Genomic DNA, 50,650 nt, shown 5'->3' with positions numbered 1-50,650 from the left:
GTCTTAAATCGGTCGCAGTATATTAAACTCAAGCAGCCCGATTTGAGGATGAGTAAAATGTACAGTATAAATTGGCTCATGTTGTAGCTTCCTTGCATTGGCTCCTTGTGGAAATCTCTCCAGACTTTGGTGTGCTTTCCTTTTACAAGAACGTCACGGTTTACAGAAGTTTACACTAACAGCATGTCAGCCCATTGAAATTGTGTTTAAAGACAATTGCATTGTTCTCGTTTAATGTGCAGTATAAAAAATATCTGGTGTAAAAATGTTATATTTTGTACATGTCAAAATCTGTTTTAATTAAATACACCAATCTGCAATAATCAAGAATTCAGTAGGTTTATTAGTAACAATTTTAGATGTATAACACCTGGAAAAACAAGTACAAATCCTGGACACTGAAGACAAGTCACAAGTTGTCTTCCAGTGTTGGCAGATTCCACACCAGCTCTACTAGGTACATCCAGCACCACACTATACTTCAAAATTAGTCCATTAGGTACTTTTGGATTTGTTTTTCAGAACAGAAACAAATTTTATAAAAGTTCTATAAGAACTAAGAGGAAGGAAAGGAGTATTATCATTGAATCCTTTCTTGATGTTTTTCACTGCATTTTAAGATGCACTTTATTGCATTCATGCCCAGCAAGGTCAAAAACAGGAAGCCTGTTGTTCCACCAATGATTGTCATCACATTTAGAAGCTGATGCCCTGTGAGAAAACATGAAGGTTCAGGTTAAAGAACATGACAGAATGCCATGAACACTTGAGAGACTTCAGTATGATAGGAGAGAACAGCAAATGTTTCACTGAAGAAAGAAAGAATTTATCCTCCTTTAATCTCCTACATTAAAGTACATCAAACTAAATTTCCAGGCATTCTTCAGGAAGCATAGTTTAAATTGCAGATATAAAAAACATCAGCTATAAAAATGTGTAAATGATTTCAAAGTAAATTTATGGCTTGAGCACTCAAAAAAGAATGGTTTGACGCTATTAATATCTTATGCCAAATGAACCAACATTGACATCTAGTGGTTACAAATAAAACTGGTACCCATTACATCTTTTAGATATTTCCAGATTTCTCAGACTGCCAAGCACCTCCAGAATACATACATTCAGTACTTAACACTGCAGACCCCATGATGCCCATCAGTGAATCTAATGGACTACATTTTTCAATGGTTTTCTCACTAGTCACAAAGACGGCAGTATCTATTAGTAATCTGATTGAGAACACACGAACAGAAACCAGGCACAGACCAACCAAGTTGAGCACCACATTAGGAGATCACTTTATTGGCCATAAACAATTTCTTGTATTAGGGATTTGTCTTTTTGCCTACCCAAACTTACTCTCCATGAGACACAGACAGGGAGAGAAGCCTGAGATCAGCTATTTATACGGCGTCCCTGGAGCAGTTGGGGTTAAGGCTCTTGCTCAGGGGCCCAACGGAGTAGGATTCCTCTGCCGGCCATGGAATACGAACTGGCTACCTTCCAGCGACAGGCGCAGATCCATAGCCACAGAGACACTGCACTGCCCCATGGTGAATTAAGAATTAAGATTCTCTCTGTAACAGTGGTCGATTTAACTTTTGGAGCAGAAGCTGCACCTACAGTAGCCACAGAGAGATTAGATTCTTTAATTTTTTTTTTGTGAGGGTCCTGTGTGCTGGAGATTTCAATACCATACTGGTAAAAAAAAAAAAAATTACTAAAGCGAGCAATGTGAAGTTCTTTTGGTTCAGTTACTTACAATCTGATCGTTTTGCCTCAGACATCGTGGCATGATCCCCGACAATGATGGGCCCAGCTGACAGAACTGCCGTTAGCAATCTGTTTTTAAGTTCTCTTCTTCTTTTGTCTGTTCTCCTTGCAGGACAGACCTGTCAAAGATTTTTAAGAATGAAATGGAGGGGGCATACTCTTAATATTTTCTGGTAACTTATACACAAGCTGCAGTGGTGTAAAAAGAAAACTTATTGTAATTTAGTGCTATTGGAAAGAAAAAAAATACCATTGAGCAGTTTTCCTTTTCCTGCTGGGTGCATATTTTTGTTAAGCAGTGCACATAGATGGGTTTCTTTGGAGTGACAGTAAACATCTGTACTGAAAACCGGCTCTTCTGTTGTAATCCATTAGCTGTATACCACCGAAAGGTCTCGTCAACAGGACAACTGGGGAAAAAAAAATATAATTTACAATATATGGCCTTAAAGTGCAAAAATGGGAATTCCTCATAGATATGACATTACAGATCCTCTATGTATTACACAATGTTCCTGTATTTTTTCAAGTTTTTTTAAAAAAAACTTTTACATTTAAGGTGCACCGCAACATTTTCGAGACCAGTGAAAGAGCTTATTTATGAAGGTTGAAGTCAACTCTCATCTCGCAAGTGAAAAAACTCTAGAAACCCCACATGACCATTGCTCCCATTGTCAGAGTCCTACAATTACAGAGGCATTTCATGTAGGTGAGAGAAGCCATTTCTAAATAAGCCTCAAGGGCAAACTTTTACAGAATACAGGTTTATAAGAGGCCTTGAAACCAAGTACAGTAGATTAAATGTATAGGTTTGAAAACATTAAATGGGGACAATTAGAAAAAACTGGACAATACCTAAGCTGAGCTGTAGTTATCCATAATGCTACTGTACATGCTGTTGCATTTGTCAAAAACCCTCTACTTCCAAATTAAATCTAGGAAATATTAGCCATCGATGATCCTTTATCTATTATACGAATAACAGATCAGACATGCAACAGGTCAGCAACTAAAAAGCACACAAAACTGGCACTAATAATTTCGTGGTCTGGCAGTTGTTTCAATAATCAACCAGTGCCGTACAAATGACTGACATACAGTAAATACAATGTTCACAGCTCAATTTAGTGTACATCCTAGGTCAGCGATGGAAAAACATGTTTTAAAAACAAAGACCTATATCAAATTATTAAATTTGCACTAGCTCATGCAACAATGAGTACTTCAATGAATCATGTGTGGTATCAGGCACATCACTCTACAGCAGGACTGTACTGTATGTGCTCACCTTTCATTCAAGAAGAATACCTTCGGTGTTCCCTTTGGGTTGGATGTCTCCGTTACCCAACAGGAGACCACCTCCAAAACAAAGTCAAAGGCAAAGGTGTCCTGTGAATGAAGGGTCACCTCAAAAAAGAGGTGAGTGTCCGAACTGAATTCCATCGGGATCGAGTTGTTGGACTTAAAAGAATCATTGTCGTGTAGAGTCATACGGAGTTCCAAAATCCGGCTGGTGTTGTACTGGATTAGGATCAAGGACTGATGCCTTGAAAGGAAAGAAACATTTGGGCTTGATGTGGTATATGAAAATATGCATTTATAAAAACTGATCATCTCAAATGTTGGGAAAAGGTATTAAACTGTGCTAACCCGTCTATAAGGTTAGACTTTTTTAGCAGGAAAATCAGAACCAATAAACAAGTTTACTGCATACAGCATTTTAAATTTATAACTGTGTAGAAGTATTAATCTTACAATTGCTAAATTAAAAACATTAGATCTTAATGTAAGTTAAAAAAAGCTTCAAAAGTATTACATTTACAGTAAAGTGTGGAGTTGCAGTGGGCATGTGCGTACATTTGAAGTGAAATGCAACTGCTTGAAGTTAACCTGATAAATTTTAAAAGGAACAGAAAAATGAATAGAAATGTACTCACAGTGAAAAGCTACAGACTTGATTTTCCCAGAAAAGAAAGGAGCAAGAATTCCATTAGCAAATAAAGTCCTATCCTACCAAAAATCCTTCCCACACTCCACATAAAAGCCGGACAACTTAAGAATGACTTTTTATGGCTTTACACAAGCCATAAGCCATAATTTAACTGAACCCGAGCCCCTTGACTGCAGAGTAACTAAAAACGCACTGCTGTATCTTAGAGTCAAGACAAACGATTGTCAAAAGTACTGCCTTTTCCTCACCAGTCCAAGAGATCCTCTCCCATGTGTGTGTGACGAAGGTATTCTCTGGTGTAGACACATTTCCATACCACCTGAAGGTCCCTTCTAGTGATCACTTTATCTTTACCAGCAGTCACGTGAAGAACATTTTTAAACATGATATGGGTTTCATTCACCTATTCAAGAATAACAAAACGTCAAATTATTTGAGAACCATTCAGTTAAGATTCATAAAACAGGACTCATGCGTTAGACTAAAGGATTCGGTTCTTTAATGTAAATTCATAATTTGGCCATTCTAAATCAAGTGTGAAAATAAAGATTAAAAACTGCCTTGGAGTATACAAGTATAGTGGTCTGTTATCCAAATTAAGATCACAAAGAGTTGCTCACACTTTAAAATGAGGCACAAAGGCAATTCTATCTGAACAGGAGGCAAACATTTAGTACATTTACAATCCAATTCAAATTCTGTCAGGTATGTTTGACTGGATTCTGCTCAAGACAGAGGATGGGTTTTATGTCCACATGTACTGGCCATGTAATCACCAGTGACCTGCAGCTAGTTTCTGCCTCCACAATAATTCAATAGTGGCCCTTTAATTATAGTAGTCTCAGGCTTAAGCCAGGCTAAACAGGATTGTTTCATTCAGCTATTGTACAAATAAAAACTTCCCCTTGGATGTATAAGTTAATATGTATATAAAATCATTATAACAATATAAAATTAAGGAACAAAAATCATGGGATACTTGCCAGAACTGTAGCCCCACAGTAGCTGCGATTGCTTGTTATGGAGTAGGAGTAATAATTTTCATTCTCTTTAGCCTGGCAGCTCCCATCGTTCAAAACGACACTCACTTCACCACTGAAACGATTCCTTAAAAACTCCTTAGAAATCCCAGCTTTTATGTGGCCAACATCACAACGAGTAAACATCCCAGCCTCTGTAAACCAAAGTATAAATGATCAATTTGCACTTAGTTGTTTTTTGTGTTCAGGCTACAGCAGAGAAATGTCAGTTTATTTTTTTAGCATTAGGGATGCACAGCTGTTACCACAGGACACTTTTTACAACTGCACTAGTTCCACAGTAGGCCTACCATCACAGGCAGAGTGCACAGCAGGGCTGAACGCACCGCTGACATCATAATATCCTTCGTGGCAGACACAGGTGAAGAAACTCAGAGTATTAATACAGTAAGAATTTTTACTGCACTCATTCAGGACAGGGGAAGCACACTCATCCGTATCTGTGTGCAGGAAGAGAAGACTATAATGAAAATCATTTCTGGGGAAATAACATAAAAAAGGTTAGAAAAGACATCTGGCATATGAATCAATTAAGGTCACTAAGAAAAAGTAAAATTTAAGTCAATTTTTGCATGCACAATATACAAGTTTAAAGGACTATTTCTATTTAACTACACACTATCTAATGTATGACAATGTCTGACATTCCTGTATGTGATGCATATTCATTATATCTGTTACAGTCTTTAAAAAAAAAACACTTTAGACTACAGTATAACAGACAGAAAGCACACTTACCATTCCAGAAAATAATACCATCTTTCACTGTGATGTTAGGGTAGTTGAGGGCCTGTATGTAATTGGATAGTTCAGTGACAGACAGTTGCTCTTTAGCCTCTTTGTTGGAAATGTTGTAGACTTTGAAAGTGATCTTAGTTTTATCTTCATCCGACTTAAACACGACCAATTCAACTTCTATTGGGTGATATTTCTTTAAGACATCCTTCAACTGAAAATATATGGATACATCAGTGGATATTTCACAGGATATGATGGATATTTCACACAATTAAGCTTTACTTACTTGATTTTTGACCGCTTGCTCCAATTCAATTCTGGGTTTAGATGACAAAGTCTGAAGATAAGTTGGCAATACCCATGGCACAACAATGGCAAGGGATGATGGAACATCAGATTCTAGATCTTTACAAAAATACAAATGCCTTTCAATAATCCTAGAGTGAAGTTTTGGTATTCTTAATTATACAACATAAAAATACAAATCACAAACCTTGAGCAGGTGTGACCACCTTCTGGCTGGGTATGACTGTTGCAAGAATAGGCGTGACTTTTGAAGGCACAGATGTGGTTCTTGCTTGGGCAGGTGGAGTTAATGCTTCGGTTTTGTTCATGGGCACAAGAGATTCGGGATCGAATGGGGTAGGTGGGAATTTTCTATGAGTGGGTGTGATCTGTTGCAATGGGGATTCATCTGCTTCTGGATCCAATGCAGTTATCACTAAGACAGTACCGATGGCTTCCGCAAGATCATCTGCCTCTGCTGTCTCCGGAGTTTTCGCAACCACTGATGGGGGTTCAGTCTCCCTTTCCAAGTCTGGGGGAACCCCAGACACTGCGCCTATCAGATCAGCTGGGGCATCAGCATCAGGAGAGGGCTTTGTTGCAGCCACAATGCTACCAGGGGGTTCCAACACCGGCTCGTCAGTGAAATCCAAACTTGGGAAAGCTCTAGCCTCTGCATTTGTAATAAAAGCCAAGAATGTCGAAAGGCCATGTTCACCCAAACACTCCTCAAATACCTCAAGCTGATAGGAAGTGTTGGGACTCAAGTCAAAACGATCCAGAGTAGTGCTGTTCACCTTCCCACCCTGAATTACAGAACGGTTTTCATCATAAAGCTGGTAGGCAAACATCACCCTGGGCCCAGACTTAGTCTTCCAATGGACCTTGGAGTCCTGCTGCTGGAATTGCAAATCTGTTACTGTACCCGGGCCTGCAAAACATTGCAACTTGTGAGAATTTCTGATCATTTTAGTAAACGAAACGAAAGGCTCTGTTAAAAAAAAATTTAACATCACATCTACCAAGTAACAAGCCATTTAAAAAACGTCAGATGTCTTATTGCCAAATATGCTGATGCCATCAGAAAGGAGGAAACATGAGAGAACTTTGCATCGAAGGGTCTTCAACGTTAAGATACTCTCATGTTTCCTCCTATGCAATGACCACTTTTCACCTCTTTACGTCGAAGGAGGTGTGAAGCGGTCATTGCATATCACCTCATTATTAATGCACATCATACTGTATATTACAGCAGGTAGTAGAGATAATACATAAAACCACTGGAGTTACAAGAAAGATTCACCTACTGATGTGATAAAAATGAATAGTGCTGAAACGTGTCCATTTAAAAGATGACCGGAACTTTAATCCTCTGGATATTTAGAATTTAAAAATCACAAATGCGGCATACATTAGTTTATTTTGATACTCAACATTTATGCATGCTTTAAGATAAAATATATAGATTTTTCACATTGATTGGAACCATTGATAAATTGCGAGCACCTGCCGAGTTGACACTAAATAACCTTAGGAGTGACAGCTGATTGGGCACTGGTGATGACGTTTTTTAACCTTTTAAAAGTCAAGAACTGAAAACTGAACAAACCAATGTGCCCTGCTTATCAAAAGAACAAGGATTTTGTAAACCGCGCTTGATGTACGGTCACTTATTTGGAGTGTCCAGTTGCTATAGAATGATTAATAGCAACCAAATTGCACAGAACTACATTGATCAAGTCACAGGACCACATGTGCTGCCCTAGACCAGTGAACAGCCATTTTTGGCCTATAGTAAAAAAGGCCAGTAAAAAATGCTCTCGTCGGATTCTGTCAAGACAGCAACATAGTGCGAAGCGTTTGTTACAGATGGACGGCTTATATTGCTTCTAATAGTCACATAGGCTACTAGACTGGGACTTTGGCAGTAGATCTGTTTAATCATTATAAAGAACTAGCACTGAGTTATCTGATTTATGTAATGTCGGTTCACATGCTATAATTGTCATTTCTGGTAGCTTACTAATTACAAATGTACAGTATTCATGAATTAACTTAAAATAATTATCTATTTAAAATTTACGCTAATATAAAACTAACAAATGCTGTCCAATACACAGAGTACACTACTTAAAATATGCCATGATCTTACTACTATTATTCTTATTATAGCATGACAATTATATCAAAAATGTTTTTTTAATGACCTTAAGTAAAAATTATTGGTCACATTTTACATCACGTTAGTGTCATTATAGGACCTGACTGGAAACACATTCATCGATAACACGAGCCAACTAACAAGAGATACAAAGTGTTTTGTTGATGCATCTAAATAGTAACATTCGAGTAGGTAGCCAAACATGTCAAAACACGCCAAAAGATTAATTCCATCTGCACTTGATGCAGAAAGGTAAAGAAAAGAAACATTTCAGCTGTGGGGCCTTCTTCATTTCTGGGCATGACAACATGAGAAAGATTTGAGAGAGTCATTTGTATATTATTACATACAATTCTAAAACTGAAATGATAATAATTGGCCAAGGAAACAGCCTATAAAACCCACAACAAGGAAAATTCCCATTCAATTGTCAATCCTTCATAAGATTTAATGGAAGAAACGGACCCTTTAATGGAAGGTCACTGCATATTATGGCCAGTATCTATCAGGAACCACTGCTTTGGCAGATCTGTTAGTTACCCGTCTCAGCCTGGATGGTCTTCACACTCATCACTGTTTTCTCTCCACAGATAGCTTCTACAGTTGCATTGTACTGGTGGCAAGGCAGTACTCCAGTCAACGTGTAGGTGTTCTGTGAGGTAGACCCCTGCAGAATTTCATCATTGTACACGTTGAATGCAGAAATGGAGGAGTTGTTCCTTACAGACCACATCAGGGTGTAGCTACTATTGGTGTGAGCAACTTGACGGACATCTTCCAGTTTAGCATAAGCTGCGGAAAAGGAAACAAAATTACTGCATGCATTTGAAGAATAAACAATACCCGTTACCATACACAAATACAACGTATGAGCATTACCAAAATACATTGTAAACTTGTCAATTGTTTTTTTAAAGTGAATTACAAAGCTATAAAATATTGGAACCAGTATACAGTATGCTTTCTATTTCAGGGAATTACTACATTACTACTATTTTATTTGAAATTCAAATCTGGATCTTATTAACAAAGCATATTCCAATAATCCAATTTTGCTGCAAACTTTACTCAAACTTCATAATGTTACACAAACAAGTAAAATGCTTTCTAGGACTACCAACTTATTACTGTAAAGCAATGCTGTAACACTTTACATTTTATCATATTGATCAAGTACAGAAGCACATAACATGGTAGCAATTAATATTGACACCTCACTGGGCCAAACTAACAGTTCCTTGAAGAAAATAACATTCATCACCGTTGCAACACATTCACATTACCATCAATAAAGATCTTTTCACTGCTCCGCGTTTCTTCAGTTTCACACACGGTCTGCAGGGCCAGCTGTAGCTTGCTGCAAGGAGGCAGGTTGCTGAGGGTGAATTCCAGCTTGTCCTCTTTATGACTGTAAGACTCCTCTATCTGGAGATGACCCGTTGAGTTCAGGTAGAGAACAGACACCGTGAACAAGGTGTACTCCTGATTCAGAGGGCAGTCCCACGACACAGTGAGGCTGCTGCTATTGGAATCAGTGACTCGGAAATTCCTTGGTTTTTCAGGATCTGAGCATGAAGAGACAAGAATAACTGTACTCCACACAATCCTTCAACAAAAACAGTTAGCTATTTAAGTAACACAACCTTGACAGACATCAAAGCCACAATGCAGTCTAAGTTTTGTGGTTACTAGTAATGATTTCCAATTATAGTGGGTTTGGCTAGTGTAGCATAGGTGTAGCGATTCAACTACCCCTCGATACATCTCAGCCACTGGAGTTTCATCTCTCCTGTCCAGCTGGGCTAAACAGCTCTAGATACAAGCCTGTATCAAGCAGAGATTAAACCTTGAAAATCACAAGGAATAAATTTTGTAGTATGGATAGCATACAATTTTATATTTGACTGAATAAAACAGGAGTTCTTAACCTGGGATGCCTGCCCCCCTAAGGGTGTGGAAAGGGAGTCCAAGCGGTGCAGGAGTAATGTACAATTTAACATCGAACACTCACCAAGTACTGTATACTTTCAACATAACATCAATATGACAGATGAAGAAATACAATATAAGGGCAACACCATATTACTGTATGTATATACATCGGTCAATATATTTTTTCATCCCCAGCTGGAAATTTACAAAAAAAAAAAAATCAACATCCCACATACAGTACACGTTTGAAGCAGGTGTAACAAACCGCCGGATATCACAACAAATAAAAACTTAAATTATAACAAAGCTGTGAATACCTGACTTCTACCAATCCACAGTGTTAAAATTTCTACTTATTTTGCATCTTGTGCAATTCTGTTGCCATTGTTGTTACAGTCATTTTATTATATCATATACTCAAACCCTAAATTTTACCACAATTGGGGACAATTAAATATAAAAAAAAAACTAAGTTTTGCAAATTAAAATCATTCATCTTCAGTTTTGGAATTGAATTATTTACAGTTTGTGTCTTGAATTGAGGAAACATTACTTTCAAAATGTAATATGTAATAAAAAAAACTTATTTTAAATATTATACATTTATAAATGACAATTTCAAAGCACAATCAGATTGTTTTTGGCTGGCGCAAACCTCAAAACTATTGACCATTCCTCAGTAGCAGGAAAGACATTCTGTCAGTCTTGAGGTTTATAAATAAGAAAAACTGATTATATTACTTTTTATACCATATTTGATAGTAATATATATTTTTATTAATATAATAAAAAGGCTTTCCCTTGGGGACAAGTATGCTGATTCATTTAAATAACCTCAAACTAAAAACTGGGTAACTAAAATAAGAAAACAGTTATTTTAATATGAATGTCATATTATTAGTTAAAAACCTCTCTCTCATATTTCACAATAGATTTTCATTAACCCTGAGGTTTCCAGAATAATGTGGCAGACTCGGGTCCATTTAAGAAAATGCAGTCTTCCTCAGACTTGTCAACTCTGCAATATGTGATTGAAATGAGACATTGCTAACACAATTGTCTGGTCCCTGCAAAGCTTTTCTGTAACCAATTACAGCAGTACTAACAACTGCTCCCTGTCACCTCAGCAGTTCTAGCAACACACTCCAATGTCAACCAACCAGCCTTACCCGTGAGGGCTTTCACACACAAGATGGAGGGATTACTTGGATAATTCACACATGCAATGTAATCCCTACAGGAGTCGAGGTTGCGAAACGTGTAGTAGGGTGCCGTTACAGATTCCTCCTTCACCAAAATGGCAGCGTCATCTTCAGGCTCATATAAGGTGACCCTGTACACAGGGACTTCAAGTGGAGTGGACAACACAGTCCAGGAGAGCTGCAGCGTAGAGACACTCCTCGATTCGACTCTCACTGGAAAGCGTTCAGTGTAACCTGGGAGGTGTTTAGACAATCAAAATTCTTAAAAAAAGAAGTCAGTGGAAACTGCTATTTTAAAATTCCATGAGCACATGCATTAACCTAAAACCATATAACCAAACTAATGATTTAATGTTACTGACCTCCAACCAAAAAAAAAAAAGATCTCATATTCAAGCAGTTAAAAACCTACCAGCACACTGTGATTCATTCAGATGTCATTTCTTTGAGAGCAAAGTAATTTATTTGAACTCTTCTTGGTTTGCTAGACTAAGGTTGCATATATAAAATGAAAATGTAGATTTTGTTTTCATGTCTGAAACATAATTGACTTCTAACAAACGGAGCAAAATAGGCTCTGTAATGTTTCAAACTGCATATCTCCAAGACTTTTCCAAGTCAAGACAACCTTTTAAGTTTGCTGCCATCTTTCAAAATGTGTATGAATTTGTAGTTTTTAACTATATAAATTTATTTTGATCTTGTAAAAATGCTTGGCCATTTTAATTTCTTTTGCATTTTCACTAACTATATAAAAAAATATTTTCAATTTAAAGGCAACAACGCTTACCGACTGCAAAAATAAGATCCTTCTCTTGACGCAGATAGAGAGTTTTGCTTTCACATGCAAAAACCTGATCGGCTGTGAAAGACTTCAAAACCTCCTACAGAATAAAAAGAGCACCGAGTTTCCTTTCAAAACAGCAGAAAATGGTTGTATTACCTTGAGAAACCAACATATTCCTCTACTTATTCTAACAGGCAGAAATGTGCCAATAAAGTGCAAAATGTGAATACAATAAAACCTAAACCTACTGTATGTGTCATTATGCTTCATTAGAAAAGTTAGTCGAGGTATTGTACAATGCTTCAGTCCTCAGAATACTGTAGCTCAGCCTTTCTTTGGATTACAAAGCAGGACTGTTGAATGACCCCCCCCCCCCCCCCCCACATTCACCTCTTATTCTAAATGTTATTTTTTTGCATTCTATCACATACAGTAAGTTGATTTTAGAAATTTGTTATTGTTCTGGCCATGTGCCAATTGATTTTCATATGAAAGGTTTTCACCACAAGAGGGAGAACTTGTGTAGTTTAGGCCAAACTCCAACACTATGCTACTGTAGAAATTTGAGGAACACACATTTGACAGCATTTACAATCCCCTAGAAAACCAGAAACAACACTCACAATTGTGCTGCTGATGGGCTGCTCTTTAGGGTCATTTTGACTTTTTACAACAGAAGGGGCTGAACCTGGAAACAAGAAAAACTTCCATTAGGGTGGAAAAAAAGTGCAACTGAATTGAACATTTTTAAACTATCTGCTCAACTGTTAGATCAGCTGGTCATGAGAAGATTACCATAGCAAACGTATTCTACTGAAAAAGAAGCCGTTTTCTCAAATGAAAATGCTACAGAGGACATGGGTGGGGAGACAGAGCAAAGCGACATTGAAGCACCACTATAAAGTGAACTAATTAATGAAACAGCGATGAAAAGGTGTCTCATCCAGTTCACTGGAGGTACTACATGAGCCAGAATAGCACACATGCGCAAATATACCAGGAGGCCCTCGAACAGGCTGATTGCTGGAGCCAGCATTGCACATAAGCCACTATCTCCAGACCAGAGAAACAAGCTCAGGATGAGGAAACCACTGAGGTGAATCAACATCTCCATTTTACAACATCTCTCACTATAACGCATGCTGGTGAGACAAATATTACCTAAGCATAAACAGAATAAAATCTGCTTTAACATATTTAACCATAATAATACAACTAGTACACAAATAGGCGGCACTAATACAGATAAAATAGAAACAATATTCTTCAAGTGCCTTCAAAAAAGTGACTTTTAGGTAATGGAATTAGACTACAGTGAAGCAGCATTGCATGGTGTTCAGGCCTCTAGACTCCAGATTAAAAGGTTATGGCTTCAAACCGTGGGTGGGGTGATGTTGTAGCCTTGAGAAAGGTTCTCCATGATTATCGCACCAGAATATGCACTAGTGTACAACACCACAAACAAGATGCTTAAATAATTAAATGACATGTCAAGGGGCACCTAAAATGTTATAGAACCAGCTTTGCAGCAGAGTGAAAAAGAAAGGCAGAATTATAATGTACTGAGCATTTTGCAAACCAGGAAGAATAGTAAGAGTTTATTACAAGACAAAGTGTTCTTCTACATTGCCTTTTGAGAAACATTTTTCATGTAAACCCATTTTAACCACTTAGTTGCTTTTGAGTAAGGTTCACAGTAAATACTAGATGTAATGGCTATATTAATTCTACTTGCATATGAAATAGTAAAGAGAGAAAAACAAATGTTAATGCACTGTTTGTTTAAGCATCCTGTTTGTGAATATGTACTGTATATTTTTCTGTGTTCTGAACCATTTCAGTCCACAGTATACCATACTATCAAACCGATTCTGCCCCTTTTGATGCAAGACAAAACTAAGGACTGTGAGTGTCATTTTCAAGTAGTTTCCAGAAGGCAATGGAAAGCACTTGTATACAACATGGTCAGCCAACTCTGGTCCTTAAATGATCAGTTTCTAAGGACATCAATTTTACTTCACCCAGTTAAGGTTATCCATGCAATTAAATCAAAGATTATTTTAAATAAACTGACCATTCAAGAATTAATTGAAAGCAATTGCAATTAGCTTACTTAATTGATCTAAGATTATGTGCTTCAAGTACAAATTGGTTTAAGCATGATCAATATGACATGCTAGATCATGTGGCTATGCAGGATTAAGGGCTGGCTATTTCTGCTATTGTCAAGTAGTATAATGTGTTTGATTCCAAAAATAATTTACATAGCAGCAAAACCACAATATAAACTAAGCCAAAAACCTGCTACAGATTCTGCCTTTCATTGCCAAAATTTGCCTGGTATGAGAACTGCTTCGCAAAGTATTGCAGAGGGTGGTGAAGTCAGCGCAGCTTATCACCAGCTGTGAGCTACCAAGCATCCAGGAGATCTACTCTGCTAGATGTCTGAAGAAGGCCAGGTCCATTCTCAAGGACCCCAGTCATCCCAGTCACAAACTATTTTCCCTCCTACCGTCCAATAAACGGTACCAAAGCATTCGGTCCAAGTCCAACAGACTACGGAACAGCTTCTACCTCCAGGCAATAAGACTGCTAAATAGCCAACCTGTAGCTCCTTAGCAAATCACCTGAAATGGCTACATGGACACACAATTCTCACTATATTCAGCATAACTGCACTACATGTATATATTGCATACACCATGGACACATAACAGCTCTACTCACATTGAGTTTTATTCAATTTCAAAAATGTAACCTCAATTTTGTGATTTTTGCGATTCTTGTGAGCTCGCAGAAAAATACATTTCATTGCCAGCAACTACTGCTGAACGCCATATTGTTGTGCATTTGATAAATAAACTTTGATTTGATTTAGAATGAATTAACAGATATACTGATTTTATTAACACTTAAACTTTTTATGAGGACATGATTCATGTCAAGCATAAACACACTAAAAGTGGTTTACTTTACCAACGATAAAACTGTAAACACATTTTAGCGTATCCCAAATATAAAATTGTTGCTATAATAATAATTGGCACTTCAAATAACGAAAGCACTATTTCTTGGATTTAAAAAAACTGTTAGTCAGAAATTTAAAGACTATACTATACTTACATGCACCTGTTGAAATTCTCCAAGTACTGAGGTCTCTTCCATTCTGAAATGTTAATGAATGGAAACCTGATGATACCAACTTCAGAGACATGAACTTTTCTTTTTCTCCAATCGACAACAATTCAACACCATTTAACCAAAGATTGCTATCAAGGCTGTTTAAAAGAAGAAGGTTGTAAATTTGTAATAATGCATTTTACCCATTCAGAAGAATTAAATCATCAGTTCCTGTTAAATACGATCTAAAAAGGAAATGAACATGGGAATTAATATTTTACCTTCAAGGTATGCAACCTATGGTCGGGATAGATATGTTAGTTTAATTGAATGCTATTAGCAACATATCTTTAGAAAACACTCCTTGTACCAGTTTACTATAACACTCATTTCTGAACCTTGTGTCTATAAAATCAACCAAAGTTATTTCCCCATTTAAAATGTAACAGTGCACTATTCATTAAAAATACTATGTGAAAAGGCAAACAAGCAGTGCTGGTAAGAACGGATGGGCTTACTGGTGACAGAATTTCAGTTTACTAGGGAGGTCCATTTAGTATGACACTGAAAGGGGACAATTTCAGAGATACAGATGGCAAAAACACTTCCAATAAGTTCCTAGTCATATTTAATGGCACAATAAAAGCTAAATGCACACTCTTGACAAGTCCTTGTATGCACACTAAAATAAAACAAGGCTTTCTCCTCATAATCATTACAAATTGGAATTAGAACTGAAAGCATTTAGTATCATTCTTCTAACAACATTAGGATGTAGCACAATAAAAATACGAGCCAGTTTACAGATTGTGCACATTTACAGTATAAAAATCTAAAGCAGTGGTGGTTCATCCTCTCACCATGTAGAATAATAACATGAGCATTGCATTTACATCATGTGAATTACCTTTTTTAATTGCTTTGCTTGCAGTATCTAGTGTTAACCTGCAGTTCTCGTAAGATTTAGATTGCCGAACGTTGTCGTAAAGGAATGAAGTGTGAAAGCAAATGATGGGAAGAATATCATTATGTTTCGCTCACGAACTTTTATAGAGGAACATGAATATGATGTACTGAAATACCTTGCCCGCCTGGTATTACAACGTTGTCTGCGATGTAAATAAACATTACCTTTCATAGGTGGTATTGGAATTTATCATCCAGCAGAAAGAGTAGGTACCACAGTTGCCTGTAAAACAACCCAAACATTTCTGCAGTCAAAACTGAAACGAACGCTCAACCAGGGCTCTAGTTAGAACAAATACTATTGACACTCGACTAAAATCGAAATTTCAGAATTGTTTTGGTATTAATTTTACATACAGATGATATCCAGATGCCTATTTAACTACCCTTCTAAAAAACACGGAAAATCAAGTCAATAATTCTGAATATAAGGAAGTCATATTCGAGGTCATGTTCAAGCCAAATACTTAATCACTTAAATCCGTATTTCTGCAAGTAAACTAATCGATTAAAAGTTAAAAAAAACTATCAACGTTGGCAACAAAACGAAGACCCTGGGACTTCATGAATACGCTTCATGCACACAAAATCCTACTTACCAACAGAAGCTGAATGACCTACAAAGACGCTTAGAAAGGTTATGAGCGCCGAATAAAGCCTGAAAAAATAAAATAATGTTCATTCCAAGAAAACCTTTATTGTTTTGTTAAAAACTGAATAAAGTATTAGCTATGACATTACATCTTTCAATCAAATGCGATGATTCGGTGATTTGAAATTTGAAAGGTAAATGAAGCGCCTATGGCTACAATGTCAACAGTTATAACCTTTTTGTACTAATCAAATCATTAGCTTAGTGAAATATAGTACAATGTTACACTTTTCGTACTCATGTTTCATAAGAGTTATTATTGATACTTCTTATTTACCATTCAAGAAAGCCTTGCATTGTTTTACTCGTCTAAAAAGACAATTCCCCCCTCTGGTCTTGATCTAAATGTCTGCAGCACCTGCATGGTATTTAGGTAATTAACGGTTTTTTTTAATTGGATCATTTTCCCGTTAATGCCTTGTCGGCATTTAAAGGAGAAGGAAGGTATTTTTTTCAGAACGTTGGAAGATTAGAATGATGGATCCGGGAGGACAATGGCCAGAGTTCGTCTCACGAAGAGTAGGATATGAATAGTGTCCTGTTCGCTATGTATTCGCACTTCTCACTTTTTTTTAACTAAAACAATATTTCAGGTCATAAAGGCTTAAATGCGCAATTGATAATGAGGAAAATCAGTGACAATAGTGAAACAGTCACAGCTGTTTCAGTAAATTGACTATTCCCTTTTTCATTTATTAAATTTAAATATTTAGGACGGGAGATTCCATCGTTTTTTAATCACAATACTGTAAGTACATGAGACGTTGCCTGCTTAGGAAATAACACTTAAAGTAGCTTTTTCCAAATAACTATCATGGATGATAAATTTAAAAATAATTTAAAGATAGCCTTCAAGGGCAATTTCTTTTTTACACTGTCTAGAAGTTAGTTATAGCCATATGGGCTGAACTTGGTGTGCTAAATTTACAGAAATACTTTAATGATGAATGCAATTAATAATAAATGCACTTCTCAATAAAATCAATTAATACAGAATACTCCATAACTTTAAAATTACACTTAATCTAAAAGCTTTATAGATGCTAAAGCTATAAAAACCAATTAGCAAAACATTTTCATGAGCTGTTCATGCTTTATAATTAAAACAAATTCTCTTACTAGTGGCGATTTGTTATACCATTCAAAGAAGCTAGGATTCCGACAAGCTCACTAATTAGTTAATCTTCATTTTTCTAGCGTTCAGTCAGCGTTGCTCTTGGACTTTCTTTGCTTACACTTCCAGCACTTGGTTTGTGCGTTTGATGCAGGTTATGTGCTTTTTTTTTTGTTGCGAATGACTGTTCTTGAATGGTCTTATGCACAGTTTTATTCATGCAAAATATGTATTTTGTAGACCTACTACAGGCCTAAAGATATCCTTGAATGTAATATACAGTACTAACAGTGCTGTACTGTGCACTGTGAAAAAGAGTCATTTTTTGCTATTCGTGACTATTGGTGCTTCACCGTCAACAGTAATTGTAATAATGGGTTTGAATGATCCCAAAACCCTGTTTGGGAATAAGTGGTACAGTATCTTGAAATGGATGGATCCCCTTTACCTTTCTTCAGTTTTTCTCCAACTTACCCCTCTATATCTGTTCATATCGTTCCAGACACCTCAACTGATCCACATCATGTACTGTAGCAAAAATCTTAAAACGCATACAAATGTTTTTTATAAATGTAGAAATTGTATTGAAGATATACCATCAGTTGAGAAGCCTATATTATTATTAATTACTATTGCCACTTTTACATGATTCTTTTGTAAGCTATAATGAATTTAAAATGCACAGAAAATATATTTAGCTAATGATTTGATTTGTGGTACATTTCTTCTGAAATGTAATCTGTCAAATGGATTATTTCTTCTGGATCCATAAAAGGTGAACATAAAGGTTCAATGTGTAACATTTATTTCTTTTTTATACCAAAGCCACTAAATGGAGTATATATTCCAGGTCTTGAAATCTGGATGTGCTATGCAGAATGTACTAAAGAGAAACATAACTCCTTTTTCAAATGGTTTTATTCAATACAGGGTCGCTGGTGAAGGCAGGATACACTCTGATATATATAGTAATTATTTTATTCTCTTGGTCATTGTTGTCTAATACATTCATGCATCCACTAGCAGAAATGTAGTAAGGGTCACTTCATCCCAGAGTCCTGCAAGCACTGGTTAAGTGACAAGGCTATACCCTGGACAGGATAAAAATGTCTCCATTTAAGAAGTCCTTTAGACTTTAGAATACTTTTTCATTTATTGCAGCACAAGACCTAAATCATTATTTAATATAACATTAATCTGTGTTTTTACAAATAATTCAGTAGTACAAAATGTTTGTAGGTATATTAATATGCAAAAAATAGAATATGGCATATACTGTACTTACTGTAAGCTCACTATTGAAAGATGTACAAGGTTGTCTTTTCCTCTCCTGTGTAAAAAGCTCACAATATGCTTCAAAGTCATGTGTCTATGTATACAGTATGAATGAATAGGTCTGCAACATGGGAATCTGTTTTAAAATAATTATATACCAGTTGGTTTCAATTAGGCCGTTTTCATGACTGGTAATTCGTGTACTTTTTGATTTCTAAAACAAAGAAAAGTCTGTTGTGGCTTGCATTCCAAGAGATGAAACATTAACTGATGTCACATGTATGAGCACAGAATAGTATGTGTCAGAATGAATGATGACCACTGGGCAAATAAAACTGCAAAGCCAGTAACAATATTTAAATACCTATCAAGAACTAAAGTGATCCATACTGAGGAATCCAGAATAAATGCTTTTAACAATTTATCTCCTAAAGATCAAACTGCATGTTCTTTGCCTGTCAGCAGGAAACGCATAACAAGTGCTGTCTGTTAATGATTTCACAGAACGTCTATGCAGAACTTGTGACATCCTGCTTTGTGAATGCTGAGTTCAGGCGAAGTGCCATATAAGGAGGGACTTTTCTGTTAGACCAGCATAAGAACAGAAAGGACTGAGTCGGCAGTTAGCAAGTCATATGATGTATGTGGTAATACTTTGTTTTTAACATAGTATAAAAAGACTAACTTTAGAACAATGATGAGATATTTAGTGGAAGCAGATATTTTAAAGGTTTAAAGTTAAATCTGGAGTATTTTCATAGGAGGGATCTAAGGATGAACTGCAATCCCATGTTGGTGCTCATTGTGTTGAGCCTGGTTTCATGCTCGGCAACTTTTTCTAGCAATGAGATTTCCATACATGCACTCCTGAGACTTATTGCTTCGTCTGCTGACTCAGTTGACAAGAAAGCTGATCAAAGAGAAACCACCAAGTTTAAGTTATTTTCTGATGAGGACCCAAAAGTGCGAACAAGATATGGAATGGTTAAAGGACTTAAAACAGACAGAGCACATGTTTTCTATGGAATCCCTTATGCAGCTCCTCCGGTTCGTAGTGGCCGCTGGAAACCACCGGCTGCACTGGTTCCTTGGCATGGAGTTTATGATGCCACCTTTCCAAGAGCCGCCTGCTTCCAAGCTTGTGGGAGTCCGATTGAGAAAGACAGGGAATGTCCAGAAAAGGTAATGCTCGAATAGAAAAGAGTGTGAAAATGGGTATGGGTAATACTTAAAAATGTACTACAGGAAGATACAGAATACTGTATGTAATAATTGAATTCCTAAGAGAAAAGGCAGACTGCAGTTCCTTATTAAAGGATGTAATATTGTTTAGAAAGCAAAAATAGACAAATATGGCATAGTACCAAATTATTTGGTTATATTTTTCTATCAAACACATCCATGACTCCATATCTTTGTACTTCACCTTATAGGTCAGCGAAGACTGCCTGTACCTCAATATCTTTGTGCCTTTAGACGTCAACTTCACAGCCCCTGTATCAAAGTCCCTCCCAGTGATGGTCTGGATTCACGGGGGGGATTTTATAGCTGGCAGTGCCTCCAAAGCTTTATATGATGGGAGATTTATCGCCAGTTCAACCCACACGGTGGTGGTCAGCATAGCATATCGCTTAGGTAAGACATATTTACTCACTGTCAAATTTTTTAGCACTCTGACCCAGGTGTGGGACCCGCTTATTGAGTCAAAATCTTTGCTAGTGTGAAAGCATCTATTGGGGTTGTAAGCGGGTTGACCCAGGTCAACAGAGAACCACGTCAGGAGCTGGGTTGACCTGGGACATTTGAGGTGAAACTCTGAAAGATTTAGAGGTACTCGTGTAGTCATACTGTATATTCATGTGTTATGTGTATGAAGTATGATCGGAAGTATCTACAAATATGGTTCATTCTTACACAACACAGGGACTTTCAAAATGTGTGTGTATGGGGAGATAACGATTGGTATTAGGAAAAAAGTGGCTACTCTAAATAGGAGTTGGTGAATAATAAAAGCTGATCTCATTACATTTGTATGATAGTTTATCATAGGACAGTGTAGTATAGTTTGATCATTTAATATCGATTACAGTTAAGAACTACAAGTATTAATTTACTATTGTGTAGGAATAGTACTTTCAACAAGAAATTCTATAGTATTCCTGTCATACTTTTCTTTGCATACTTACATATGTAGGAATACTGTACATGTATTACTACAACAACTAATAATAATAAGAAGTCCTTACACTTATGTAGTGCTTTTCTGTACACTCCACTCAAAGCACTTCACAGCTTTCAGTGTGGAGTGGAGTGGAGAAGGGGGACCACCAATGTGTAGCACCCACCTGGATGATGTGCCAGTACGCACACACATCAGTTATCAGTGGAAAGGAGAACAGGTAATGAAGTCAGTTCATTGATAGGAGACCATAATTGGTGAAGGCCAGGGAGAAATTTGGGCAGGACTGGGGGGTAACACCCCTAATCTTTTCGAGAGACACCCTGGACTCCCATCTATGTACTGAGGCAGGCTCACACCTGCTTAGCTGCAGTGACTTGACACTTGTGAGTTGCAGGGTGATATAGCTAAAACATATTTTCAAAAGGGAGCAAAATGGTGTTTTTTCAGATGAGAAAAAATGGAACCTTGTACTGTATTCCAGATTAAAGTTCCTTTTTTTGCTTTTCAATTAAACCATATTTCTAGCCTGTTAATGGGTTTCTGTAAATGTACAGTAAATGTGGGCACTGAGATATCCTTAAATTGCACTTGGTTGTATTAATGTGCAGAAATCATACAGCTAAGTTAGATTATGCTAGTGGAGAAAATATTGCAGTGTGACCAAAAACGTTCTAAAACCTGCAGAATGTATTAATTTCCCACCTTTTTGTTTGTCACAAGATTTTCCATTTTTTGTACATTTCTTGAATTAGCTGTATTTTCTTGTTTTATGCTGTTTTTAAAATGTAATGAAGTACCATTACAAAAATTGAGTTATGTATTAACATTAAAATTACATTTATGATATAGGTAATCCCATGAAAATAATAACAATGCAATTTATTGTAAATTATAAACATCTCACAAATGTGTATACTGTTAACTTTTAGATGTTAAGTCTATGGAAGCCTGTTTCTGCCAGAGAGTAAAAAAACAAATGATACAGTATGTCAGAATTTCACAAAATTATTTTTTTCTGTCAAAATATTTATTTGAAAACATCCTGGGTGACAAAACACCAGACATTTGTATGACCTTTCAATGCAGGAGCTTTTGGATTCCTTGTCACAGGGACAGATCCTAAAACATCTTCCCTAGGAAACTATGGTTTTTTGGACCAACAAACTGCACTTCTTTGGGTTCAGCAAAATATTGCTGTGTTTGGAGGAGATCCAAACAAGGTAAGTGTGAAAAGAAAATGGTACAATGTTTCTGATTATATTAGATAATATACAGTATATAACATATATTATATACAATAAATGTATATATAAATATATTATACATCATATACTGTATTTAATTGTATTACATGAATATTAGAACATAAGAAAAGGTCCTGTGAACAAGAGGGTGCCATTCGACCCATCTTTCTTGTTTGGCAGTTTAGTAGCTAAGCAAATTTAAACTCATCCAACTGTTCCTGAAAGGTGCCCACAGTTGTGTTTGGGCCACAACAACCTAGCTAGGAAGTCTGTTCCAGATAACTATTTATAGAAGTGAGTAAATATGAGTTTCCTTTTCTCTCTCCTACATGTGCCAGTTAATTACATTTAATTAATTCAATTGCACTTGCTCAGTTCTTTTAATTTGTATCGTCACATTAAGGGGAATACATTTCCCGTGTTTATGAATATTCTGCTTTAAATTGTACATTGTATACAAGTCATGATGGATTTTACACTGGAAGAATGTCTCATACTCTGTACTGTAAATCACATGCAAGCTTTATATTCTCTGAATATCTGCAAAACATGTAAATGATGGTCTGTCACTTTCAGGCAATTCATTATTCTCTTCATCTCTTCAAAAATAAAGTAGTGCCATTGCATTCTGAATTTGAAAGCTTTCCTCTGATAAAACATGCATGTTCAATTGTGCTGAGGTTTAATTAAAAATATTAGAGGTTGAAAGGCAAATATCTGCTTGGCAGTCAGGTACAGTACATTAGTCTCAATTATGTCTGAAAAAAGGGCTGGTGAGGTGATAATTTGGCACTTTGTAGTTACAGCATTAAGGCTTTTCAGGTTCACTTAAAAAATCTATTGTGTACAAATGTCAGAAGATCTATGAAGCATTGAGTGCTACGCATAAATATTAATTTTACATACAAGGAAATGTCCTGCAATTGACTGTTCTTAGCACTTCTCAAAGGTGACAAAATATAACAATGCCTGAATATTGATTAAAAACATTTTTGTGCATTTCTATAATGCATCTTATAAAAATACACAATAATGTGTAATAGTCATATTTATAATATGTATTACTGTATATTAGTATTTTCAGGCTGATTTGATGCTTAGGACGGAAATAAACATGAGTTTCTGGAATGTAAATATATTAACAATATACATACAGTTAACATTAAAGAATACAGATCCTAGAGGGGAATGGAAGAAAGCCCACAGGTATATAACCCACTGGAAAATGGCCCACTGGTTCAAGATATTTATGTAGTTAAGTCAATGGTTACATCAATAATGGAAGTGCTTAACTGACAATGAACTGTATGTATTAAATAATAATGTGATGTGTTTGAATTCCTAAGGGTTATTTTATGATCTGTATTCCTACGCTTGGCTATACAACATAAATAAAGTAGTATTAGATTATGTTTTTTCTTCAAATGTAAGGCACCCACAGATTAAATGTTTTCCCCTTTAGTCTAATTATGGTTTTAGAAAAGGAATACAATTCTGAAAACTGTTTTCTCAATGTAGGTGACAATATTTGGGGAAAGCGCTGGGGCACAGTCCGTGAGTCTCCATTTAATGGTACAAAGCAGCAAACCCTTATTTAAACAAGCTGTCCTTCAGAGTCTGCCCTTCTCCATTCCACTGAAGACAAAGTAAGAAACCCACACTTATTACTGTTGTAAGAATATGTAAAAACTTGCTGACAATTGTTATTATTGTTGCTATACGCAATTTGCTCCGAAATCCTTACAAAGAAAATTTAACAAATACTATTTTTGGGCAGAGTGGTGGCTCTGTGGCTAAGGATCTGCACCTGTGGCTGAAAGGTTGCCAGTTCAAATCCCATAGCTGGCAGAGGAATCCAACTCCATTGGGCTCCTGAGCAAGGCCCTTAACACCCACTTCTCCAGGGGTGCTGTACAATGGCTGACCCTGTGCTCTGACTCCAGGCTCTCTCCCTATCTGTGTGTCTCATGGAGAGCAAGCTGGGGTATGCAAAAGGATGAATTTCTAATGCAAGAAATTGTATAAGGCTGATAAAGTGATGTTATTTCTGTGATGTTGTTTTTTCTGCAAATGGTTTTCAGTTGTTTTGCATGAACACTGTCGCAGAGATAACTTTGGGCCACTGCCTTCCTGTAGTTTCGTACAGTATTACAGTTCCATGTGTGCAAAAGAAAAAACTCTTTCATGCTTTACAAAAAATTTCCAACGTAGGAGCCCCCTATTTCAATTATGCTTCTGAATAACCACAAGTCTAAAAAAAAAATCTTGCATGCTTCTTAGTCCTTTTTTGTGTGAAAAATGTAGAGTATATTGAGTCATTTATTTTTAATATTTTGTTATTATTGTTAACATTGTTATAGTACAATCTCAAGTATAGCAGTGCAACTCTAATCCTGGAGTGCCAATGTGACTTCAAGCTTTCATTCCAACTCAGCAAATAATGACCTATATTAGTAAAATAATTGTCCCAATTGCACCAATTGCACCCAATTTACAAGCTCCTGTTAGTTTTTAAGGTGCTGCTGCTAAGAAAATGATACATCAGTGCTCGAGGACTGGAATTGGACCACAACCCCAGAAAGAGCCATTTAATTTTTATTATATAAAATGTCGTAAACATATTCACCACCTTTCAATGATGTCCCATTTTGTTGAATTACAAATGATGAATCACACATTGAATCACAAAACTTGAATGCATTTATGACCGAAAGAATCTAAATAGCAGAAAAAACTGCAATGAAAAATACAAAAATAAAATGTATTGATTGCATAAGTTTTCAGATCTGTCCATTACATTACCTTCATTGGACTTTTCTCTGAAGTAATCTGATGAGAAAGAAGAGTTTTGGAACTATGTTTTTGGACAGATGCGAACAAAAATCTCGAGAAAGGAGCTCAAGAAAGAAAGGAATCGCTCCAAAAAACATTTCATCAATAAAACATGGCCTGGCCTGATCTGTAATGATGAGGTAACTAAAATGGCAGAAGCACAGTTATTTCTGGGGTTTACAGAAACAGTTTGTCTGCTTGTGAGGACGTAAATGTTCCTGTTGGTGGCACTTCACCATACAACATGACATTGATCAAAAACCAGTGCATCCAAGGAGAAATAAGTGGAAAAGCTTAGATTGGTCAAGTCAAACTCCAGATTTAAATATACTGTAATCATATACAGTACAGTATATACTTGCATTTTATGTGCTCAAGAAGAAATTAAGTCAGGACACCCCTAAAATAGACAAGATCATAGTGTCTGCAGCAAAATAACTCAAAATGATTATAAATTGTGTAAAACATGATGCAGTGAAGGTATAATCAATGCAGGAGGTGAACAGATCTCAGCTTAGAGGTTCTCTCTAATAGCTATGTCTTGCATTATATGTTACATGAAGATAAGACTTATACATTTAAATTGTTTTCAGCTATGTATAACCATTTGCCCTTTCCAGATATTTAACAGCAAGTGAATTTAAATCCATGTTGTAACTCATTCTATTTAAAAACTTGTTTTTGGAAGAGGTTTTAGCCACTAGAGACCTGGTAAAATGTTTCTGAAGGAGAGCCAAGGGCCATAGACTGAACCCAGCAGGCCGAGGGGAGCCAGAGAAAGCAGTGACTCTAGCGTATTTTCAACAGTGACTTTCTATACTACTAATGATCCATCAAAATAATTGTCACCTGGAAAAAGGAACTGCATGGTTCCATTATTAGTGCTTGCAGGTATTTATTTTAATTGACAAAATACAATTAAGCTTAATTAAGTTAAGTAAACAGTATTAAGAGCTAACCTGTCAAGCCTATTTTTCTTTATTCCTTTTCCAGACATGATGCAGTAAAGCTAGGAAAAGATTTTGCTGAAATCGCAAATTGCTCAGTCAATGACATGGATTGCCTGCTGTCTCTTACCCCTGAAGCTGTCCTTGCTGGACAGATAAAAGCAGGTAATGATATTAAAAAATATTCCAATTCCTTTACCTCTCTTGTTAAATAATACTATAGTTCAGCTAGGTTTAAATATGGCAGTCAAGGTTGCGTTCTGGTTAGCATTGTTGCCTTGTACAGTAGTTCTAGGGTCCTTGGTTCCATTCCTGGGGTGCTATCTGTATGGATGTTGTATGTTCTCACCCTGTTCATGTGGGTTTCCTCCACGTGAACAGGGTGACCTACCTCCTGGTAGGTTAATTGTCTTCTTTGAAAGCTGTCCCTGGTGTTAGTGTGTGCATGTTGCTTCTGTGTGTGCCCTGCAATGGACTGGCATCCTGTCCGGGGTGTATCCTGCCTTGAGCCCATTGCTTGGCAGGACAGGCTGTGGCTCCCCTGTGACCCTGACCTGGATGAAGCGGTTGGGAAATGAATGTATGGAAGTTCAGATATTGTACATTATTTTTGGATGTCTTTTTAAAGGTTTAACATTTTTTAAAAGGTATTTTAAACCCTTTTAAATGATTCCCTGGTAGAACTTTAATTGATCACTAATTGAATACTGGGCTTAAAAGGTGCCCGAGAAGTAACATTAAAAATGGTTATCTATAGTGTTTATATACAGTAATAACACTGCAGTTACTGTATAAATGCCGGATTTAAAACAATTATTAAAGGGGTAAATACTTTGAAAAACTCTGTACAGTGTTGAAAAGATAACATCCGCTGAACATCAGAAACAGGTATGAACTTTTTAGCTCAACACATGTGAGAAAATATTTTCAAACATTTCATTGTAAACCCTAACTAGGCAGGAATGAGCTGTTCTTAATGTTATTTCTCTCCTGTGCAGCCACCCTACCCCACATCCCTGACGTACCCTTTCATGTCTTTTGCTCATTGAGCAGTAGTACAAATTGAATTACCATTCTTTTCTAACTTTCTAACCTAATCTGTTTCTCCCTTTTGCCTTATTTTGCTAAATGTGTGCAAAAATGTCTGTTCCTTTCTTTCACTTTTGTAATCACTATGACCTGTGCACATTTAATAATAGAAATATACATTCAATTTAAAAATGAGTCCAATTACAGACTTGGTTCTTTCAAGTTATGACAAAAAAATCACTAAGCTGTGCTTTCAAAAACCAATTTAAGTACTAGGTGTCGTACAGAAATACATTAATTACTGACGGTTCTGTTGCTATGTAAGCAGGGCTTATATTAATTAACAACATTGGTAATGGAAAATGTTGCTACTGTATGAACAATGACTTCAGCAAAATATCTGAAAACATCAGAGCAATGTGCTTCTCTGGCTTAAGAAGTCAAAGAACCAGTGAAATGTGTTCAAATTTATTAATTGGGTTTTCTGAGAAATAAAGTCTTCTATTTTATAAAGTTTTAAAGAACATTTCTAAGGGATGACAGCAACAAGGGACAAACCTTTGCTACTCTGACTTGTTTTCTTCTGTGATGCCATTTCATATAAAGCGATAAATACCACAGTAAACTACTCTTTATTGCTTGTATTCCTCTTTATGCATCACTCCTCCAGCCCATCTCCACCTTTGCTGGTACTCCCTGGTTAACTCCTTAAGTCCTCCCTCCACATGGGGATCCTATACTCCTTATCCTGCAGCCAGGTGGTTGGCCCTCACCCAAAGGGTTTAAGCCAGGTCTTCTTATACCTTACTCCACAATAAATAAATGTTTTTTTATTTTCTTCCAGGTTCTAAAATTATAAATCCATTTCGGTTCCTAGAGATGTTTGAGACCTGGGGACCATTCATTGATGGAGAGTTAATCAAAGAGCAAGCAGTGACTGCTTTTCTTAAGGGCCATTGGCAGAAAGAAAAGCCCATTCTTCTAGGTACTGTATGTTTCAAGGCAGATTTGTATTCTAATTTGATGCTGGAATAATTTCATTATATTTTATAGAAATTTTGATTGTACTGCTGCTGTTGTTTTGAAAAAAATCTCTAATTTTCTCCAAGTACAGTAGTTGTGATGTTGCCTTACAATGGCCAAAGCACAGATCTAACTGTTTCTGCTGTTATTCAGGCACAACGTCCGAAGAAGGAGTTATATTCGTGTACAGTGTCTTCACCAAACCTGTTTCACTGCTTGAATGTACAGTTTACACCGCTGCCATTTTCAAACAACACGCTCTAAGAATTCTGCACAAATACTTGCCTTTCTATCCTGATGCAGACCATCGGAAACTGATGTCACAGGTGAGTACATTTATTATGACACACATCTATATCTTTTGAGCTTTTGAGTCTTTTTTAAAACTGCAAGTAAATCACTGCACGGTTCTCCTTCACAAAAAAAAAGATCTTTTTGGAGGGCTTGACAACTATGTTCAATACCTGTGTGATAGAGTCAAGTCCAGTACAGATGTACTATAAAAACAGAGGATGAAGGCAACCATAGTTCTGTATTTGTAGGGCTTTAATGGACAATTGCAAAATACAACAATAACACAAATCAATGTCCCCTTCCATGAAATCTTTTTTAAACTAGTCTCTCACCCACCCTGTTATCCTGTTGTCCCCCAAGCAGCTGTTTATTTGACTGGAGGTCAGTCCCAGGATAGGCTAATTGGCAAAACCACCTCAGACTGGTCAGTAAACTTTCTTGGGAGCTCCATACTGCAGCCCAGCTGGTCCTAATTTGGGACATGATGGCTTCTAGTCTTGTTACAGCTTGCCAGGCACACAGGCTCAGCCAATTGAGGGTGAATTGCCAATGATATACAGCCTGTTGACTACTTGAACTGCCAAATGTTATTGATGAAAGCATGTCTTTCTTTTATTTATTTGTCTTTATTTTTTTCTTCTGTCAGTCCCCTCAAAAATAACCCTACTTCAGAGAAACTGTTTCCAACAACTTCAGCGTACAGGACGTTACACAACCTTTATTGCCTTTATTTAAAGATTGCACAGCTCTTACTAGTTCATCAATTTATAATTACAGGTGGGAATGACACTGTATCAGACACTCCTAATGAGCTTTATTTTCCCTTCTGCAGAGGTTCAATTGTTTACTTTACATCTGAATGAAGATGTTTCAGAAATTGGTACAGGGCTGATACCAATGTCAAATCCCATTTGTCCTTTAGAGAGATACAAGCACATTTAGAACACAGAAAATTGGAAGCAATTAGCCTGATTAAGAACTGAGCAGGAGCAAAAGCCATGAGATACAGTGTTTCATGACCAGGGTAGGGAACCACTTCCATAAATAGTGGTCATGGAGATAAACCTTTTACATTATTTGTGTATTTAAGAGCTTCTTTAGAGACTTGAAACAGTAAAAGCACTTTTTCAGAATGTAGGCTATGCCCTATAACACACTTTGAATCCAGGTTAAGTCCTTTGCCAACTGAGACTGGTATTGCCCAGGTGTCACTAAACACAGTTATGTTCAATCTCTCCATGTTATTCTCTTCTTGCACTGCACTATGCCTTCTGTGGCTTGCAGTCGTACCCGTCATCCCTCCCATGCTGATGTGCTGGTCATCATAGTAAACTACACTGAGAACTGGCCATGTTAAACAGAGAAGAATGGAAGAAACGTGTTCATTTATTTTTCAAATATGTTTTTTACTTTTTTTGTTACCATTTATTATATATGAAATGAATAGTGGAGTCTAATCACTTTAGACTTGTCTACTGTGCTGTAGTCTATTTACTAACTTTTATTTCCCATATGTGATATTTGCTTTGCAGACAGGTAAAAAACATAACACAATGCAAATTACATTTAACACAACATAAACCTATTAAAAAATAAAAAAACATACCTGAATGATGAGAAAGAAAAAAATAAATACAGAACTAAAGAAAAATATGCAACTAATTGTTCAGATTAAACAGGGTAAAAGCTATGGGAATGCAGAGGATAACTTAGTTCTACTGCAAAGAGTAGTAGGTAGTCTAAATTGATGCTCAGATTGATGCTTCACTGTGCAAGGGGTGATCATGACAGTCGGTGATTATACTGGCCTTCCACATTATTTGTTTGGCATAGGTACAGTATGTGACAGCTGTAGCTGTTGTTCACCAATAATTGTGCTAGCTACCTTCACCATTGCTGCTCAGTCTATTGTATTGTGTGTATTTCAGTTACCAAACCAGGCTACCAGGCATGAATGTTAGGACAGATTCAATAAATGTAATATAAAATAAAGTCATCCTTTACACACATTAAAAGAGCTGAGTTTTCTGAGGAAGAACAATCGCTGTTGGTTGTTCTTATACGTGGTATCTGTGTTTTCCTCAAAGGTTAGTTTGTTATCAACAGCAGTGCCAAGATATTTGTAAATGTTGACAATTTCAATGTCTTGCTTCTCAGTGACTGTTGGTTTTGCAGATGGTGATTGCTTTCTATAATCAATTATCATGTCTTTGGTTTTCTGGCACATTAAGTTGAAGGAAGGAGCTGTTGCAGCACTCAACCAAGTAAACCACCACAGGCCCATGATCAGTGTCTACGTCTTGGAGGAAAACGACAATGAGAGTCATTAGCAAACTTACTGATGTGTCTGTCCTCAAAAGGGCTTTCACAGCTGTCTGTATACAGGATGTACAGGATGTGGGAACAACACACTGCCCCAAGAAAACCCAGTCAAAGAGCAAAGCTGCTATAAGACCATTTATGATCTGTTGATCAAAAACTAAGATTCAACCCACAATAGATTATAAAAAGTATTCTTTTGGTTAACAAGCATGGTTGAATGGTATTAAAAGACTGAATAGAAATCTATAAATCAAAGGCATTAGATGTGTCTTGGGACCTTCTAGATGTGAATATAAGGGATTCAGTAATGTGAGGGCCGGATTTTCAACTTCTCTTTCAGCCCTATAGGCAAATTGCATGGGATGTAGTAGGTGCTCTAACAACTACACTATAGTACTACCACAGGTGCCACCATGTGCAGCAAGATGTGAAAGAATGCCCAAAGGTACTTCATGATCACCATTTTTTTCATGTTATTTCTGTATCAACCTGCAGATGGCGCCTTCATTCCTGTTAATGTGCAGACAATCCCGAAGTTCTCTTTTAGGCTTCATTAATTACTCTCTTCTGAATGGACAGCTGGAGCGGTAGGTAGGTTAATAAGCCCCAGCCCCCACCCCATTGCTCCTTTTGTTGCAGAACTCCTCAACACGGCTGCCTTGTGTGGAAGCACACCTGCAGTGAGGCGTTGAGCTGAAGCAGCTGCACGTACCCCCACAGCCTCTGTCTGCTGGTGCATCTGCTGCAGACACGGTCACATTATGCCTTGGCACGATTTGAGCTCTAGTGCTTTACAAATACCTTTAAATGAAACCATGACTAACTCAGTAAACACAAAGGAATTCTGATGAGGAAAAATTGATTTTGTGCTTTGGTCGACTGAAAATAGCAGAACGTCAAGCATGCTGCACACAAGTGTCGACAATCTGGCCAGTCTAACTCATTTGATCGTTCATAGTTAATTGATCTGAGGAGCTCATCCAGCTATTACTTGAAAGATGCCACAGTACCAGCATTGTCAACATGACTTGGTAGCTTGTTCCAGCTTCCCATAATTCTTTGTAAAATATTATACCATCTGTTTCATGACAGCTGATAAGCCGAAGATATTAATTGCTATTGGAAATAGGAAAGGCCTCAACTAAGATGTCAAAAAGAGAATCCAATCTCTGTAGTATGATGAATAACTGAGTTTAAAATGTACACCATCTGAGCTGTGCTATCAGAGCTCCTAGATAACTTCAGAAATACTAAAATACCACAGTGAAAGGTTCTTATAATTTTTAATTTGCAACACTCGCAGGCAGAAGAATTAAGAGGATGTACCAGATACCTAAGGAATAAGCCAAGAAAGGATTCTGCTCTAACAGTATTATTCAGAAGTGAATGTGCATCTCTATTGGCTAAAAACAAAACCTGAAGAAGACTAGTGACTTAGATCACATCCAAAAAACTGCCTCCCTTTGTGCTCTCTCTTTTATGCTTGCAAACAGCTTATTACCATGAAAGAAGAATCCTAATGCAGGTGTCTTAGCTGTAATTCTCATATGTGGGAGGACAAGCAAAATATTTTTTTCTGACTGCTTGGTTTCCAGGTAACTGCCTGAAAGTTCTTGTTCATATAAATACAAAACTGAAACCTTTAGAAGTCCTTCACTGGTTTATTTCTTACCACAGAAAGAAACCACATGGAACTCTGACACATATTAAAGACTTATAATAATATGTATCTAAGCAAAAACATATTGCATGTTTTTTTAATAATAAAGCTTTTGCAGTATTGTAAATGTTTACATAATTATATTTCGTATAAAAAATTAGAAGAATGTATTGAAAGAATCTACAAAATGTAAAGTCATTTTTTGTATATTTCACCCATCTTTTCTTAACTAATAATGCTTCCATCACTAAACCTTTTCAAGGCAACTGCATTATTGCAGTTAGCAACCTCAAGTGTTAAAAAATGGTTGCACTTGTGGATAGGACTACTTTTGACCCAAATGACATCTTCAACATAGACTTTGAAAGATCATTTTTTGGCCCAAGTCAAGTTTAGGACGAGTGATTTTTTTGCTCCTATCTGAATTTTTTTTTTCAGAAACTCTGGGCCCTGGATAGCACGGTGCACCATGTGGCAATTGTATCTCATAACTCAATGTGTCGGATCAAAAGTTGTAACAAAGCATTTTTGAATCTCGTTCACTTGCAGCAGCTTTTATTAATGGTCTTGATTGTTTCCCACTCAGTTGACAACCCAGGTAGGGTTAGGGTTAGCATTCACACACTACTTAGACAATCTGTAAACTCAGTGCTGGATTATGAAGCCCCCAAGTCAAGTTTAGGACGAGTGATTTTTTGCTCCTGTCTGAATTTTTTTTTCAGAAACTCTGGGGTCTGGATAGCGCAGTGCACCGTGCAGTAATCGTATCCCAAAACAGAGTCTGTCGGATCAAGACTTGTAACCAAGAATTATTGAATCATGTTCACTTACAACAGCTTTTATTAGTGGTCTTGATGTTTCCCACTCATACTTTTTAGTCAAAAACCAACGCCCACAGAGGTTCAGATATATTGTAAAACATGAACACTTTGAAGAGCTGTTATAGAGGACAGCATAGAGGCGAATGGTTTTTGATACTGTCATTCCTGACTAATTCACAATGTGATTGAGAAATGGAAATAAGAATGTTCACAAGAAAAAATATTGTTAGTTGTATGCTTGTTAAACCAGTCCTTTAAGTCTTGGATGGTGATCTTCAACTTTGGTCCTGGAAGGACACTGTGTTTGCAAGGTTTCATTTAGGCTGAGCTCTACGTCTCCATTGCTAATTTATTGCTTAAACTTTCTTGTTTACTTTAGATTAACTTCTTGCTTTGGTTAGTCCTGGGTGTCAAAAATACCCTACCTTGAGAGTGCCGTTTCCTACAAATGTAGTACTTTATGTAATCTTTTTCTCAACTTGCTTGAATAATGATCTCACCTCTCGGTGGGTGAAGCAGTGGATCTCCAAGTTGTAAGATGAACCCACATGCTGAACAAAAGGCAGATGAGACTCACTGTGCACAGGTGTGGGTGCTAAGCCCACAGGCAGAGTGGTAGTATAGCAGTCAGGGAATGTTGTTCACAGTTAGTGATCAGGCAGGTATGGGGTCAAAGCAGGTGAAAATTAAACACAACTCATCCCAAAACACAAAGAGGAATATAAGAGACAGGGTCAGAGTGAAGTGAGGGTGATTAACAATGTCTAACTAGGTAAGAAGTGTTTATCATTAAAATCACAAACCACAGTTTGGATGTTATTTATTATTGTTTCTTTTGTCAGTTTTTGGTGAAACAAGTAAAATAGGGGTGACATTTCTGGGGTCCAGAATCAATCGTCATTTTTCACTACATGAATGGGTTTCTGGAAGTTAATTACATTCCTAAATAGATGTACAGTACTGTATGGGTGTACTCTTTTATGATCAATGATGAATATGCTGTTATGTTGTTGGCTGTAGAAATTAAAAATAACTCTTTAATATTGACACTTTCTGTTGATTGGCATCATCTTTTTGCTCCAGTAATACAATGTGATTTTGGCTTTTCTCCACAGACAGTTACCGACTATGTGTTTCTGTGTCCTTCGCGCAAGGCCGCTCGTACAGGAATGAAGGAGGGCAGCACAGTGTGGATGTACGTCTTTGATCATGTGATCTCTGACCACAGAGTATGGGATGGCCTTGAGTTCTGCTACCATCATGCCTGCCATGGTGCTGAGCTGCCTTTCATGTTTAACTCTGTAAGTCTCAGGAACTTCACCTTCACAGCGCAGGAGCAGGTGCTAGCCAATCAGATGGTCTGTTACTGGGGCACATTTGCTCACACTGGTGATCCCAATGCACATGTGGAACAGACCCAGTTTTGTAAAAAACAGATGCCACCTGCTTGGCCGATGTACACAAACACAAGTGGTTGGCTAAATATGAACTTTACGCTGGGGTCACATTCCCAGCATGGTTCAAGAGATGAGTTCTGTGATTTTTGGGATAAGCTTGGTATTTACTAAGAAAAAGATATCAAATACAAGCCAAAATTTGTAGCTTCAGTTACTATAAAATGTAGTCTTTCCTACATTTCTTTTATCTAATCGAACACCCTACTGTATATAGTTATGCATAATTCTAATGAAATAATAAAATAAACATTCAGTTCCTTCAGACAGAATACTTGAAAACAGTAAAAGGAACAAAGTTCTGACTTGCAATTGTCACATACACGTCATCAGTAAAATTAAATATTGTATCTGCTGTATTATGTATCAATAAGTTCAGACAGTATTAATGTCTAATGTGGCTTTTTTTTTGCTTATAACAAATCAAATCAAAGCTTAAGAGAAACATGGATAATTCTTATAAGTTTGAATACCTGCAGTGTATCGGTGTAATATGTACCGATCTGGAATTATACATTCTTCTTACAAAAGAAGTAAATTTTATAATACTGAGTTCCCAGGAATTGCTGCAGTACCATATCTATATAGAAAACAATGACATTCTTAGTAAATGCAAGAAAGCATCATGACAGCCCTTGGGTACATGGTTGTTAGCATTGGAAGCACAAACAGCACCCAACAGTGCTGATATATGATACTTAATTTAACTGGTCAGTTACATGTTCTACCTGAATTTTAAAAGATGATGAGGAGTAAAAGCTCTATTGTGCTATATAGATGATCATTTCCTCCACATTTACTCAGACCTCGTAAGGATCTGTAATTGTGTATTCAGATATAGGGGAAACAGGGTATTTTGATTTATTGTACAGTATACACAGTATTTGTAAACTAGTATTCTAAAACACCACAATGTTGGGGTGCTTGTATTTTCATACTTTTTCCCAGGATAGGTTATGGGTTACTATGAGCCTAACCGAGAATTAGTGGCTTCTGTGAATGATTGTATTCTTCATTTTTCTTATTGTTTTGTAAAGCTGTATTGCAGTCTTATTATTAGAATTTTAGTTTGGTGTAACAAGCCAAAACCCTAAGTAGCCAATGGTGACATTAAAATAACCACTAAATCTGCAGCTTTATTAATCAATAACTTGAGTAACCAAAAACATGAGTGATTTGTATTTGGCTTATACTGCTACATGTAGAGTTTGTTTCTCAATAGACAAAATATAGTTTATTAACAGTATTACTTGTATCAATGTATTAAGCCTAAATTAATGTGTTACCACCGGTATGTTTTAACTAATTATCTTTTGCTTTTTTCTTTCTATTTGTGATGAGCTTACAATGCAATTTATACAATTTACACTAATAAAATGGATATCACACTCACACATTTTTTACTATGGTAACACAGTTGCTGTAAGATACTGTATAAGCTTCTGTATCAAAAATAACGTCTGCAATTTGATTTTTCATTTTATATATTTATTTCTTCAACATTAAACATCTGACTGAATTGTTGTGAAAAATAAATGTGCTGTGTGAATTTTTTTTATCAATACAAGTTCAAAGCATTTTTACTGTGAGCTGTTTGTCGTATTTAAACATGAAGCAGTGTTGAACAAAGGTATTTAAAGAACTTTTACCTAATGTGTATGAATTATGAAATGTATTATCTATGAGTTAGGCTTTCTGGAAAAATATAGGCTTGTTCTTTTTGTTGTTAAATGGTACTAAGACGTTAGGTAAGTAGCTCCCTTTTTTAGGCCATAAAGGCCCATGAGGAATGGGGGGCAAGGGCCACCATTTTTCTTGACCATCAGACACTAAAGGTGGAGGTGATGGGGTCAGCATCACAGCCGGCCTATTACCCCCAGAAGGATTAACCTCCAGTACCCACTTGGAGAAGCAAGCTGAGTGGACCTGGGAGCCGTCTGGAAGGAATTAGAGCAAGCTACTGTACATCGCTTGCCCTGGGATTGAACCCGGGACCTTTCAGGCAGGAGCTGCCCTTGCCCTTATTATTTATACTGTACAGTTCTTAACAGCCTCCCTAGACTTCAGGTTGGATATTTGGAGGAGAACGTCTGATGAAAGCCACAATTTAAATCATAATAAAATGAGAAGGTACTTACATCACTAACAGAAGGCATTGTGAAACCTTTGAATTTGTTAGTTAATTTTTCTTTTTCTATATAATAATGCCCACTATCCAGTTGACATTAGCAAAAGTACCTCGTAGCCTGATCATGTTAGATTTCACAGGCTGAGCAAGTCTGGGCCTGGTCAAAAGTCTCCTCCTATAGGTAAAGTCTATTTTATAATATTAATATTGTTACAGTACATTCAAGTAGGTAGCTGCATCAGCATACAGTTCATAGGCTGCTAAAGGAACAAGTAAAGGTTTATTTCACACTGAAACTAGAAGAAACACAACATTTTGCCTGTGGAGCCTTTTTCGGGTGTGGTACAGATGTGACCCATACATTTATACAGTTATTCCTTTTTCTAAAATAAGGTGTCTGTTTAATTAAAGTAAAACGTTCGTGAGTATTTTTCATCATTACAAACATTTTTGTAGCCTCACTCTTAACCTGATGCCAATAGTTTTGGTCTCATTCAAAATCATTAAAGGTTTTTTGTATTTGAGTCAATATTTTGAGTCAGTGTTTTTGAAAAGCAAGGACATATCATCCCTACTGTTTGTGAAAGTAGAAGTGTTAACCTCAGTGTCCTGACTAAAGTCAATACTGATTTTGCTGAATCTGGTCTACCTGTGGTTCCCCCCATTAATTCACCTGGTGATGCAGTTTCTTACTCCTCTGCCTGATCCACTGTGTAGTGGTGTTTCTACTGAAAAATGGCTGCCAGGTGTCATCCAGGTGGGTACCACACCTCAGTATTTGATGAAACAGGTCTCCCTCTTATTAGAAAAGTCATTTGTAATAGAAAGTGCTCTACAAATATGGGGAATGAATTAATTTATACCTTTGCCTTAAACCTACTTGGGCTTTCAGGTGCGGCTTTTTCTTTCCTCATGGATCAATGAAGTATCAGGGGCATCTGAGGAAGAAAAGCCACAATGGAGGATTGTTAAAATGGGAATCTCAGAATATGCCAAGTACTGATTTAAAGTGTTTGGCAGGAGTAAACTTATCGTCTTTATCTTTTGTTCAACTAGGAGCTAATAGAATTCTAAAGAAAAATAATAGAACTCTGGTACACAAGATCAATATTTAGTGGTCACCAGTAAATAGTCTGCTGTCATTATCTTTCTAATTTTATTTAGTTTCTTCTTTTTGCTGGAATCTTAATTTACATTTATTGTTACTTTAGAGAAAACAGCTTTCACAAAAAGTTCCCCAAAGTTGAAGGTGATAAAGTATATTATACTTTAAAAAGTATAATCAAAGTATATATTAGTGTTGCAATAGCTCTGATGTGCAGTACAGTATACTGATTCCAACACTTATTTTCTGATCGCAAAAGACTCGTGGAAGAAGCTTTGAGAATTCTTTACCAGCCTGTCTCCATAAACAAAAACAGAGAAGGAAAAAATTGGGGCAAAATTAAAATTTAACTTTTTAATATAGCCTTTATAAGATCAAAGTAGTTCAGGTAGGTAGCCTCGTCAGCATACAGTACGTAGGCTGCAAAGGAACAAGTAATAGGTTTATTCCATGCTGAAAAGAGAAACAACATTTTTGCCAAGGAGCCTTCTTCAGGTGTACACAGCCAAAACGTTGGGTTTTCTTTCTTCTCTTTTCAGCATGGAATAAACCTATTACCTGTTCCTTTATAAGATTAATTTATCTTTTAAGATTCTAAACAGAGGACAGAGTTCCACTTCAGAATGAGTAAAACTTTCTTTAAATTAAAACAGAAAATGTTAAAATAATATTAACAGTTGTGTCTGGATGCCTACAGGGGGAATAATTAACTATTGCCCTGTAGAGTAGAAGAAGTGTTCATGTACACCCATAGTTCCCCTTCTTCCACTTCCCTGAGTAACAGATGGGTTTGCATATGCCAAAGAATGTGATCACAATCCACTGATCAAAACCTGACAGCAGAAGAATACTGTACTGTATGTGGTTTTCATCACATCAGATAGCATATGAACACATTAGGTATTGACCACTCAAAAGATTGGATTGGAATGAGAGACAATCATTGAATCTAACACTCCCATTAATACTAAATGCATACAAAACAATCTGTATCTTAATAAAAACGAAATAAGGTAAATTAAAAAGAAAAGAGAAAATAAAACATTCAATATTGAGAACAGAAAATATACATGAAAGGCCAAATAGAGAAATGGAAAGTTGTAATAAATAAAAAATAAATGTTCATATTGTCAGTTATAGTTAATAGCATAACATGAAAATATAAATTATTCATTTTGAGAACAAATACAGTAGTAAATGAATCAAATCTTTCAAAGTGTGTCCAGTCTGTACCATCACAATCAATCAAGTGTTGTTTTGTTGTTTCCTTGAGAATGAAAATTGGCCCAATTTAGCAGTTTCTCATAAGCTGTGTGCCTGTCAAAAATGGTCAAAAGTCAAAAGTTTGAAAACCTTCTTTCTACATGCTGAAATCTGTTTTTTGCATTTAAACCATGAATGAAACAGTAAGTGTAACAAAACTTCAGTGGTAATTTTAATCCTGACCTGTAAACAGCACAAAACATGTATATTTTATTGGCCATTTCAGCAGCAAGTTAGAAAAGAAAGAAATCACAACTGTTTGCTGGTAAGACATTGCTCTGCTTTCCTATAGCCAAATCATATCCATTCATCCATTTAACCACTTCTTCCACTTCAGGGTTGCAACTGAGCGAGATCCCCTCTCTGCAAGCAGCAGGTGCCAGTCAAGGTACACCCTGTTTGGTACGCCTGTCCAAAGCAGGGCACATACAGACAGACTCACACCAGGTCACGTTTTCCCAGAAGCCAATTAACCTAGCAGTATATCTTTTGACCGAGGGAGGAATCCGATGCACCCAGAGAAAACCCATGTGATCCCGGGGAGAACATACAAACCCCACGGAGATAGCACCTCAGGTCCAGAATTGAACCCAAGGTCCCAGTGCTGCGAGGCAGCCATGCTAACCACTGTCATGCCCAGAATGATAGCTGAAGGAGATCTGAATACTTGCTTTTGCTACCTAAGATATTTACAAAGTTGCTATGAGCTGATTACCATGTAACATTACTTATCATTAGCAGAGTAACCTACTGGTTGTCCATTGTTGAGACATGAAATATTCATGTTGATACACTGTTGCAGAAATTAAAAGTAAAAATGTATCCCTACCATATCAGTATCCCTACCAAAAGACAGAATGTGATGAACATCAATAGTCCATGCACGTTATCATCTTTGACCCTACTCTGAGGTTGTCAGCTCAATATTTCAGAATCTTTACTGCAGAAGAGTATTTATAATTCAGTGGTATACATTGATTTTTAAATGTGCTGATATGAGTGCTAGTGAGAGAATTGATTCCTTGCAGTATGGGCATTATCCTATTGCAATCATTGCATTTTCATATTCATACCTTTTTTCTCTGCAGAAATGTTACAGTTAATAAAAATAAAAGACCAAAAAAGAGAACACTCCAGTCAAACACAATAATCTTCAGATTTTTAATCTGCATCCACAAGCAATTGATCTGTATTTTCAATATAATTGGATTTTATTGAGACAGCTGTCCTGCATTTTTATGTCTCTTCAGTGGAAAGTAGGAAACCAGACATTCACTGTAAGCTAGGGCGGAGCGGTGGCTCTGTGGCTAAGGATCTGCGCCTGTGACTGGAAGGTTGCCGGTCCAAATCCCGTGGCCGGCAGAGGAATCCTACTCCGTTGGGCCCCTGAGCAAGGCCCTTAACCTTAACTGCTCCAGTGCCCCAAGCTTCTCTCCCTGTCTCTGTGTCTGTGTCTCCATGGAGAAAAAGCTGGGGTATGTGAAAAGATGCATTCCTAATACAAGAAATTGTATAGGGCTAATAAAGAAACATTAAAAAAAAAAAGCTAGTTTATAACCAGATACTTAATTGCAGAAAGGAATGGTTCCATTGCTATTGTGGTTTGACTCAGCTGCACTTGTCTGTGACAGAGAAATATTTGTGTGCTTTTAAATCAGGGTGCAATTTAAACTAAAGATTAAAATGATCATTTGGTTTGGTCCCTGCCCTGCCTGTCTGTGCTTGAATACCAATCAATCAACTGGTCAGGCACATAGAACAGCATACTAAGCAGGCTTACCTGTTTTATATAATTATTCTGATCACATTTTACTTGAAGGTACAGTATTTTGCACACTAACAGCAGACTACACTGAACTGCACAAAAACAAATCTGTGTACTATGTGACAACTGTATTACATAATGTGTGTACCAATTACACACATCTTCCAGGAATTACTTATAATGGAAGGGAGAGAGAGACAAACTTGTTTCATATAATGAAATTGTGAAACCTAAACAGTGTCTAAGTTTTCATATTCCTTTTTAGTTTCAGTGTAGGCCAACAGTTAGTTAGCAGTGCATTCAGCATCATATCACCCTGCAACTCACAAGTGGCAACCCACTGAAGCTAAGCAGGTGTGAGCCTGCTCAGTACCTGGATGGGAGACCTCCTGGGAAAAACTAAGGTTTCTGCTGGAAGAGGTGTTAGTGGAGCCAGCAGGGGGTGCTCACCCTGCGGTCCATGTGGGTCCTAATGCCCCAGTATAGTGACGGGGACACTATACTGTAAACAGGTGCCATCCTTCGGATGAGATGTAAACCCAAGGTCCTGACTCTCTGTGGTCATTAAAAATCCCAGGGCGTTTCTCAAAAAGAATAGGTGTGTAACCCTAGCGTCCTGGCCAAATTTCCCATTGGCCCTTACCAATCATGGCCTCCTAATAATCCCCCTCTATGAATTGGCTACATTACTCTGCTCTCCTCCCCACTGAAAGCGTTCTGGCGCACTATGGCTGCCGTTGCATCATCCAGGTGGAGGTGGTGGTGGAGAGTCCCCATTACCTGTAAACCTGAGTGGAGTGTCCAGAAAAGCGCTATATAAGTGTAAGCAATTATTATTATTATTATTATTATTATTATTCCTATTAAAACTAGGACTCAATCCAAAACGTAAGACAAAAAGGTTTGCTTTTAATTAAAAGCCCCATAGTTTAAATCTTATATGTGAATGAATAGCTGGTGATTACAGAACCCTACAGTGAGCCTGTGGAATATTCAGCTGGCAATGTGGTCCAATCTCATGTGCTAATGCACATGAAAGTCAAATCAATTCCTGTCTTTCTTAATGCAAATGCAAAATGAAATAAGTACTGTATTCCTCCAGCAAGTAGTGCTTCCACTACTTTTTGGTCATGTTTATCTTCTTACATTTGCCAAGTTATATGCTGCAACGTTCATTCAAATTAATTCCATCAGACCTCATTTAAAATATGGAGTGTGGAGTTTAGTAGGAACCTGGTCAGCACTGCAGGTTTGATCTAGTAATAATTCCACAAACTCCAGTATCCTTCAGTCCAATACCACCTTCAAATAATATAATTCAGACTTTAAGCACTGCTCCTTAAGACTTTAGCATAACATTTACATAATAATTTTATTTACTAAAGCAGTAAGCCTTTCAAGGCTATATGAGGGCACTTTGAATAAAACATTACGTGATGCACTGATTGCACTGATGAAACACACATTTTCTCAATGCAATAGATAGGAAATTAGCCCACAGCAAAGAGGGTGCTGTACAAAAACTGTCAACTGTAGGAAATAGATTGAAACTTCAGGACCCGGCTGGTTTCTGTCAGGAAATTCTCAAAAGCACATCAAAGCACCATTTTCAGCTACAGCTTCTGTAGTTTCAGATACAGCAAAATTTATGATTTGTAATCTAAGGTGCTGTGCTGGGTAACGAAGATATTTGATTAAAACATACAACATGTTTATTAGAAAAAAACGTTTTAAAACGTTTATGAAGAAATAAATGATTTCACAGTCAAAGAAGGCTCCTTTGGCAAAATGTTTTCTAAACTTGTTTTTTAAGTCTACTTTAGAATTCTTGGATTTACCTCTCCTTTACAGCTCATACATAACATCAAATCAGTGTCCCAAAGATAGATTTGTGAGGGGTGGAATCTGTGTAATTAATTAACTCTTCACTACTTTTAAATGGGAAGGGCACCTTCCATTTTGTTGTTTATTTTGTTTAAGTCCATCTCGAACTTGGGTTCTCTGCAATGCAGTTAACACGGTCCAATGAGAACTTCAAACAATTACCGTTCATTTACATCACAAATAATTTTACTAAATGTTTACTATAATTTTACTAAACTTGGTGATAAACAAGCTGGACTTGGCATTTTTTAAAGAACAGTTCTTTCCAGACCCTATGCGAACAACACAATCCGGGGTTGTGAGGAAACACTGGGGAGAAAAGCCATGCAGGAATCGGGAATGAATATGGGGGGGTGTGTCCAAAGTGCGCAGATGTCCAGGGTTAGTGAGTCTGAGTCAAACAATCCAAAGAAGAAGTCCAATGCGAAATCCAAAAACACAAGCATAAGTCCATGGCCAGGTGATCCATCCAAATCAAAGGATTAAAAACTGGAACTGGGTCGGGACTGGCGGGAGGGGAATGGGAACAGAGAATAAAACCTTAATGGGACCAGGCGCTTCCAGGTCCTGGACTCGCACGATACGGAGATCAGATGCAGAGCCCAGATTAATGTCAGAGCCTGGCTTTTAAGGGGGGCTGGAAGGAGGCTAAGAACAAGGAACATGTGCGGGGAATGAGGCAAGCAAAGAAGAGCTGGAGCACCCTTAAGGGGGAGGGACTACAATCGTGACACATATGTTTAGTTTTATTGCCCTTGTACTCCATCTGAAGCACACAGTGGTGAGGCTTTTCCCCCATCCATCAATCAGCATGCCCCTAACTAACATTAATGATAGTTCAATGGTTAAATCAAACCTTAATTAAGGTGGAGAAGAGGCGTTATTTGAATAGTGAGCTTTAACTCACCTGACTGAGGTAAAAAATAACCCATCTACACAGACAGGGCTGTATGAATCCCGCTCTTCCCCTCCATTTTGCTGTGAAGGCAAAGATAGGCTGGAGTGAGGGATATGAAAATGAACTGCTCAGGCAAGTATGATGTGTATACAAATGCAGGTGAAAGTGGGCAAGAATAGTGTTTGACCTCCATGCAAACTCTTTAAAACATTATCCGTTTGATTACAAGAATTCTGACATTTCATTATACTTGAATGTTGCAATAGAATACCAAGAACAATCTTTGCTGTTTTCCTGGTAACACCCATGGCGGACTGAAGGAGCGAGCCCTGAGTGATGAATACTTTCTGTATGCTAGTGCCACAATGAAAATGTATATAGGCAATCCTGAAAAGTTTACTCTTCAATAGCAAAAGGGTGCACAGACATTGTGTCCTAAACGTAGAACTACTTTTGTTGCCATTTAAAAAAAAAAAAATAAAAAAACTGCTCTCTGACTTTTGTTTCTCCATGTTTAACCAAGGTAAACAACAGTACCCTCATTATTTTACTGTACAACTTAATAACTTTGTGGATGACGTCTGCAGAACATCTGATCTTTCTCTGTTCTCTAGAAAGCTGTCAAAACATAAGCTTGATTCAGAGTTAACAAAAATGCATTCTCGTTTCTAAAGAAAAAATACTGGAGAGGAAGGATGAATCATTCTCTTCAATGACATCCGGTAAGAGACATGGAGAGTGTCCAGCTCAAAAGGATACCAGGATGAGTCAGACTGAGCAGTGGGTGGCACATTAGATTATGATACTTAGTGCAGGGTTACTGGCATCTCGCAAAAAAAAAAGTATCTGGGTCAAAAAGGAGAAACATTCATAAACTGGATACAGGGTCCGTTATTAAAAACAATCTTTCTGCTATACAAGAATCTTTGAAAAGTCCTGGTTTTACGGGGAAATTTGAGTGTTTTGCACCCAGTTTCCCAAAACCTTGTGTTTCAGATTAATGCTTGAACTATTCATATTAGGTGACATTGTGCCGGTAAATGTTTTCATAGTGGAAGAGACCCTTAAGCCAAGTGTGATGTGATAGTAATACGTGCTGTTTCCGGCCCTAAATGAGTATCAACAGAAAGGAAAGGGTCATCATGCCCAGCACATACAGTACATCACAAAGAGCTTTCCCTACTCTCAACCAGCAGTTTTACCAGATACGTATACAGTTAACAGTGAAATGTGTTTGTTGACTAATGCCCTATTATTTTTTTTAGCTCTGCAGGTAAGTGCAGCTGCTTCACAGCTCCTTGGACCTGGGTTCCGGGCTGGATAGCCTTCTATGACAGGTTTGCACCTTCCTTCTGCTTGTATGGCTTTTCTACGAGTTCTCTTAGCCTCACCCCTCCTTCTTAAGCTGGGCTGATAGGTTCCACATTCCAGGAGAATTCCCTTAATTTATCTGCCATGTCTTGGGTAGCTCTGCTTTAATATAATCCCTGTGTTACGACCCCAAGTGTCTAGGGGTAAAGGGGTTTAACATTTAGGATAACTTTTGATGCAGGATGGTTCTGGTGAGGGACTTGGGAAGCGTGATAACAAGTGTTGGTGCAAAAGTAAATATTTTAAGGTGAATAAGTGACTGGTATGTAATAAAACACAATAACACACAGGGATAGGGAACTAGAGTGGTGCCAAAGAAAAGAAAACAAACAAAATAGAGCTGGCTAGGAAAGTGAGGGAAAGCTAACCTAACTACAAAAGAAAGCCCAAAACACACGTTCTTCAGCGTCTTCAAATGCCCTAGCTAACCTTCACTGACTACCCAAAACCATACTGTCATGACCGTCAACCTGCCCAGTCCAGCCCCCAAGAGAGCTAACTAATTCCAGCAGCGGGGCGATAATTACAACCTCCGCTGCATGTGTTAACTCAGCACCAGACACCCTACCGTGCGGCAGGCTGCAGCATTTAAGCCATTCAAACCCACTTCTGGCTGCACGGTACTGAGTCTACACTTTAAGAGCTCTACCTGGCGTTTATTCTGTACCTCGCATTCTTCTGGATTCTGGACTTCCCTTTTGCCTTTTGACTTTGGACCTCGCCTCTCGTTTCGGATTGTTTGCCACTATTTGTACTTCCTGGATTTCGAACCATGTTTCTCCTTTTGACCACGGACTCGCCTTACGTACCGGAGTGTTCGCCTGCCTCGTCACCTACTGTACCTACCCCTGCGTCTGCACAGGATCCACATGTCTCTTCATTGGGGATCCATTACACATACAAGACAAAGGGCACTCACCCATATTAACTAGTGTTACTAAAACAAAAATCAACTGTATACAAAATGTACCCAACAACCTAAACTAACCCTTTACACAAAAGTTCACACAAATATACAAATACACAAATGAACTATTTCAAATGAAACAAAAGAACACAATGGTTAACAACAAGTTAGGGCAAGGTAATGGCTAAACAAGGATAAACACAAACAAATGAAAGTACAAGACGAGCACAAACCAACAAAGCTGAAGCTATACGAATACACACGAAGAGAAACAAAGCCGAAGCAAAACCAAAAGTGAAATGAAACCAAAGCTAAGCCGAGCGGGACCGAAGTCAAACAAAAAGGCCCCTTCATTCAGAAAACCTCCAACTTATATACTAAATAAGCTGCACTTGATAAAGAAGCTGATTGATGATGACATCACAGGGAAACAATGATGTAATGATGAACCAATGGAGGAGGGAGAACAATCAAGGTCAGGAAGTGTGGAACACAGCAACAAAACACACACAGACCACACACTGGGAGGTAACACCTGAAATATGTGGGATGATGTTTGGGTAAATAAAAGTATAGTAGCCCTGCAAAATCTCAGTGGTTTGTGGTGGCTGACCTTCTGTAAATATGACATTCAAGAAATGAGGGGAGGTTTAAAAAAACTCAAATCTGGTTAAATACAGTGCTAAGTAAACCCTCATCCTTTCTGCAAAATACTTCAAAGGAGTGATCCTGACTAGGGCCTTGTTTCAAATACAAACAAAATTATGAAACATAGCGTATTGTAGGTGTTTCCCAAGAAATCCTGTAAATAATGGAAAAGTGCAAGAGATAATTCCTCAAATCTTTCGAGCAGGTATCATGGTGTGCTCCTCAGGCTGGCTGGTTTTGTCCTTGCTCTGTTAGTCTTCAATGACAATCTTTGAACAGAAATCACAGCACATGTTCTGTGTGTCCTTCATGCATGTAGCATCCAATTAAAAAGGCAATTAAGAATGCACATATGAATGGGTTTTATTACAGTGTTTTCTGAGAGATGCCATAAACCTTAAAAAGTGTGCAAAACAAAAAAGATGAGGATCAGCAACAAGACAGGCAGAAGACTTTCTAATCTAACAGCACATAAATTATTTGCTGTGTTCAGAATGGTTTATTGTATAACACAGGCCTTCAAGTACACAGTACAAGAATAATCACTTTCATCTGATAAGTATAGGATTAAGCCATGAAAAATTTAATGGAGAGTCCTTGTTACTAACAGAAATCCTGTTGATATGTTTTATGTAATCTGTTTACGTGTTATTCATACTGTTTTGGCAAGCATATGCTTGCATTTTATGGATTGAATTTGTACAATTCTGATTATGAATACTATAAGGTTCCTTTAAGTTAAATTATATAAATTCCATTCTGAGACCCAAGTGCAGAAAAGCACTTTAAGTGAAAACATATCAAACTCATTAGAAAAGTTTTAGATAATTCCAGATCATTTGAGTATCATGACATAACTTTTATTGAACTAGGGCTGTTTAAATACAATAAATCTGTTACAGTGGCATCACTTTCATTTTAGGTGTCTCAAGACAAATTAAATCCTCTGAGACAAGAGACATGTATGTTTACATAAAGAAGTTTGATATACATTTGGGCTGTGCAGGTATTGCATTTGAGGGAGTTAAGTACTGTGCCACAAAATAGTCATTTCAATCCAGCTTATATCATGGACTATAATAGGAGATTCCAAAAGACACAGTCAGTAATCACACATAAAGTGTATAAAATATTGAACTAGATTCCTGTTTAGATTCAACAGATTCCTGTTTTGTAACGTGTTTTTCACTGTGAAAATACAACAAATGCTGGAATCGGAATGGTATTTATTAACTAAAGTTGTATCTTCTACTTACTGCTCAGAAACTGCAATTTAATCATATATACTCAATAAAGATCAATTCTATATCATTTTTGTGTCTTTACTCTAGTGAAAATATATTACTGGAAACAATAACTGGGGGAAAATATAATTTGCTTTACTTTGAAGAACAAAGTATGTAAATCCAGGGCAAAATTAATAACAGCATGGAATGTCCCACCTTTCATCAGACACGATATACCCTGGCAGAGAAGTGAATTATGCCAAATCTAGGATAATGGGCCTAGTTCATTAAGTTCTTAAAATATGAGTTATACCTTGTGATTAGAGCTCTGTGTTGATATTCTGGCTGCATATAGAGTAGATAGCAAAACCCAGCAGCTCAATATAATTTTGCACTCAGGGCCAACAAAGATGCAAGAATGGTATGTGAGCAGTCGGAACTATCTAGAACCTGGGTGGTATTGAGCTGATATTCCATGAACATACTCCAGGCCAAGCAAACATGCATACTTTTAGTGTTACAGTGATACATGTAAATTATTTCTTAATGATTTTAAGCATTAATTTGAAGTCAGTATAAGATAACAAGAATCTTATGTCTCTACCTACAGTACATTCGAATTGCACTTTAGGATGCATAATTCATAGTTACCAAATAGTTTCACATAAATCCATTTATTTACAGTGCTGTGACATTTCAGTACTCTAAAGATACAGTGTAAATACAGCATCACTGTGTTTTAATTGTGTATGAGTTTCGGTTCCTGATGTTATGCATGTTACAGTACGTTTCTCTGATGGCTCCAGAAACTATAGTTATTGGACACAACAAACCACATCCTTGAACCAGGAAAACAAAATCCTCTATTGGAAGAGTCATGTTTGCTATGAGCAAATAAGCAAAATTCCTGAGTAATGTTTGACTCTTCACATACTGTACAGTAATTTGTTTTCAGTAATCACCAGGTGGGTGTAGTTATCACATTACAACAGGTCACTGGGGTGAGAGTAAGAAGGAATTGTTTTCAAATATTATTAGACTACTTCTCTTCTACTGGGAGCACCAGCTGTGGTTATTGAAATTCCATTCGTGGATTAGTTTCACCACACACAAGACAGACACTGTGGCATGCTCTATTCATGGGCCATTTATATTAGATCCATGCCCATTTTCAAATGCAAACACCCGTTTCGTATGAGGAATGTTTGTAATGTCATGTTACTTGCTTGTGAAGATATTTAAGTCTCTATTGGATAAATCGGTTACTTAGCTGAAGTGTCACCCAAACTTTCCCTTGGCTATGATTTGGTATGTGGTGCTACGGATGGTCCCTGATATACATCTGGGTTAGGAGCCAGAAAGTCACGACACATAGCAAAACAATGTATAAAAGCACATTTTTCCTCATACTAATATTTTAAATGTGGAGAGTACTGGATCATAAGAAAGTAATTTTTGCCCTATGAGACTTAGAGGGGAAGGGTCTTCCATAAGATTTAATGGAACAGAGTCGGGTTAGAGACTGAGTGTTTCTCTTGTACGGTGCCTAAGCCAATCAAGTACAGGGGGTCCTGTTATAAGTCCAGGTGACATTCTTAAATTATGCAACATACAGCAAAATGACTTAGAAAGGGAAATTAATATCCATAAGGCATTATGTAATTATCTTGAGAAGCATTCCCAACTCACAGTACAGTTCTGACATGGGTATACATATTTAATGTACTATACCTCTAACACATAAAAAACAGTTTACCGGCTCCTTTCAAATTGTGGTCGTCAAAACTATCAGTCATTCACTGCTTCGGGGTAGATTCATTCTACAGACTGTTCATGCATTTGACGTTAGAGATCAAACCTTGATGCATTGGACGGCTCATCAATGTGTTGTATGGCGGTAAGAACTCAACTTTAATGTTGGCCATCCATCCATCCATTTTCGATGGAATCAGGGTTGTGGAGGAACCCTAGCCTATTATGTTAAGCAACTGGCATAAGGCATGAAGGAACAGAATGGACACCAAGTCCATCACAGGACACACACTCACACCAGGGTTAGCTTTCACAGAAGCCAATTAACCAACCAGTTGGTCTTTGGACTGAGAGAAAACCAGAGCAGCCAGGGAAAACCCACACAAACCTCTCACAGGGACCATCCCCGATCTGGAATTGAAGCCAGGGCCCCAGTCCTGTGAGGAAGCCATGCTAACCACTGTGCCACAATGCCACCTGTTGGGGCATAGCGATTCATAATCATATGTCTATAAGAAGATTTTAGATTTTGCTCCTCATGATATTTTATCAATTTGTGACAAAACTATGCATGAACCATCTATGTTGCTGGCTTTGGTGCCATTGAAAATCTCTTGAAGCATCTTAATTCATCAATGACGAATGCAAAAAGACATAACAGAGCAACTTATAACAGCGATCCCCTGCAAGGTATGAGGATATATTGTGAGGCAGTGTTAAGAGGCTCAGTCTTCAATGACACGTCATTCCCTGTTAGATAGATAGATAATACTTTATTAATCCCTTACGGAAATTGATGTGTTACAGCAGTCCAGCCCAAGACAAGCAAAAACAGACATCAGAATAGTTATAAAACAAAAGACAACAAAATAAATAAAAATAAATAAATACATAGGTGT

General features: G+C 37.2%; 2 protein-coding genes across 3 annotated transcripts; one reads left to right on the top strand and one right to left on the bottom strand.

Annotated features, from left to right (window-relative positions):
• Positions 1-325: 325 nt before the first annotated feature.
• Positions 326-16,972, bottom strand: LOC107078041 (uncharacterized). Of its 2 annotated transcripts, none has more exons than XM_015352764.2 (19): positions 16,885-16,972; positions 16,555-16,613; positions 16,121-16,178; positions 14,993-15,147; positions 12,493-12,557; positions 11,873-11,966; positions 11,050-11,316; positions 9,232-9,513; positions 8,489-8,740; positions 5,996-6,718; positions 5,789-5,907; positions 5,503-5,713; positions 5,055-5,204; positions 4,708-4,898; positions 3,973-4,127; positions 3,062-3,319; positions 2,024-2,183; positions 1,763-1,892; positions 326-711 (listed from the first exon to the last, which is right to left on the bottom strand). In XM_015352764.2, exons 1-19 carry the CDS (start codon positions 16,902-16,904, stop codon positions 581-583), a joined length of 3,480 nt encoding a protein of 1,159 aa, XP_015208250.2. In that variant the 5' UTR covers positions 16,905-16,972; the 3' UTR covers positions 326-580. The 2 variants fall into 2 exon arrangements, with proteins under 2 accessions (XP_015208250.2, XP_015208251.2); XM_015352765.2 differs by lacking the exon at positions 16,885-16,972 and adding an exon at positions 16,697-16,865.
• Positions 16,973-19,580: 2,608 nt separating this feature from the next.
• LOC102695990 (cAMP-regulated D2 protein) lies at positions 19,581-36,339 on the top strand. Its single transcript, XM_069192276.1, has 8 exons — positions 19,581-20,178; positions 20,430-20,631; positions 22,265-22,398; positions 23,941-24,068; positions 26,248-26,366; positions 28,075-28,215; positions 28,407-28,579; positions 34,466-36,339. The coding sequence occupies exons 1-8, from the start codon at positions 19,771-19,773 to the stop codon at positions 34,916-34,918; spliced, it is 1,758 nt and encodes a 585-aa protein (XP_069048377.1). The 5' UTR covers positions 19,581-19,770; the 3' UTR covers positions 34,919-36,339.
• Positions 36,340-50,650: the final 14,311 nt, after the last annotated feature.

This window comes from Lepisosteus oculatus, chromosome 7 (genome assembly GCF_040954835.1).
Source record: "Lepisosteus oculatus isolate fLepOcu1 chromosome 7, fLepOcu1.hap2, whole genome shotgun sequence".
Lineage (NCBI taxonomy): Eukaryota > Metazoa > Chordata > Actinopteri > Semionotiformes > Lepisosteidae > Lepisosteus > Lepisosteus oculatus.
Note: the sequence above shows the minus strand (reverse complement) of the source record. Positions and strands in the feature narration are given on the sequence as shown.

Excerpts from the sequence above, each read along its gene's own strand:
- LOC107078041 (XM_015352764.2), bottom strand. The coding sequence starts at position 16,904 with ATGCAAGGCTTTCTTGAATG. Across the intron at positions 16,179-16,554 it reads AGGTCATTCAGCTTCTGTTG|GCAACTGTGGTACCTACTCT; the intron begins GTAAGTAGGATT and ends GTTGTTTTACAG. Across the intron at positions 8,741-9,231 it reads TGAAAAGATCTTTATTGATG|CTTATGCTAAACTGGAAGAT; the intron begins GTAATGTGAATG and ends CCTTTTCCGCAG.
- LOC102695990 (XM_069192276.1), top strand. The coding sequence starts at position 19,771 with ATGAACTGCAATCCCATGTTGGTGCTCATTGTGTTGAGCCTGGTTTCA. Across the intron at positions 20,179-20,429 it reads ACAGGGAATGTCCAGAAAAG|GTCAGCGAAGACTGCCTGTA; the intron begins GTAATGCTCGAA and ends TTCACCTTATAG. Across the intron at positions 26,367-28,074 it reads TGCTGGACAGATAAAAGCAG|GTTCTAAAATTATAAATCCA; the intron begins GTAATGATATTA and ends ATTTTCTTCCAG.